The sequence below is a fragment of the Mangifera indica genome, chromosome 4 (assembly GCF_011075055.1).
Source record: "Mangifera indica cultivar Alphonso chromosome 4, CATAS_Mindica_2.1, whole genome shotgun sequence".
In the NCBI taxonomy this organism is placed as follows: Eukaryota; Viridiplantae; Streptophyta; class Magnoliopsida; order Sapindales; family Anacardiaceae; genus Mangifera; species Mangifera indica.
The window spans coordinates 952080-1024168 of NC_058140.1; the positions used below are offsets into that span (position 1 = coordinate 952080).

General features: G+C 32.4%; 4 protein-coding genes and 2 pseudogenes across 5 annotated transcripts; all 6 read right to left on the reverse strand.

The window, feature by feature from the left end:
- Positions 1-11213: 11213 nt before the first annotated feature.
- Positions 11214-14419, reverse strand: LOC123213899 (annotated as a pseudogene).
- A 2983-nt stretch (positions 14420-17402) lies between these two features.
- On the reverse strand, positions 17403-19979 carry LOC123213892 (rust resistance kinase Lr10-like). Of its 2 annotated transcripts, none has more exons than XM_044633521.1 (4): positions 19183-19979; positions 18981-19064; positions 18814-18855; positions 17403-18690 (listed from the first exon to the last, which is right to left on the reverse strand). In XM_044633521.1, the coding sequence occupies exons 1-4, from the start codon at positions 19853-19855 to the stop codon at positions 17540-17542; spliced, it is 1950 nt and encodes a 649-aa protein (XP_044489456.1). In that variant the 5' UTR covers positions 19856-19979; the 3' UTR covers positions 17403-17539. The 2 variants fall into 2 exon arrangements, with proteins under 2 accessions (XP_044489456.1, XP_044489454.1); XM_044633519.1 differs by having other exon boundaries at positions 18784-18855.
- An 8192-nt stretch (positions 19980-28171) lies between these two features.
- On the reverse strand, positions 28172-30832 carry LOC123213886 (LEAF RUST 10 DISEASE-RESISTANCE LOCUS RECEPTOR-LIKE PROTEIN KINASE-like 2.5). Its single transcript, XM_044633513.1, has 4 exons — positions 29992-30832; positions 29788-29862; positions 29574-29648; positions 28172-29472 (listed from the first exon to the last, which is right to left on the reverse strand). The coding sequence occupies exons 1-4, from the start codon at positions 30752-30754 to the stop codon at positions 28322-28324; spliced, it is 2064 nt and encodes a 687-aa protein (XP_044489448.1). The 5' UTR covers positions 30755-30832; the 3' UTR covers positions 28172-28321.
- A 12947-nt stretch (positions 30833-43779) lies between these two features.
- Positions 43780-46556, reverse strand: LOC123213897 (rust resistance kinase Lr10-like). Its single transcript, XM_044633526.1, has 2 exons — positions 45225-46556; positions 43780-45034 (listed from the first exon to the last, which is right to left on the reverse strand). Exons 1-2 carry the CDS (start codon positions 45937-45939, stop codon positions 43935-43937), a joined length of 1815 nt encoding a protein of 604 aa, XP_044489461.1. The 5' UTR covers positions 45940-46556; the 3' UTR covers positions 43780-43934.
- A 4938-nt stretch (positions 46557-51494) lies between these two features.
- On the reverse strand, positions 51495-54897 carry LOC123213610 (vacuolar-sorting protein BRO1-like). Its single transcript, XM_044633087.1, has 4 exons — positions 54532-54897; positions 54079-54114; positions 53476-53941; positions 51495-52436 (listed from the first exon to the last, which is right to left on the reverse strand). The coding sequence occupies exons 1-3, from the start codon at positions 54895-54897 to the stop codon at positions 53930-53932; spliced, it is 414 nt and encodes a 137-aa protein (XP_044489022.1). The 3' UTR covers positions 51495-52436; positions 53476-53929.
- Positions 54898-67844: 12947 nt separating this feature from the next.
- Positions 67845-70332, reverse strand: LOC123213338 (annotated as a pseudogene).
- Positions 70333-72089: the final 1757 nt, after the last annotated feature.

Consider the following 72089-nt stretch of genomic DNA (forward strand, 5'->3'; position numbering starts at 1 on the left):
TTCTAATACTTACTTGTCTGTTAAATTTTGTTATTACTGTCAGGAATTAAAATTATCATTTATCAAAATATTTTTAAAAATAAAAAATTTATCATATTTTTCTCACTAAATTTAAAACTCTAACAAAATTTCTTTTATCCAAAGTTCGAAAAATTAACATTTTCTCCTAAAGTTTTTCCAATTACCACTGTCAATGGTTGGAGACTACAATGGTGGCATTTTCCCTCCCTCTCAGCTCTCTCTCAGTCTCGCTCAATTTTTGGCCATCCCCGACCGACGAAGATGTCTTATTGGTCAATTTCATAAGTTGGTGATGGTTGAAAATGGAGCGAGACTAAGAGAGAAGTCGAAAGGGAGGGAGAACCCCATCATCACCATCCCCGACCATCGGCAATGGTGGCTAAAAAAGCCCTAAGGAAAAATGTTGATTTTTCAAATTTAGGTGAAAGGAAATTTGTTAAATTTTTAAACTTATAAGGGGAAATATGATAATTTTTTAGTTTTTTTTTTAATATTTTGATATATGACAATTTTATCCCTAATAGTAATAGTAAAATTTAATAAACGGATGAATATTTAGATTTTAATAATTAACAGGTGAAAAGTTGTGTTTGCATCCAACCTTGGGTGGGAAAGAGTCATTTTGCCTTCTTCTAAAGCTTTTGAATATGTATAATTGCAATTAAAGAAAGGAAGAAAGATTAACAAGAAACCGAAACAAGATTTTAATCAATCTATAACAAACTTCTTAATATAATGAACAAACTTACGTACTTTTTTATATATAGAGTTTCAATATATATAACCGGTCAATTGCAGTCATTTCGACTAATTTTACAAGAGAAAACATAACAATACTCAAGATTCACCAAAAGGTTTGCTATTATTTGAGAGAAAGAAAAATATATTCGACCCAATACATTGGGAAAAAAGAATCTATAGTATTTTGCTTTTGTTGAAGTAGAAACCAAAAGCAGTACATTTTGAATACCAACTAACAATACCGTTTAGTTGAAGAATTATGAATTATATTGTGACAACAAGGTTTAGTTGAAGAATTATAAATTATGTTGTGAATTGAATGATTATTATTGATGAAATATTGTTAAATATAAAGTATTACAATGTATTATAAAATGGGATTATATATAATCTTATGAAATAGAATAAATAATATATAATAAATCATACTCATATCGAATAAGAATATAGACACTACAACAAATATTCAATTCAAAGATGCAAATATTCGTCTTAAAAAGTTAAAATTTTGTTTTAAAAAGTTATTTTGGATGAAAGGTCAAATCATCAAAAAAGACGTGTTAGAAATTGATAACGCCCCCGAAAAATGAGATCATCCTTAATAACTACTCATTGTGAGCGAAATAGTGTTCCATCATAAAAAGATACACATTTTGGGATAAAATATTTTGTCCATAAATAAAATAAATTTCATCCTAAATAACCCTAATTTGTCCCAAAAAGATCACATTTATGAACAAAATTTATCATCCTTAATTATACAATAAATTGAAAATAATTTTTTCATCCTTGAATATATAATAAATTGAGTACAAACTTTTTCATCTCTGAATATACATTAAATTAGAGACAATCTTTTTTATCTTTGAATGTGTAATAAATTAGGGATAACATTTTTCGTCCTTGAATATGTAATAAATCAGAGACAATTTTTTGTCTTTAATTATATATATGAATTGGAGACAAAATTTTTTGTCCACAATATATAACGAATATGTAACAAATTGAGGACAATTTTTAAAAAATAAAGGATGCATTCATGTTGTGCCTCCAACATAAATGTATTCAAGTTTATGCCAATGTATTCAAGTTTAACGGAAACACTTCCCCTACAAGAACCATCTTTTTGGTTACAGGATGCTTCTCTGTTGTGCCTCCAACAATGACAATAGAGTTGTTGACGAGCACCCAAGCAAACTCAATATGGGAATCTGGCTTTGGCATTGGGGGCAAGACTTCCTACTTCATCTCATCATCCAGCATGTAAACATCACCATAAACAACCTGAAACAACAAATTTTTGAGCCACGATGAAGTCAAAATTTATTGGAAACCGAAGAAGGAATGCCAGTTACAGCAGGCAGAAAAACAAACTCAAAATAAATCCAATACATTCATTGATTATTGTATGTATAGATAATTCAGTAACTCAAACACAGAAAAGCCCCTATCCATATTACTTTGCTGGCTCAACCTTTAATCTGAGACTGAGCAGCCTACCTCTTGATGACGAAATCAGTTAAAAAAATGAAACCAACGAGCTTATTCTACCATCCTTCTCATTTGGCCTACCAGAATGCTAAAGTAAACAACTAAAAATCTTAAGGCACTTCGTTTCCCATGTGTGAAATTCTTACTTTGTAGGACAATCATACCAGAGATTAGCTGTTTAGCTGAACAGATACCATGACATAGCCTTCCAAAGAGGGCAGATGCTCTCCAACAGAACTAACATACTAATTGGAAACAGCTAGTTCTTTTAACTGGATCATGGATGGAAGATCAGAATTGATGATATGCTAGATAAATAGTTCAGTAGAGATTTATGATGTTAGCTATTGTGCCTTGCGAGGCAATTTCTAAAGAGATTAGCATGTGTTTCCTACAACACCTATGATGAGAAAGTTGGTGATGTGTTATACATTACCATAGTGTAGCAGCTTCTTTAAATATTTTAGTACAATCTACTGAGCATAAATGTAAAGGCTCCTCAAATATTTGTCATATTGAAAATTAGATGAAATATCAAAACAACTGTAACTTTCATTAATCTCAAAGTGGTTTAACGCCTTAATTAATTTAAAGCAGGTGACTCACAAGCACAAAAGTTGCAAGTAGTCTGCAGAAGGAAGCTAATACCTAATAAAATTATCAAAATAAACATGTAGACTTGATCAATCAATATAGTCAATGCAAAATATGCTAGGAGGAAAAAAAATGAGTGAAAGAGTGCCACAGGAGAGAGAACTCTACTACAGGGGAGAAAAATTGTAGAGAAGTTCAACTTTCAATTCATATACAAATTCAAAGAGAACTGCTATTTTGCATTACATCAATTCACAAAAAGATGGCAGATGAAGGGATCTATAAAAAGTCACCAGCTTCATCTTTCTTTATAAGTTTTTAGTAAATGTTCAACAGTCCTGTACCCTTACAAGCATCATAGACAGACCATGAAAGTTAAGTGAATAACTACAGTTGCATGGACTTTCTAACTAGCTATGCATTCTGCAATCATTAAACATGATTGCATAAACATAATGCTGCATATTTCGAAAAATCAATAACCACTCAAGTATTCGAATTTTAGAATGATTCTTATATTATACATACATGTACATATTTGAAACAAGAACTCTCTTTCCATTTTGTATTTGATACATCAAATAGGCTAGCTCCATTTCCAAGCCAGAAGAAACAAATAGTATCGTTCACTCGAAATACATTCTTCAGTAATTTAATGATTTTGCACCAATTTCAACATCAGAAGAAACATAAGGCTTTGGAGGCATCTCTAAGCTTTGTAAGTCACCTTCAAGCATCTATAATACCATTAGCATGGAAGGCCGCTCTACTGCATTCCGTTGAATGCAGCAGAGTCCCATTATTGCGAGCTTCTTGGCAATTTCCTCATCTTCGTCTTCCACAATTTCAAGATTAAATCCTTTTACTTGGCTCAGTTTGTTGTAAATCCCCACTAGAAAGTAAATTTGGCTCTGATTTTCAATTGTGAGATCAATGTTCTTTCGACAACCAACCATCTCTGACAATATCATTCCATAACTAAACACATCTGAATAATAAGAAACGTCTCCGAAATTCCTAGAGAAAAGATCTGCAGCAATATAGCTAGCAGTTCTTCTGGGGTCGTTGTTAATAACACTTTGTTCGTTTGAGCAAAGCTTGGCAAGACCGAAATTTGAAATCTTTTGGCCAAAAATTATGGTCAAATAATTTGTTTCGAGGCTTGATGTCAAAGTGAAGGATTCTTTGGTTGCATCCTTGGTGCAAGTACTCTACTCCACGAGTAACGCCAATTGTAATGTTTTGCAGCTTGTCCCAACTCAATGGGCGTTAAGCTGACTCGTTTTCCCTCAAGAATAGAAACTTCTCAAGGGACCCATTTGGCATATAAATTCATAAATAAGAGCACATCGTGTTCCTTCTGAGCAGAATCCAAGAAGACGAACAATTTTAAAATGGTGTATCCTACCTATAGTAGCCACTTCATTGATGAACTCTCCTCCATTTTCTTTTGAATGTTCCAACAGTTAGAAAATTTATTGATGTGACCTAACATTAAGTATAATTTTGATTTAATAAAATTGATAATTAAATAGTCCAATGATAGTTTCTAAATAGGCTTAAATGATCAAAAAAGATAAACCTAATATACTTAAAGGTAATAATCCGGATAAATAACATTAATGTGAGTCTTAAGGTATATTAGACTTTTGATGGCGTTTTATTAACATATTATATATTTGTTAGGTTTTCACTCCGAAACCAAGCATGTAGTATAGTTTTACCCATTAAAAATTGTCATTCAATAAGGTTTTAAGAGCGACAAACCAATCACTTCAATACAAGTAATTTTGGGAGATCAATGGATTAAGTTGCATGGCGTTTAACATATTCATATGATCATAAAATATTTAATTTAATATTTTATAATATATGCGTAGATCTTGTAGTATTAATATTAAATCAATTTCATTTAGTTCATATAAAATAAACCTTGCACCAACATCTTAACCACAACTGAAATTCCATTGGAAAATTTTCCCCTAAAGACACTTCCATAACCTCCTTGGTTGAGTCCCTACTTAAATTTACCCGTAATTTTCTTATGGTCATTGTAAGAATATCTGGCTGGATCAAGAGTCATTGTAGTCTTCCAGGAACTTGTCCACTTTAAGTTGAGCATGTTTTTCATCTCGGATTTCCATGATTTGCAAACAATCTATATCACCAACACAAGTGATGTCCTGCCTGCAATACTTACACTATGAACACTAAAATTTTATTTATTGGAAATCTGCATCTCAAAAATGAAAAATGTTAGCTCATATATCATCAATTTTGCAAGCTCAAAAGCTTTTCAGGCTTCCTTCCTCGGCCATGAGCCATTATTCAGCTAGAACATTAGAGTAAAGCTTCATAAAGGAGGTGACAAGATTAAACGATCCGAAAATTCATGGTGCTTCAAAATTTCTAAGGGGGCATTTGGTTTGGGTAATGTTTGATTACTAAAATAGAAAGATTACCTTGAAGATAGATTACTTAGAATATTACTGGGTATAAATGATTACTATGTTTGATAAAATTTGATAGGTATAAATAATTATTGTGTTTGGTTAAAGGTAATAAAAGATTACTAATAAAATATTTGACTTAAATGCCCTTGAATATAATTATTTTTAAATATTTTTATATTATTTGTCATATTAATTAAAAATAAATTTATTTTTATCTCAAAAAATTAATAAATAATAATTTTTCTATAATAAACTCAAGATTACCCCAGTAATCTTTAAATACCTAAGGTGAAGGTAGTAATCAGATTACCACCTATATTACCTGTCACGTTAGCATTGGTAATAGAAGATTACTGTAATCTTTTATTACTGACAAACCAAACAAAGGAATAAAAGATAGATTACCAAAGTAATCTTAAAAACTTTTAACCAAACGCACCCTAAATGATAACTTATGGTGGTGCTCCTACTTGGAACAGAATTTTGGATTGTCGTGTTTGCAACACATTACAGAATTGCTTGAAGTATTGAACCCACAATAGTCTCTTGAAGCTTTGCAGTTATCGCATTCTTTATGAGGTTTCCATCTTATTTCGATTCTTGGATTTGTCGAAGTCCCTCCAGTCGTTGTCATCCAAACAATACAACTTTCAACCGTTTTATATTTACTATAATTTAACGGCAGAATTTCTTCTGAAAATTCGTACGGACGTGTTACATAAAATTTCTATCATAACTGAGGCAATAACTACTGGTGATTTGAATCCTGTTTAGTGCAGTTGAATATTGTGCATTCTTCCGAATAGGGAACATAGAATCTGGAGTTTTTGAGGTTAGGGGCTAGAAGACTTTGTATTGTGCTTGCACTTTCCTGCACATCTATAATTGTAATCCAGCCAGTAGAATATTCAATTTGTTGTACATAGTAATCGCTAGAAGAAGGAAGGTGCAACAATGTCTTGTCATTTGAGCAAGACAATTCAAAATCTTCATGGGCACAGAAGAGTGGGTTGAGCTTTGAGTAGGAAAGAATATCTAATTTTTGGTCCGTTTGGGCTGCATGTTGTTGGTGGACAAAATTCTTCACGATTCTCTGCTCCTGAGTAAGGTGGAAGAAGGAAGGTAACTATACTTTGTACACGAAACAAAGTGAAAGAGAGAAAGATGAGAACATAGTGTAGTTTATTATTTTATCTTTTGTTAATATAAAGACAAAATCGCCCTCACCAATTTTTCTATATTTCAATTATCAATATGTTTAATTTTATTTAAATTAAAAAAATATTCTATCAAAATGGAAATTTAATTGACCAATTTATTCTCTAATAATATTTAAATTACCAATTTATCCTTCAATAATTATAATTTATTACTTTTTTTTTTTCTAAAAAAATGTTTGCATAATTTTTTTATTGCTTCCCTCATCATTTTTACCATCAACTATAAACTATCCTCTTTCTCCTCTCTTTCATCTTTACCAACAACACCATTATCAACAATACCATTATTGATCATTCCTCTTCTTCAGTTGTCTACACCATCAACACCATTAGTCATCTTTCTACTCCAATCATTTTCACTATCGATCATACTTTTCCTTCCATTATCTTTCCCATCACTCTTCTATTTTTCAATTTTTTAAGAAAATCTCCTAATAACTCTAAATTTATATTTACTTGAGTTGAAAAGAAAGAAGAAGAAATAGATTGACATTTATTGAAAAGAAATGAGTTGGAAAAAAAAAATGAGTATAAGAAAGAAGAGAAAGCGATTGATTAACATTTATTGAAAAGAAATGAGTAAGAGACAAAAATAGGAGAGCCGATAATGGAAAATAAGTGGGAGAAAGAAGAGGTAAAGAGAGATTGACTTTTATTGAAAAGAAATAAGTAAGAGAGAAAAATGAAAAAAAAAAGAGAAAATTTTAAAAAGATAAATGTTTAAATATTGTGATTAGAAGAAAATTATATATAAATTTTTTTACTTTATTTTTTGTTTTTATTAAATGACCTTTTTTATTCTTTCGCATAGTAAAATTCATAAATAAAAATATATTATTGGTAAAATTTGATTTTTCAAATTTAAAATATAGAAATTTGTTATTTCACTAAACCTTGAGTGTAAAATAGTCGTTTGGACAAAAATTTATAGCATGAAGTTTGGACATCTCTTCACTTTCTCAAGTTCTAGGTTTTTCAATATGTATGAATTTGTAAAAATATTTAATTCATATATCATTATTATAACATCCCCACACACCTTACCCACGAGAATAATATAAATTTTATTATTATATGATAAAACTCTTCTTCAATTAAATTCATAGAATTATATCTAATAAAGTAACAAATGAAAGACAGATTTAAAATGCAGGTAGGTGGATAGGGCACGGGCTAAGTCAAATGTGTACAAGAGGACTTATATGAGTAAAAATTTTAGGAGTCACGGGTTACTTTGCATTTCATTCTTGTTTGATTTCCGCACAACATAACACTTTGCTTCTCTTTATGGTTCATATAGATAACAAGCTTTTTTAGTCAGCTACTAATATAACTAATATCAACTATATACCCCATACAAATAAGTTAGACTAGACCTGGCCACGGTTCATGAACCGCCGGTTTCGGTTCGGAACCGCCGGTTCACGGTTCGAAAATATAAGAACCCTGAACCGAAACCGTAACAGGACGGTTCGTCTATGGTTCGGAACCACCGGTTCCAGTTCATGGCCCCGGTTCGGAACCGACGGTTTCGGTTCGAAATCGACGGTTTCGATTCGAAACCGATATTGAACCATCAATTCTAATACATGATCTTGATTTAATTTTTAAATTATTAATTACAATAATTGAAATTTAAAAGAAAGGCTTGGACTTAATTTTTCAATTAAGCTTCCTACGTATCTTCTTGGGGTTTAGAAGAATCAAAGCCTACGTAGTTCTCTTACCTTTGCATATCTAATAGCTGGCAGTACCCCCTTACCTTATCATTCACCTCCACTATCTTGAGTATTATTTCCTGTCGTCATCGAACTATCCGTAGTTAAATCAAGCGATTCTTCATTGAAGTCCACTTTCATTTCTTGTTGTCGTAATTCGGCTCTTGTCCAATCGTCCACGCATACTTGAGCTTCAATAGATTCGGGAGCCAAACTTGATCGTCTCTCATCCAATATATTACCCCCTTGACTAAAAGCTTGTTCTACTGCGACAGTTGATACCGGTGCTGCTAGAACTTGTTTAGCAATAGCTGTCAATATTGGAAAAGTGATGCGTGTCGACTCCACCATTCTAAAACTGGAAAGTCTTTACCTATATTGTTGTCACCAAACTCAAAAATAGTAGTTAAATAAATATCAAGCTCCGAGGTGGAGCCTAATGTTCCTCTTGGTCTTTTGCCCCTTTGCATCATAATAAAATCACCATAGCTCATATTTTGGGTTGATGATGGGGCAATAGGTGGTAGAGAGGAAGAAGAACCACCATAAATTAATGCATATTCAGCATAAATTTCTTTAATTAAATTCATAATATTAGTTATAGTTAATGGAATATTAACTTCATCTAATTGCAAACATTCATAATATAATGTCAAATAATCTGTGACACCATCTAATTTAAATCTAGGATCAAAAAAACATGCAACAAGAAAAAGTTCTGGAATTATTTTATAGTAATTTAACCATTTTGTTTTCATTAAAGAAACAGCTTCTTGTAAAAAAATATCTTGTTCGGCTTCTTGTAAAGCTCCAATAATATTAACAGCTTCATTTAAAAATAAATGAGAAGTGGGATAATAAACCCCACTTAAAGTATATGTTGCATTATTAAAATTTCTTAATACATTTAAAATTTTTGAACAAATATCCCAATGTTGGGGATATAATATAATTTGTGCACATTTTGTGAAATAAATGAGCATAATAAATCCTTATAATCAAATGACTCGTTGAGTAATTCATATGTTGAATTCCAACGAGTCGGCACATCTTTAGGAAATCTTTTTGGTCTTTTATTATGTTGTTTACAAAATTTACCCCATTCTTTCATAATTTGGGGATGTGTCCATAAATATGAAATTGCTATTTTTATTGGACTAATAAAATTTTTAAGACATTCTAAACCATCTTGTACACATAAATTTAAAACATGACATGCACATCTAATATGAAAAAATCTACCACCTAAATTAGGTCTACAAATATCAATTACATTATTTATTGAGGCAGTATTTGAACGTGCATTATCAAATGAAATTGAAAAAATTTTATAAAGTAATTTATATTCTTCTAATATTCCTTTAATTATTCTATAAATATTATCAGCCGTATGTCGTTCATCAAACACCCTAAATGATAAAATTCTTTTTTGTAATAGAAAATCATCATCTATCCAATGACAAGTTATACCCATATAAGAGTGAACTTGCCAATGGTCACTCCAAACATCACTACATAGAGATACACGTCCATTAAAATTTGTAAAAAATTGAATTAACTCTTTTTTTTGTTTTTTATATAAACTAAATAATGTTCTTTTTAATGTATTTCTTGGAATAGTTTTATATGCAGGATTTAATGCAGTTTTACAATAATTATTAAAACCTAAATTTTCACCAAAACTAAATGCTAAGTGATTTATTGCTACCATTTTTGCAAATTCTTCTTTACTTTTATTATCACTATATATAAATAAAGATTTGTGTGTAGAAGAACCATACCCGGTTATTTGTGTTTGGCCTCGGCTTTATCCCATTTTTTTCGGATGTTTTGACTCCAAGTGCTTTTTGAATGTCCCGTATCCACCTCCTTGTTTGAATTTGTAAATTTGCCTACAATAATTGCAAGCAACATCAAAATTACCATCTTCCTTTTGTATTTTCTTGAAATGAATTTTGAAAATATCGGATGTAGGAATTTTTTGAGATTGTTGTTCCATCTCCATCTGTTGTTGATGTTGTTGTTGTTGCTCCACCTCTTCATATTGGTTTTCACTTTCTTGTGAATGAAAATTATCTATAAATTGATTTTCATTCACATTTGATATATGTGAATATTGACCAAATCTTCGTGAACCGGAAGAATTTCCACTACTTGCCATTTTTTAATAATAAATGAAATTAATTATATAAATAAATTATATGATTAATTATAAAAGATAATAAAAAAATAATAAATAAAATTAATTATAGAAATAAATTCTATAATTAATTATGAATTGTATAAAAAAAATTGAAATTGAAATTAATAAAAAATTAAGAAAGAATTTAATTAAATTTAAGAAAATTTAATTGAATTGAAAGATTGAGAGAATATTAAGAGTTTAAAGAATGAGAATGAGAGTTTGAAGGATTGAGTGAGAGAGTAGAGAGAGATTGAGATTTGAGAGAATAGAATTTAAAGTGATATATATAGAAAAAAACTTTTTTTAAAAAAATTAGAAATATGGGGGGTGAATGAAATTCCAAAAAATTGCAGGGGACCAACGGTCCCCTGCAACTTCACTGAGGTCCCCTGCAAATTTCCTTCAAAAGGCAACGGTTCCCTGCGCAGGGAACCGTTGCCTTTTTTAATAAAATTAAAAAAAAAATCAAAAAATTTTCAAATTTTTTTCGGTTCAGCACAGTAAACCGCCGGTTCATAAACCGGTTTGAACCGGCGGTTCCACGGTTTCAATTTATGTGAACCGGAACCGAACCGTAGAGCCACGGTTTCGGTTTCGGTTTAGCCCGGTTCTGGGTCTGCCGATTCCGGTTCCGGGTTTAGCCGGGCCGGTTTCGGTCCGGTTCACGGGCCAAACCGGCCCGTGGCCAGGTCTAAGTTAGACTCTAAAATATGAAACGGTGAAGCAGGACTTCTAAATAGGTCGATCGGTGTTAAGAGTGTTATATTTGAAAAATTCAATACAGAAAAACTATGGACAAAGTTAGAAAAAATTTTATTATAAATGAAAAAGATTAGCTCACGCTATTTTGCGTCACACTCTCACTTATTTTACATGCACTTTAATACATCTTTTATTTGCAAACCCTAACTGCACTTGTAATCGTTATTTGCATCTTCACAAAGTTGTTTATCCAGTCCACAGCTCAGGCTCGCTATGTTAGACTACATTAACAAACGAAAACATTGACAAAGCTAAACATTGCTATCATAACATGAGTATTCCTCCACTATTGAATCGGAGTCTAAGTCTAACAATTCGGTTGAAGAATGATCATATTGAGTCTCCCCTCCAGAGTTATGATGAGAGGAAGAAGAAGAAAAGAAAGGCTTAGGAGGCATCTGCAAGTCGTCGATGCTTCCTTCTAACATTTCCATAACTTTGGTCATGGAGGGACGATCTGCTGGCCTCACTTGAATGCACCATAACCCAATTATACACAGCTTTTTTGCTATGAGATGTTCAATTTCAGAAACATTCGGAAGCTCTAAATCTTCCCCTTTAATTATTCTGTCATATACCCATGATGGAAAATATGCTCTGCTTGAATGAGTTGCCTTCATCATAGAATTCCTTCTCCCTCCAACCATTTCCAACAACAACATCCCGAAGCTATAAACATCTGACTTGGAAGACACAGCTCCAAAATTTCTTGAAATTAACTCAGGAGCTATATAGCCTATTGTTCCTCTTATTGTGCTTACAGACACAAAATCATTATCTTTTGGATAAAACTTTGCAAGGCCGAAATCCGAGACTTTCGGAATGAAAAATTCATCTAACAAGATATTGTGAGGCTTAATGTCAAAATGCAGAATGCACACATCGCAGCCTCCATGTAAATACTTGATACCCCGAGCTATTCCTGAAGCAATTTCATGGAGTTTCTCCCAGCTGAATGCTTGAACTTTACTTTCTTTTAGAAATATATACCTGTCAAGAGATCCATTAGGCATAAACTCGTATACAAGCGCTCATTTCGATCCTTCCGAACAGAATCCTACCAACTGTACCACATTAACATGGTGAATTCGACCAATTGTAGAAACTTCATTAATGAATTCTTCACCACTTAACTTAGTGTTTTCCAGCAACTTAACAGCAATCAGGGAGCCTGTATGAAGCTGTCCTTTGTAAACTGATCCAAAGTCCCCTTGTCCTAATTTGTCTCTGAAGTTGTTCGTGACTGCCATTAGTTCAGAATATGAGTACCTTTTAGGCATCCAGGATTGCTGTTTGTGCAGAAATTTCTCCACATTATCAACTGTCTTCCTGGTTGATTTACATTTGTGGATCAGGCATGCAAATAGAACTGGTGGAGCAATGAGAAATCTAGCAATAAGATACAGAACCACTGCAAGGTCTGCAGGTAAAAAAAAAGTTGTTAATTGAAGGATTTAGTGGTATCCAACACAATATCAAAGAAGAAAAATTCCAGGGAGGAAAGTATACCGAAGAGAGAACTTGCCACAACGAAATATAAATTCTGCGTCAGATAAAAATCTGCACAAGTAAACCAGAAACAAAATGCCAATTAGTACTGTTTCTATACACTGTGAAATTACAAACAATGTTAGACAATGGTAGCTCATATTGCAAAAATGCGTTAACTTGGAACAGGCATTACAGACGACATAGTAGAAGAACAGGGTCATTCCAAGACAGGAGCAGTCATTCCAAAAATTTAGTCTTGCTCTTTCCAGAAGTACATCTTCGAAAATTGTGGAAAGCAAAACGGGAAGGCAGAACAAGCTCATTTCACGAAGAACGACCAGGGTTGTGTGTGAAACGGGTGTTCCATCCATGAAACGCCCATTTCATCGGCCGGTCTGGAGAAGTTTAATCAAGACATTATTGTGATTCTGGGTTGGGGAAACCCTCTTTTAAGTTATGGAGATGTTAAAAGGATTTTCTTCAGTTCAATAGAAAGACCGGCAGCTCCGTAGGCACACATATATTGCAAACCACATAAATTTGTGCGTCTTGTTACATTTTTTAATTTGTTTGCCCAAAATTTTCTCTTATTTCATTGTGCATCTCTAATTCAATAACTTAAACAAACTTCAAACAAATCATAAAGCCATTGCATAAGGAGAAAGAGAAGCTTACGGGTGCTTACTGGGCAGGTCAAAGTTTCTAAATTCAAAAAGCAAAAGCTACCAGCATCAACACAATTCCTGCACTCAACTGACCAGTGAAGTTCAAAGCCTGATTCAAGCAACTCCATGATTTTTTCATAAGAAGAAAACTGCACACCCGTTCCAAGGATAGGAACCACTGTAATGAAAGAGCATAAATCTGGCAGATCAGATAAACTTCTTCCCCCATAATTGACATAAATCTGAGACTGATTTGTACTCAGACAAGGAACTCTTTGATAATTCAAATCCCTGACATTTCCAGAGCAGTTTATATAATTTGCAAAGGTGTATCTATCAGCTACCTGGAATCTATGTAGCACGGAAACAGAAACGGAGAAACGTGGAAACGCAGAAACGGAAATGTAGAAACGCATTTTTTAAAAAATATAGAAAACGGAAACGTGGGGAAACTTATAAATATAAAAAATATAAGGGTTTTTTATAAATACTAAATTTGTTATAACAAAAATATATAAACTTGTATAATATAAAAATAAATAATAAAAAAAGAATGAAGAAAAAGAATACTATAAAATATAATTATATAACTTATTGTAAATTGTTCATAAACAAACACATGTAGATATGTAAGAAAATAATAATAATACACACTAATCTATATGATATGTCAGGAAAAAGATGAGTAACACATCGAAAAGTAGAAAAGAGATTAATTCAATATGAGATTTAAAGACATTTTTAGTTTGAAAATACAAAAGATATGTGTTTAATAGATTTCACGAGTTTTTTTCTAAAAGAAAAGTATTTCAAAATTTTTCAAAAATTTCGAAATGACCCGAAATGTTTCTTACAAGTTTCTGAGAGTTTCGGAAACGGAAACGTTTCTGAAACGTGGAAACGCACCCTATTATAAGTTTCCGTGCTACTTTGCCTGGAATCCTTGAAAGCCATTATCAAAGTTGAATATGTCTCTGAAAATATTTTGTCGCAGAAATTTGTTGGGCAGGCTGCAGCTTCCATTGGCTAAGTTAACATCAACAACAGTGATTACCTGATCATTGTAGGAAATTTTCTTCACATATTACTGCCGTGAATAGAGTTGCAGGATGGTTTTGTTGTTTTGACAGGAAAGTTCAAAGTCTGTGTCGCCACAGCCAACTGGATCGCCCTTCAGGCGAAAAGGGTAGCTTATGTTTTTTATGTCTCCACATGAAGAAGAACACACTTCTTCAAGCTTTCTAGCCTGTATTTCAGTGATAAACAGAAAGATCAACACAGAAAACAGATGGGTTGAGAGAGTTGATGCTTCTTTCCCCTTCATGGTTCCTCCTCGTACTTCCAATTTCGATGGATTGGAGAAATTGAAAATGCTTGTTCGACAGTCTTCTGGACCACCGTGTTTGAACAGCAGCTAATGGACGACCCAGAGTCGGTAGAAGACTTTGACTTTTGTGGTTGCAGAAAACAATTTTTTAATAATGGAAGTAGCCTGTTGGAACTTTAGCTTTGTCATTTGTTACCAAATTACAGCGAGATTATAAATAAGATATGAAATCAGCAAAAAGAATACAGCCTCTGTGTTTTTTCTATTTACTGTTTTCTGTGTTTGCTTTATTAATTTTATTAATTTTACATACCTCTTGCTTGAGGTATGAGGTAGGAAACTGAAAGGGTTTGATGTTGGCAAGGCAGTAACACAATTCATCATGTCCAAGGGTTGAGTCGTAGGTAGGCCTATCAATTGGCAAACCTAAAAGGCTAAATTAGCCTATTGACGTATAAAGGCCCATAACCCGGGTTCATGTCTTCACCAGCTTTTAACGAGTTGCTCACAAAATTTTATATTTTTTATTATTTTTTTAATGGTTAGAGGCCTTACCCCAATGCCTGAGACGGCCGTATGACACAGTAACTGTTATGACTTGAGAGAGGCCATTTATAATCTCCAACTCATGGGAAATTCAAAATTTTGTTGGGCTTGATGTTGATGATTGACCAAAAGCTTTTGGTTTTGGGCAATGTCTCGGCTAATCAATCTTTCCCATAAGCCCATTTTTAATCGGCCCCTTCTTAAATCTTTATATTCGTATTTTACCTATCTCAAGTAGAAAATCTAAAATAATAAAATTATGTATATCTAATTTTAAATATCTAATTAAATATTCAAATGATGTATTATCATATGATTAAGTGATTTAAAATTAAAAATAAAATAATACTCATATGATGATACATCATCTAAATACCTAATCAGATACTCAAAATTAAATGTACATAATATTGTTCTATGGAGATCATTGAAACTTTTAACAGTTAAAGGCAAGTATTTTTTTTTTTTTGATAATCAAAGGATACCCTACTCAACTTCGTTTGATAGGTAAACTCTAGAAGAACTTGTAATATTGGATGAAACCAAAGAGTGATTATCAAAGCAAGCTCAAGTCAAGGCAAGTCTACGTAAAGACTAACATAAGCTTGACTCTAATCTAAAATAGTTAGCTTAAACTCAAGTTTGGCTCAATCATTTAGTGAACAATGGTGTTAGAGAAAACGAGAATAAATTGTTGGAGAAAAAGAATCATAAAAATAAAAATAAAGAATCATCGAAAAAGAAAAGTTATATGCAACAATGCTGAGGACCCCTCAAACGTGAGTCATACTAGATATATAGATTGAGTTTTGCTCATCCTAGCCAGACATAAACTCAAGTTATAAAACTTATTTAACTGAAGATTTATTTTTCTTGTCAAAAACCATTGTCCAAATAATCAAAACATTAACCCAAAAAAAAAAAAAAGAGAAAGAAAGAAAGAAAAATCCAACATGTTTCAAATCAAATTTTCGAAGTTGAGAATGAACTAAAACATTCTTAATAATAGAATTCTCTCAGTATAATTATATTTAACTACAATTGTTTTTGAGATGATGTTGAACTAAAACCAAGACCTCTATTTATAGTTTTTGATAAAATACAAAGAGATTAAACTAATAGATATAGGACATAAAAAACCACTTATTTCAACAATTTGAGCAAGACAATTCAATCTCTTAATGGGCTCAAAAGAGTGGTTGAGTTTTGAGTCGGAAGGGATATCTAATTTCTGGTCCGTTTGGGCTGCATGTGGACAGAATTCATCAGGATTCTCGGCTGAGTAAGGTGGGAGAAGGAAGAGGACAATACTCAATACAGGGAACATAGAGAAAGAGAGAGAGATGACAACAGGAGGCAAAGGTCCAATAATTGTTAAGCTAATTACTTTTTTAATGTTGTTTAGTACTTAGAACTACTAGAACCACTCATTTTGGTAAAGACTGGTCTGATAAATGTTTTATTTTTTGTTTTTCTAAAAAAAATTGTTTTTTTTTCTTTTATTACTCCTTTGGTCATCTTCGCCATAAACTATAGATTTGCATTTAGTTTAATTAAGATAAAAAAGAGAGAAACACGATGAAAAAAATAAATTGACATTTATAAAAAATAAATGAGTAGAAGAAAGAAGAGTAAGAGTCAGACTCACATTCATTGAAAGAAAATAAGTGAAAAACAAGAAGAAGAACAAAAGACTGACATTTATTGAAATGAAATTAATGAAATAGGAAAAAAAAATGTGGCAATGGAAAATGAGTAGGAGAAAAATAAGATACAGAGAGATTGCTATTTATTTAAAATAAATAAATGAGAAAAGAAGAGGAAGAGACAACAATGAGAAATGAGACAATAGAAAATGGTAAATGTATAAATATTATAGAGGAGAAAATTATACAATTTAAATAATTTTCCAATTATTGCTTTTTGTTTTGTGTTAAATTGAAATTTGTATCCTTCCACATAGCAATAAAATTAGCAATATTATATATATTCATTTCTTAATAAATAAATAAGTACACATATGATATGTCATTATATAATTGGTATTTATCTTTAATTTAAAATTACACAATCACTTAAAAAAACACATAAAACATGTATCTATTTATATGTTTAAAATGAATACGTATAGTTTTATTACAATAAATTAAAATATAGGAATTCAAATAATAACAATAAAACATCACGCTCAATAAAATATCAAGAATTTTATTAATATTTTACTTATACTATATAAAAATTTTTCTAAATATTGACCACATTAATATAAAACCACTGGTGAATGCAGGTTTATTTAAAATTTACACAATTTATTTGGAAATTAAACTAAACATTGCCATCAATATACAAACTTCCCTCCATTGATTCTGATAACAATAGCTCTGATGAACCTGTAGAATCTAATTCCATTAAAATCTCATCCTTTATAGAGCAATGTTGAGAAGAAGAAAAGAAAGGTTTAGGAGGCATATCCAAGTTGTCAATGTTTCCTTCTAACATTTCCCTTACTTTGGTAATTGATGGACGATCTGCTGCATTCACTTGTATGCACCACAACCCAATTATGCATAGTTTTCTAGCAATCCCAATTTCATTTTCAGCCTCATCTTGAATTTCTAAATCTCCTCCCCTCAGTATTTGGTCATATGCCCATGACGGGAAGTATTCTTTGCTTGAAGGAGTTTCCATTGAAAAAGAATTCCTTCTCCCTCCAACCAAATCTAATAATAACATTCCAAAACTATAAACATCTGATTTACAAGAAATCATCCCAAAATTCCTCGAAATTAACTCAGGAGCTATGTATCCTATTGTTCCTCTTGTAATACTAATGGACACAAAATCATTTTCCTTCGGATAGAATTTTGCAAGGCCAAAATCAGAGACTTTTGGTATGAAATTGTGGTCAAGCAAGATGTTATGAGGCTTAATATCAAAATGAAGAATGCAAACATCACATCCTCCATGTAGATATTCAATCCCCCGAGCTGTTCCAATAGCTATTTCATAGAGTTTCTTCCAAGTAAATGATTTTCCTTTACGTCCTTTTGAGAAGATGTGTTTATCAAGAGATCCATAAGGCATATACTCATACACAAGAGCACGATTTTGTCCTTCTGAACAAAATCCCAATAATTGCACAATATTAGCATGATGAATTCTACCGAGTGTGGAGACTTCATTGATGAATTCTTCTGCACTAAATTTGGAGTTTTTTAACACCTTAACAGCAATGAAACAACCATTATGAAGCTGCCCTTTGTAAACGGATCCGAAGCCACCTTGGCCTAATTCATAGCTGAAACCGTTTGTCATTGCAATTATCTCACAGTAGGAATACCTTTTAGGCATCCAGGATTGTTGACTGTGAAGAAATTTCTCTACGGTATCCACTGTTTTCCATGTTTTTTTATACTTGATGAAAATATACACAAGTAAAACCATCGGAGCAAAGATAAATCTGACGATAAGAACAACTGCAACCGTGTAAAAAAGAAAGTTAACTCAGTGCTTTAAGCTAAGAGTTCATGCCATAGAGAACAGAAATTCTAGAGCAAGATTTTAATTACCCAACGGAAAGAATGCAGAGAGATAAGCACCTATAACATACGTCCACGAGCCCACATTTGAATCAATAGTACCTGCAGAATCACACCGGAAGTAAAGCTGAGAATAATAATTTTGACAGAAACCATACAAAGAGTGCTACAATTGGTCAATACATATAGGAGCAATAAGAACAACAATTTGGTCATGGAAACGATACCAAAGAATTCAATTACTTCGCGTAAGGCTTCAAGCATGTATTCCCATAAAACAATCAGATAGTAGCCAGCACTCCGTCCATAACCTGGCAAGAAATAAAAATTAAGCCCGGACAGATAATTCACAAAAATTGAGTAAAGATAAATCAATTAAAAATATTCAACACAACCTCAACACGTATGTATACAGATAAATAAGCTTACGTTGATCCGATTCGTACCACCAAAGATCAAACCCTAACTGCAGAAAATGCTGGATGGTTTGATAGGAAAGATTTGTCTGAAGAGGAAGAAGCATAGGAATACTTGAAATGAACGAGCATGAATCGTGATGATAGGCTGTTTTTGAGCTACTATCATAGTAGACATAAACATGAGACTGGTTTCCACTCAAACAAGGAACTTTTATGTAAGAGGGATGACTGAAATTCCATGGGCACTTCAAAAACCGGGCTTCTGTGTAGAACTTATGTGCTCCTCTTGAATACGAGAAAGATGTTGGTTCTAATTGAAATTCTTTTCTGCTGTAATAAACGACGTAAGAGTCAGAGATTCGAAGAGGTTGGGATGGAAGGGCACCACAGCGTCGATTGGCGAAGTCAACATCAACGACATTAATCATATTATACACATAAGAAATATCTTTCACATAGTATTTTCCAGAACGGTAGTGTAGGATGGTTTTGCTGCTCTCGCAAGTAAGTTCGAAGTCAGAATGACCGGTGTCCGATGAATTGACCTTTAACCAGAATGGGAATCGTATATCTTTGATGTCTCCACATGAAGAAGAACAGTCAGCTTGTTGTACGCCCATGAATAGAAAGAACAACACAGGAAACATAGTGTTTGATGAATATGATGATTCCCCTCTTCCCATGGTTTCTCCCAAGTTCTACCAATTTGGATATAAAAATACGTTGGAAAGTGAAAATATGTAACATTTACTGGACAAAATTAAAAGGGACCAGTAGCCATCTGGGAACAAACTTGCTTTTGATAGGGTTAAATCACATTAAAGTTTGAAAGCTTAATATAATTCTACTCTCTTTGTCGATTTATAATTGCTTGACTCTTCCAAGTCAATTCGATGTGTAGGACACGGCTTTTGCTAGTGATTAGATTTGAAGAAAATTCAAGGTGCCCACTCAACATGGCAAAAATTCAAACGACCTTTTGAAAAATTATTACGGTCCTGGAGGTTTGATCATTTACTAAGATTTCCAAAAGGAAAGTGTAAATTTGAAATAAATATGCACTCACTAGTGATTTTTTTATTAATATGGTCAATATTTGAAAATTTGTTTTTATGGTATAAGTAAAATATCAATAAAATCCTTGATGTTTTATTGACCTTTTGCACATCATTATTATATTTACTAGACAAAATTAAAAGGGACTTGTATTCAGAAGTTATCTTAATTTATTACACTATTGGGTCTCTAATATTAAATACTTATATTTATGATTTTTTTAATCAAAATGATTAATTAAACATGTTTTATGATGCATTTCCCCATGTGTTTCGCAAATCAAGAGAAAGATCAACAAGAAAAATAGGAAAGTTGAAAAAAATGACAGCTTTTCTTTTGTCATAGTTCTTCCTCCCCAAATTTGGATGGACAACATACAATGTAATGTACATTGGAAGCTTACGTACAATATGTTTATGAGAAACTGAATGGAGACATGCACTTTACAAAATTTCTTTTTGTTACTCAATTTCATCCATGTTATTCCTTTGTATGAACTTTTTTCGTAAATGACTTACCTGAGATGAAATTTCCACTCAATTATCAAGTCTGCAAGAAAGGACGTAGACTCGGTTATGACATTTATAGTCAACATTAGAATATCATAACACCTTAGGCCCACAACTATGCGTCCACTGCACGCACCAAATGGGGACCCTCTTCATTCAATAACAATAAGAATCTTCATCAAGTCAAGAAAAGTTGCGAGGAATTTATAGTCATGATGATAGGGTAAGAGAAACTGCTATGTGGTTGGGATGGGTGAGATTTCGTGTTCAATGCTCCTTGAAAACTTAAACCAAGTTATTCAGACCAGCTGCTACATAAGGCTACCGTGGAGGTGATAACAAAATTAATTAAAAAAATATAATAAAATTAAAATTATTTTATTAATTTATTAATAACGAGAATGAATGAGAAAATATTATATATAATTTTTAATAATATAATATTATCAAAATCTTTTATTATATATTAAATTAAACAAAATAATATTAATAATAAAAAGTAAATTAACAAATTAATAATTTAAAAATTAAATCAAGATCATATATTAGAATTAACAGTTCAATATCGGTTTCGATCCAGAGTCATGAATCGAAACTGTTGGTTCCGAATCGTGAACAAACCGTTCTATTACGATTTTGGCTTAGAGTCCTTAATTTTTCGAACCGTGAACTGATAATTTCGAATCAAAACCGTCGATTCATAAATCGTGGCCAGGACTACTTCTACATAACAATAAAATATAAGATTTCAATTTTCAAGGAATAACAATTAAATAAAAAGGTCAACAAAACATTAAGGATTTTACTAATATTTTAGACTCACCATATAAACAAATTTCCAAATATTGACCACATTCATATGAAACCACTAGTAAGTGTTGGTTTGTTTCAAATTTACACATTCTATTGGGAGATTAAACCAAACATTGCCATCAATATACAAGCTTCCCTCTATCGTTTCTAATAACAATAGCTTCGACGCACCTGCAAAATCTAATTCAATTAAAATCTCATCATTTATTGAGCCATGTTGAGAAGTGGAAACGAAAGGTTTAAAAAGCATATATTAATAGTCAATGCTTCCTTCTAACATTTCTCTTACTTTGGGAATTGATGGATAATTTGTTGCATTCACTCATATGTACCATAACCTAATTATGACAATTTTCTAGTAATCCCAATTTCACATTCAATCTCATCTTGGATTTCTAAATCTACTCCTTTTAGTATTTGGTCATATGCCCATGATGGGAAGTATATTTTGCTGGAACGAGTTTCCATTGAAAAAAAACTCTTTCTCACTCCAACCATTTCTAACAACAACATTACAAAATTATAAACATCTGACTTACAAAAACTCACTTCAAAATTCTTGGAATTCAACTCCAAAGCTATTTATCTTATTACTTCTCTTGTAACATTGATAGACCAAAAATCATTTTTCTTTGAATAAAATTTTGTTAGGCCAAAATTGTGGTCAACCAAGATATTATCAGTTTAATAGCGAAATGAAGAATACAAACATCACATCCTTCATGAAGATATCTAATCCTTCAGGCTATTCCTATAGCTATTTTACGGAGTTTCTTCCAAGTAAATGACTTTCCTTTTACCTTCCTTGAAGAAGATGTGTTTATCAAGTGATCCATTTGGCATATACTATTACACAAGAGCATGATTTGGTCCTTCTGAACAAAATCTCAGTAATTTCAAAATATTACCACGGTGAATTCTACTGATTATAGAGACTTAATTGATGAATTCCTCAGCACTAAATTTGGAGTTTTTTAATTTACAGCAACGAAACAACCACTATGAAGCTGCCCTTTGTAAAAAAATCCAAAGCCACCTTGGCTTAATTTATAGTTGAAACTGGAAGAGGAGTAAAACTATTATTATCCCTCAAGTCATAGTCTCTTAAACAATAAAAGCTCAAAAGAATTATTTCCACCTAAGCTTTAGTCCATTGAAAAAGTCCAAACTGCATAATCTAGAAAATCCAAATACTCACATATTATTCAATAATGTTAACATTTTTTGTTCATTTATTAATGGTAAAGTACTCATTTATCTTTTTTTTTTAAGTATCTATATTAAAATTTGATTTACAATGATAAACTTAAAATTACTATTATATAAATTTGTGGAACCGTAAACTTAAAACCTTCCCTGCAGAACCCATAAAATTACCATTAAAAATGAATTTAACACAGATATAAATGGAATCATATAAGCATCCACGGACTTTTGTTGAATCTGTGGCGATAAATGAATAAGCAATTATCTCTTCAATATATATATTGAGAGACATTGAGACAAGATTGAAAAGGGTTTCTTCCTAATTCCCAATCAGTTCAAGAATTGAAAGATTGAGAGAATTCGGGATTGATATGTTTACAATAACTAAAGTTGTTTTATTGAAAGAAGTTTACAATGACTTTAGTTGTTTTCTTACAATAACTAAAGTTGTTTTATTGGGGATGAAGCTCTCTAATGCAAGCGCCAATGATGATGATAATGATGAAACTGTATATACATAGTCAGATTTAGGAAAGAAGATCAAGAAGATGAAGAAGCAGGTTTAACTCAAAAGAAGAAATGGGATTAATGATGAAAAGTTGTACATACAAAAAAAAAAAGAGCCGGAGATCCTGGAGACGGGGCTTGCCATGTCTTATCATTTTCTTCACCATCGTTTAAATTTCCAATCTGTCGTTGAAGAAGGAATCGAAAGGATGATGAAACAATTTTTCACATTAATTAATAATAAAAATCTAATTAATAATATTAATTTATATTAAAAGTTATAAATTGTCTTATTTACTAGTATCTCCAATGAAATTCATTAGCTCTACGGGAGATGAGTGAGTAGTTATATTTTTTAAAATTAGTGGATGAAACTTTATCAATGAATTAAACTTTGAGTGAGAATAAGTCTATTGGCCAGAATAAAACCATATGCACATAATTTTTAATTACCTAATGGATACTATTTTATCTTTAATCACCTTATTTCCATGTTTTAAAATTAATTTTCTCTTGTAATGTGATTGGTTTGAACTCATATTTGGTGATTTTTCTAATCGCAGTGATCATTTAAACATATTTTTTGAGAAAGATCTTTCAAAATTTGACGACTTTTCCCTTGACATAGTTCCTCCCCTCCTGCAATTTGCATAGACAGTATAATGTAATGAAAATTGGAAACTTGCATGCAGTATGGTAATGAAAAATGTAAATTGCCTCTTGCTACGCAATATCATCCATGTTAGTTAGTATGAAATTTCTTCGAAAATGACTTACCTGAGAGAGGAAATTTCTACTCAATTATCAAGTCTACTAGGAGAGGACATAGACTCGGTTATGGCGTGATTTGGAGAAACACAGTCCACAGAAATGGAGCTGAACTTGGATATATTAATTGTGAATAATGAAATTTCCAGTGAGTTTGTCGTCTATAATACTAAAAGTCTATAAAGATGGACATGATGGCCCTGAAACTAAATCAGAAGAACATAACACCTCAGACCCACCACTTTGCGTTCACTGCAAGCACCAGATGGGGACCCTCTTGATAAATAGCAACAAGAATCCTTGTAGTCAAAGATGAGAGGCTAAGTGAAACTTATTAACCAAACTAGTCAGACCAGTAGCAATATGAAAACAAACTTGCTTTTGATAAGGTTAAGTCACATTAAAGTGTGAAGGCTTAATATGATTCAACTCTCCTTGTGGATATATAATTGTTTGACTCTTCCGAGTCAATTCGATGTGTAGGACACGGCATATAATTGCGGTCCTGGAGGTTGGATCATTTACTAAGATGTAACAGTATTCACAGTAAAAGAGAAAAGAAAAGAAAAAGAAAAATGAAAAAGCCACCAGACGAAGATCAATATTAACTGTAGAGATTTAATGCTCTTCACTAGAATAAAAATATTACTAGAGAGAACTGACTACTATATAACCAAAAAGTTACTATAACTTGAATCAAACAAGTTGTTTATGTTATTTTATAGAGTGTTTTTGGAGTTAACAACTTTATAAAACAGAAGGATTAAACAATTTCATAAATAAAGCAAATAATGAAACAATGTTATAAATTCTTCTTAACTTTTTGAACCATTGTTATACTATTATACCTCCTACTAATGGAGAGGATAGGGCTAAAGATAAAAAAATATGGAGTTTGGAAGCCACTTCCTTTACACAATTTTTGTTACATATTTTGGTTACCCCTCAAGATTGTGGTTTACTATTTCCAAATCTTGCAATTTAAAGTACTAGGATATATCCCCCTAATTTTACAATTGTTGACACTTGTAAAGGCAAAAACATAGGTAATTCATCTGTACAGGTAAAGACAGAATAATGAACATATTTATAAATTCCTCTAAAGTTTTTGATTATGTATAATTGCAATGAAAGGAAGAAAGATTAACAAGAAACCGAAAGCAAAAGCGGTGCATTTTGAACACCAACTAACGGGACCGTTTAGTAACACCTGTTTTCATTCCTTGAGAAGAATAAAACATCATCAGTTTTTATTTTTACAATGTGAACCAATTTACTCTAGATTACATTCTTCAGTGCTTCAATCCATTTGCACCAATTGACATGAAACTCGATTAAGTCTTTTCTCTCATGGTTTTGAAGAAGAACGATAAAATGTATGGTGAGGAACATGTATGGTAAAAGCAAGGATATGTATGTGTTCCAAAAAAGAAATTCAAAAGCTGCATATTTCGGTAAATCAATAACCAAGCGTTGGAATTTTAGAATGAATCTTATTTATACATACATGGACATATTTGAAACAAGAACTTGCTTTCCATTTTGTATTTGATACAGCAAATAGGCTAGCTCCATTTCCAATTCAGAAGAAACAAATGGTATCGTTCACCCTAGATTACATTTTTCAGTACTCAATTAGTTTGCAAAAATTTGAACATCTGAAGAAACAAAGGGCTTTGGAGGCATCTCCAAGCTTTGTAAATCACCTTCAAGCGTCTGTAATACCATTGGCATGGAAGGCCTATTTTTTGGATTCCATTAAAGCAGTAAACACAAGGGCCGGATTCGATCCAAATGTCTATAAAGATGAAAATGATGGTCCTGAGACTACATCAGAAGAATATAACACCTCAGACCCACCACTCTGCGTCCACTGTACGCACATCAGAAGGGGCATATACAATCAAGATAAACGTGAGGAGCTTATAGTCAAGATGAGTGGCTAAGAGAAACTTATTAGCCAAACTATTCAGACCAGTAGCCATATGGGAACAAACTTGCTTTTGATAGGGTCAAATCACGTTAAAGTTTGAAGGCTTAATATAATTCTACTCTCTTTGTCGATTTATAATTGCTTGACTCTTCCAAGTCAATTCCATGTGTAGGACACGACTTTGTCAGTGAATAGATTTGAAGAAAATTCAAGGTGCCCACCATCATGGCAAAAATTCAAACGGCCTTTTGAAAAATTATTGCGGTCCTGGAGATTGGATCACTTACTAAGATTTCCAAATGGAAAGTGTAAATTTGAAATAAACATGCATTCATTAGTGATTTTTATTTTAATGTGGTCAATATTTGAAAAATTGTTTATACGGCATAAATAAAATATCAATAAAATCCTTGATGTTTTATTGACCTTTACACATCATTGTTATTCCTTGAATTCCTATATTTTATTGTTATGCGAAATGGTAAAAATGTCATTTTCACACAAAATAAAAAACAACAATTGGAAAAATATTTAAAATGTATAATTTTCTCATATTGATAATATTTATACATTTATCTTTTTCTATGTTTTCATTTCTCATTATTGTCTCTTCCTCTTCATCTTGCATTTATTTATTTTCAATAAATGTTAATCTCTATTTTTCCTTTTTCTTCTCCTACTCATTTTCCATTGTGGTATATTCCTTCTTCTTTTTCCACTAATTTCATTCAATAAATGTTAATCTATTTGTTCCCTTTTTTTTCCTATCAAGAAAAATTGATATTAGGTAAAACCTCCAATTCACTTGTATTCTAATATTATCTAATAGTATATACAACCAAGATACATGTCAATAAAGAAAGAAAATATACAATAAAATAATTAAATAGCTATACAAAGGTCCTATTGTATATACAAGGTAACAAAAAATTTTGATCATATCGATCCATATTAATTAGTATATCTCAATCCATATCATTAGAATATGTCAATCCATATCAATCCATGTCAGTCATATCAATTCATACTAACTAGAATATTTGACCATATTACTCCATATCAAGAGGGCATTAAAAATGTTGAATTTAATTTAAACCTCAGTCATAGCACTTTAAGGTTAACTATTTAATATCATGCAAGCACTTTAATGCATATTTTTTCAGGTTGTAATTTATGTAGAGGTATATATTTGAAAAAGAGTGTTACATTTGAGGTATTTCATTGACAATTGGTGGTGAAGAGAACGAGACAACCAATAAAAAATAAGCTAACGTTTTTAAAAAAGGAAAATAATAAACTATAATTATTGGAGGATAAATTGGTAATTTAAATATTATTAGAGGATAAATTGATCAATTAAATTTGCATTTTAATAGGACTATTTTTGTAATTTTAATAAAATTAATCACATTGATAATTGAAATTTTTATTAATTGCTGAGAGTGATTTTGCTATTATATTAACAAAGATAAAACAATAAATTACACTAAAAGCAAATGAAATACACTCCTGACTTAAATGGTGAGAATTTGTCATTTCACTAAACAAATTAATCGATGTGCACTAAATACATAGACATGTCACACAAATTATTAAAGCCTAAACTAAACTCAGCATATTTGATACCTTCATCATATAGATTAATATGATCAAATATTCTAGTTAATATGAGTTGATATGATTAATATAGATCCAAATATTTTAATTAATATGGATTGACATGGCCAAATATTTTAGTTATCTTGTACACATTATAAAATCCTTGTCTAGCTGTTTAATTATTTTATTATATATTTTCTTTCCTTATTGGCATGTATCTTGGTTGTATATATTATTAGATAATATTATAATACAAGTGAGTAGAAAGTTTTACTCAATATCAATTTTTCTGGGTAGAAAAAAAAAAAAGAACAAATAGATTGACATTTATTGAATGAAATTAGTAGAAAAAGAAGATGGAATTTACAATAATGGGAAAGGAGTAGAAGAAAGAAAAGGAAAAATAGAGATTGACATTTATGCAAAATAATAAATACAAGAAGAAAAGGAAGAGACAATAATGAGAAAGGAAAAAATAGAAAAGGTTAAATGTATAAATATTATCTATATGAGAAAATGATACATTTTAAATATTTTTCCAATTGCTGTTTTTTATTTTGTGTAAAAATGACATTTTTATCCTTTTATGCAATAATAAAATATAGAAATTCAAGGAATAACAATGACAACATCAAGGATTTTATTAATATTTTAGTTGCACCATAAAAACAAATTTTCAAATATTAAACAAATTAATATAAAAACCACTAGTGAGTGCATGTTTATTTCAAATTTACACTTTCCATTTAGAAATTAAACTAAACATTGCCATCAATATACAAGCTTCCTTCCATTGATTCTAACAACAATAGCTCCAATGAACTTGCTGAATCTAATTCAATTAAAATCTCATCCTTTACAGAGCCATGTTGAGAAGAAGAAAAGAAAGGTTTAGGAGGCATCTGTAGATCATCAATGCTTCCTTCTAACATTTCTCTTACTTTGGTAATTGATGGACGATTTGCTGCATTCACTTGTATGCACCACAACCCAATTATGCACAATTTTCTTGCAATCCCAATTTCATTTTCAGCCAGATCTTCGAGCTCTAAATCTCCTCCCTTCTTTAGTTGGTCATATACCCAAGATGGGAAGTATGCTTTGCTTGAACGAGTTTCCATTGAAAAAGAATTCTTTCTCCCTCCAACCATTTCTAACAATAACATTCCAAAACTATAAACATCTGACTTACAAGAAATAACCCCAAAATTTCTTGAAATTAACTCAGGAGCTATATATCCTATTGTTCCTCTTGTAACGCTAATGGACACAAAATCATTTTCCTTTGGATGAAATTTTGCAAGGCCAAAATCAGAAACTTTTGGAATGAAATTGTGGTCAAGCAAGATATTATGAGGCTTAATATCGAAATGAAGAATACAAACATCACATCCTCCATGTAGATATTCAATCGCTCCAGTTGTTGCTATAGCTATTTCATGGAGTTTCTTCCAAGTAAATGACTTTCCTTTACCTCCTTTTGAGAAAATGTGCTTATCAAGAGATCCATTAGGCATATACTCGTACACAAGAGCACGATTTGGTCCTTCTGAACAAAATCCCAATAATTGCACAATATTGACATGGTGAATTCTACCGATTGTAGAGACTTCATTGATGAATTCTTCTGCACTAAATTTGGATTTCTTTAGCACCTTAACAGCAATGAAACAACCATTATGAAGCTGCCCCCTGTAAACCGATCCGAAACCACCTTGGCCTAATTCATAGCTGAAACCGTTTGTCATTGCAGTTATCTCACAATAGGAATGCCTTTTAGGCATCCAGGATTGTTGATTGTGAAGAAATTTTTCTACGGTATCCACCGTTTTCCGTGTTTTTTTATACTTGATGAAAATATACACAAGTAAAACCACCGGAGCAAGGATTAATCTGACGATAAGAGAACCTGCAACCGTTAAAAGAAAGTTAACTCAGTGTGTCAATGCTTTTAGCTAAGAGTTTATGCCATAGAAAACAAGAAATTCCATAGAGCAAGATTTTAATTACCCAACAGAAAGCTTCCAAGGAGTGCATCAATTTCGCTATAGAGCCACATAATAACCGAATCGGGACGAACAATGCCTGCAGAATCACACCGGAAGCAAAGCTAAGAAAATTACTTGTTTAGGAAATTGCTGATAGAAACCATACAAAGAGGGCAACAATTGGTCAATAAATATAGGACGCAATAAGAACAATAATTAGGTCATGGCAACGATACCAGGTAAGTTAACTACTGCGAATAAGGGTTGAAACACGAAAACCAGTAAAAAGAACCGATAGTCAGCAAAACTCTCTGCATAAACGTGCAAGAAATAAAAATTGAGCCCGGACAGATAATTCACAAAAAATGAGAAAATATAAATCAATTAAAACATATTCAACCCAACCTTAACACTTACGTATACAGAAAAAATAAGCTTACTTTTAGAGCAATAGAGTTCAACTACAGATCCGATAAACCGAAATTGGTGGAATATTTCATTATGTGGAAAACAATCCGGTTCTACCCACAGAAGATCAAACCCTAACTGAAGAAATTTCTGGATGTTTTCATAGTCAGGATTTGTCTGAAGAGGAAGACGCATAGGAATACGTGAAATGAAGGAGCATGAAGGGTGACGATTGATTGCTTCTAAGCTACCATTAAAGAAGACATAAACATGAGACTGGTTTCCACTCAAACAAGGAACTTTTATGTACGAGGGATGACTGAAATTCCAAGGGCAATTCAGAAACTGGGCTACTCTGTAGTACTTATTTGGTTCTCTTCTATACGAAAGAGATGCTACTGTTAATCGAAGTCTTTTTTTGTTGTGAAAAAGGTCGGAAATTTCAATATAAAGGTCGGAAATTTCAGTGATTGAAAGAGGTTGAGATGGAAGGGCGCCACAGTTTCGATTGGCGAATTCAACATCAACAACATTAACTGTCTGATCATCATAAAAAATTTCATTCACATAGTATTTTCCAGAACGGTAGTGTAGGATGGTTTTGTTGCTCTCGCAAGTAAGTTTGAAGTCAGGATCACCGACGTCCGATGGATTGGCCTTTAGCCAGAACGGGGGTCGTATATCTTTGATGTCTCCACATGAAGAAGAACATGCAGCTTGTTGTACACCAATGAATAGAAAGAACAACACAGAAAACATAATGTTTGATGAATTTGTTGATTCCCTTCTTCCCATAGTTTCTTCCAAATACTACAATATAAAAGTATGTTGGAAATGCGAAATATGTAAAACCCCACTAGTCATAGTCTCTTAAACAATAAAAAGCCAAAGAACTTATTACCGTTTAGTCTATTGACAAAGTTTAACCTACTAACTAGAAAATTCAAATAGGTACCTGTTATCCAATACTATTAACATAACATTTTCTATTAGTTTAATGATAAAGTAAAATTTTGATTTATAATTGACAAGAATACTAACTAATCAAGAGAATACACACACACACAAGAACAATCTGGAAATTCTCTTTATATTTTCCACACAAAAAAAAATACAATCACCAATTATTTATATGATTTTACAGCAATTATACGCCAGCTGTCACAACTACATCAGCACCAGGCCCATGCTCTTTCACGTAAAACCAGCAACTAAAGTCTTGCGGAAACATACACACTGCGTGAACTTTCCTTCAAGATACTGAGAAAGTCTCGACACTAACCTGTTCATTTTTCTTCATTATTGAAAAGGTGCGTTTGGTCTATACACACCCTGCCTTTATCACTCAACTCAATTTTACTCTGACAGTAAGGAACATGTATGGTAAAAGCAAGGATATGTTTGTGTTCCAAAAAAGAAATTCAAAAGCTGCATATTTCGGTAAATCAATAACCACTCAAGCGTTGGAATTTTAGAATGAATCTTATTTATACATACATGGACATATTTGAAACAAGAACTTGCTTTCCATTTTGCATTTGATACACCAAATAGGGTAGCTTCATTTCCAATTCAGAAGAAACAGATGGTATCGTTTACTCTAGATTACATTTTTCAGTACTCAATCAGTTTGCAATAATTTCAATATCTGAAGAAACAACGGGCTTTGGAGGCATCTCCAAGCTTTGTAAATCACCTTCAAGTGTCTGTAATACTATTGGCATGGAAGGCTTTTTTTTTGGATTCCATTAAAGTAGTAAACACAAAGGCCGGATTCGAACCAAATGTCTATAAAGATGAAAATGATGGTCCTGAGACTACCTCAGAAGAACATAACACCTCAGACCCACCACTATGCGTCCACTGTACGCACATTAGAAGGGGAATATGCAATCAAGATAAGCGTGAGGAACTTATAGTCAAGATGAGTGGCTAAGAGAAACTTATTAGCCAAACTAGTCAGACCAGTAGCGATATGGGAACAAACTTGCTTTTGATAGGGTTAAATCACATTAAAGTTTGAAGGCTTAATATAATTATACTCTCTCTGTCGATTTATAATTGCTTGACTCTTCCAAGTCAATTCGATGTGTAGGACACGACATTGTTTGTGATTACATTTGGAAAAAATTCAAGGTGCCCACTCATCATGGCAAAAATTCAAACAGCCTTTCGAAAAATTATTGCGGTCCTAACGGTTGGATCATTTACTAAGATTTCCAATGGAAAGTGTAAATTTGAAATAAACATGCACTCATTAGTGATTTTTATTTTAATGTGGTCAATATTTGAAAAATTGTTTATACGGCATAAATAAAATATTAATAAAATCTTCGGTGTTTTATTGACCTTTTACACATCATTGTTATTCCTTGCATTTCTATCTTTTATTGTTATGTGAAAGGATAAAAATGTCATTTTCACACAAAATAAAAAACAATAATTGAAAAAATATTTAAAATGTATAATTTTTTTCATATTGATTATATTTACACATTTATCCTTTTCTATTTTTTCATTTCTCATTATTGTCTCTTCCTCTTCGACTTGCATTTATTTATTTTTAATAAATGTTAATCTCTATTTTTCCTTTTCTTCTTCTACTCATTTTCCATTATCATATATTCCTTCTTCTTTTTCCACTAATTTCATTCAACAAATGTAAATCTATTTGTTTCTTTTTTTTCTACCGAGAAAAATTGATATTAGATAAAACTTCCAATTCACTTGTATTCTAATATTATCTAATAGTATATACAACCAAGATGCATGACAATAAAGAAAGAAAATATACAATAAAATAATTAAGCAACTAGACAAAGGTCCTATTGTGTATACTAGGTAACTAAATTTTTTGATTATATCAATCTATATTACTTAGAATATCTTAGTCCATATCATTAGAATATGTCAATCCATAATTGATTATATCAAAAATATATATAAGTGTTATGGATTGGATCTTAACACAAGTCAATTAGTTTTGTGTAATACAGATTTCCATCTTCACACTTGTAAGCCCAATTTATATTTTCGATATGGTATCAAAGCACGAGTCAAACGGCGAGTTTTACAGCTTCAGTGTAACACCCCTCCCTAGAAGTACTACCCACCGAAGGAGAGATGTTACGAATTAATATCCGGAGCGTCTATATATATTTTTGTTTATATATATCTATATATACTACAAACACACACATACAATTGGAAATATCTCCAAACAGGGTCAAAAGACGTAATTACCCCTGAAATATACCTGAGGGTATTACAACTCTTCCCCCTCACAAGAATTTCGTCCTCGAAATTCACAAAAATAACTCTGGATACTTCTCCTTCAAGGTTTGCTCTATTTCTCAGGTGGCCTCTTCTACCTTTTGGTTTCTCTATAGGACATTTATTAGAGGAATCTGTCGATTCCTTAGTTGTTTAATTCTCCTGTCAAGTATCTGAATCGGTTTTTCTTCATAACTAAGGTCTTCTGATAACTTAATATCTTTCGTATTCACAACCTGAGAATAATCACCAAGACATTTTCTTAACGATGAGACATGAAATACATCATGAATCTGGTCTATACTCGCTAGTAAGGCCAATCTGTAAGCCACTCTACCAACTCTCTCAATTATCTTTTATGGACCAATAAATCTGGGAGCTAGTTTTCCCTTCTTTCTGAATCTCATCAAATGCTTGAATGGAGCAACCTTTACAAATACAAATTCACCTACATTGAATTCCAAGTCTCGACGTCGACGATCTGCATAGCTTTTTTATCAATCCTGGGCCTGTTTTATTCTCTGTCTGATCAATTGGACATCATCAATCATTTTCTGGGTTAATTCAGGCCCAAGGGATTGGGATAACACATCTCTCTCTCCTATCTCATCTCAATGAAGAGGAGAACGACACCTCCTACCATATAATGCTTCATAAGGTGCCATTTAAATAGTCGTCTGGTAGCTATTATTATAAGCAAACTCCACCAAGGGTAATATTTCTATCCATGTAGTTTTATGATCTAGACAACAAGCTCTTAACATGTCTTCCAAAATCTGATTAACGCTCTCCGTCTGACCATCCATCTGAGGATGATAGGTTGTACTAAATACTAAATTAGTACCCAAGGATCTTTGGAGACTCTTCCAGAAAGCTGATACAAATCTTGTATCACAATCAGATACTATGGTCTTAGGTACACCATGTAATTTAATAATCTCCCTAACATATAATTTTCCTAGTTGATCTGTGGTAGTAGTATCTTTGATGGGCAGGAAATGAGCTGACTTGTTTAATCTATCAACAATCACCCAAATAGCATTACATCCATTCTGAACTCTAGGGAGTCTATTAATAAAGTCCATGGAGATATGCTCTTATTTCCATTCTAGAATAGGCAGAGGCTAAAGCAACCCTGAAGGTCTCTGGTGTTCGACCTTAATTTGCTGACAGGTGAGACATCTAGTAACAAACTCACCTATATCCCTTTTCATGCCTGACCACCAAAAATGCCTTTTTAAATCCTGATACATCTTTACATCCCCATGGTGGGCAGTGTAAAGAGAACTATGAGCCTCTGTAAGAAATTTCTGTCTCAATTTAGTTATCTGGGGAATATATACTCTATCTCTGAATTTGAGAATTTTATTGGATACCTGAAAATCTGTCTCAAGACCTTCTTGAACCTTTTGAATTTGTTGTTGACACCATTCATCTTGTGTCTGAGCTTCTCGAATCTCATCTATGAGAGTGGGTTGAATCTCTAACCTGGCGAGGGCCCCAATCACAAGCTCAATCTGCTCTCGATCCATCTCTCTCTGAATTTCTCTCTAGATCATCAATTATGATATCCTCATGTTTCTACTAAGGGCATCTGTAACCACATTAGTCTTACCTGGATGGTATTTAATATCACAGTCATAGTCTTTTACTAACTCTAGCCATCGCCTTTGTCTCATATTTAACTCTTTCTGAGTGAAGAAATATCTGAGGCTCTTATGGTTAGTATAAATATTACATCTTACCCCATACAAATAGTGTCTTTAGATTTTCAAGGCAAAAATTACCGCTGCTAACTCCAAATCATGCATAGGGTATCGGGTTTCAAATTCTTTCAACTGTCTTGAGGCATATGTTATCACCTTACCTCGCTGCATCAATACTACTCCTAAACTACCGTGTAAGGCATCGGTATATAAATCATACTCAACTCCCTCTTCTAGAAATGCTAATACTGGAGCAAAAGTCAATCTTCTTTTCAATTCTTGGAAGCTAGCCTCGCAAGCATCTGACTACTGAAATGGCATTGCTTTCTTTGTGAGGGTTGTAAGAGGTCTAGCTAATCTGGCAAATCCCTCCACAAACCTTCTGTAATACCCTGCCAAACCCAGGAAACTACGAACCTCCTTGACTGTCTTTGGTCTCAGCCATTCAACTATTGCCTCAATCTTACTGGGATCCACAAATATCCCCTTTGCTGAAATCATATGCCCCAAAAAGGTAACTCTATCTAGCCAAAATTCACATTTTGAGAATTTGACATACAGTTGTTTCTCTCTCAATCTCTGGAAGGTAAACCTCAAGTATTGTTCATGCTCCTCTCGACTACAAAAATATACTAAGATATCATCAATGAATACCATAATAAATTTATCCAGGTAGTCATGGAATACCTTGTTCATCAAATCCATAAATACCCCAGGGGCATTTGTCAATCCGAACGGTATCACTACAAACTCAAAGTGGTCATACCTTGTTCAAAAAGTTGTCTTAGGTATATCTTTCTCTGCCACTCTCATCTGGTGATAACCAGATCTCAAATCTATCTTGGAGAAGACCACAGATCTCTTCAACTGATCAAATAAGTCATCAATCCTGGGTAACGGGTACTTGTTCTTAACTTTGACTTTATTTAGCTCTCTGTAATCAATACACATCCTCATGGACCCATTTTTCTTTTTCACAAATAGGATGGGAGCTCCCCAAAGAGAATGGCTCGGTCTGATAAAACCATGATCTAATAACTCTTGAAGCTACTTTTCAATTCTTGTAATTTGGCAGAGGTCATTCGATAGGGTGCTCTTGAAATAGGTGTTGTGTCAAGTGTCAACTCTATACTAAACTCAACCTTTTGCTCAGGAGCTAATCCCGGTAGCTCACTTGAAAACACATCTGAAAACTCACATACCACTGGCGTCTCATCAATAGTTGGGCTTGACTCAACCTTGCTCACTATATGAGCCAAATATCTGTACACCCCTTTTTCAATATTTTACTAGCTTTTAACATATTAATCATCAAACTCCAGATATGACTCTCACCAAACTCGAATTGATCTCCAAAGTCTAGGTTAAATCTCACTTTCTTCTTTTTACAATCAATCTCAGCTTCGTATCTTCCCAAAAAGTTTATCCTTAAAATCATGTCAAAATCTGGCATTTCAAACACAATCAGGTCCACTAGTAACTGTCGACCCTGAATCATAATACTCTATTCTAACAACATCATCTCACTAATGATTGATGATGTCCAACTGATTAGACAAAGAATAAAACAGGCCCAGGATCGATAGAAAAGCTATGCAGATCGTCGATGTCGAGACTTGGAATTCAATGTAGGTGAATTTGTATTTGTAAAGGTTGCTCCATTCAAGCATTTGATGAGATTCGAAAAGAAGGGAAAACTAGCTCCTAGATTTATTGGTCCATATGAGATAATTAAGAGAGTTGGTAAAGTGGCTTACAGATTGGCCTTACCAGCGAGTATGGACTAGATTCATGATGTATTTTATGTCTCATCATTAAGAAAATGTCTTGGTGATCATTCCCAGGTTATAAATACAAAAGATATTAAGTTATCAAAATACCTTAGTTATGAAAAAAAACCGATTTAGATACTTAACAGGAGAATTAAACAACTAAGGAATCGACAGATTCCTCTAGTAAAGGTCCTATGAAGAAACCAAAAGGTAGAGGGGGCCACTTGGAAAATGGAGCAAACCCTGAAGAAGAAGTATCCAGAGTTGTTTTTGCGAATTCCGAGGACGAAATTCTTATGAGGGGGAAAGAGTTGTAATACCCTCAGGTATGTTCCAGGGGTAATTACATCTTTTGACCCTGTTTGGAGATATTTCCAATTGTATGTGTGTGTTTGTAGTATATATAGATATATATAAGGTATAAACCAAAAGGACTGTTTTACTAAATAAATAGAGGAGACAGTTTTGTCACTGAGTTTATCTCACGTTTTGACTGTCTTATCTATTGAATTATGAGTGCTTTTATATCTTGTTGGAAAGCTTTTTGAATCCTCTTTCTAATGATATATAGCTTGTATGAATTAGAGATCCTTTGGATTGTTAAATATTACATGAACCACAAGGACTGCTTTACCAAATAAACAAAGGAGGCAATTTTTGCCATTGACTTTAGCTCACGTTTTGACTACCTTATCTATTGAATTATGAGTGTTATTATAGCTTGTTGGCAAGATCGTTGAATCCTCTTTTCAACGATATATAACTTGTATAAATTAGAAACCGTTTGGGTTGTTAAATTATATAAAAAAGAAGGCTGCCCTGCTAAATGACTGTTCTGTGAACAGTATTTCATAGTTCTGGGCAAGAAAGAAAAAAAGAAAGGAAGAAGAAAGGAAAGAAAGGAAAGGAAAGGAAAGAAAAGAAGAAAAGAAAAAGAAAGAAAAGTAAGAAAAGGAATTCGGGGCTCAAGATTTAGAGGTCATCCCAAGAGTAATGTCTGGTGAGTTATGAATAAATTTAGATGGAAGCAAAATTAGTAAGATATAAGACCCGCATGTATGCTATAAACTATGAGGGGGCACTTTACACTACACCACCTATAGTAGGGCACATCTGTTGTAGGACACGTCCGTAGTAGGACATAGACCCACAGTAGGGTCTGCTCGTAGTAGAGCATGCTCGTAGTATAACACAATTCAGATCACAATTGGTGTAGTGAGAGAAAGAAAAAGAGCTCAATCTTAGAAAAGTGCCAAATCCTTATAGTTAGCTTCCAGAAAGTATCAAATAGACACCAGATGGGATAAAGTATGATCCAAATAGTAAAGAATAAACTAGATTACCCCCTCAATCTCTTATAGAAGTTAGGATGTGAGGTGGAGTCCCGAAAGTGAGTTAGAATAGGAAAAGAGATAGTTTACTTGATTCTTTCCCCTTACTAAATGTTCTTATCACTCACTTCCTTTTCTTTCCTGATTTGCAGGTACAGGTGATCGAGGTAGCTGTGAGGCAAGGTCATGTCAGGGAAGATAGATCCTGTTGGAGCAGGTTATCTTTGGTTTGTATTACATGCATACAATCGCATGTTCTTGGTACTTTTAGACCTTTTTGAGATGATGATACAATTATATATGATTACTCCACGTTTTCAGATGCTTTCAGATGAGTTTTCATACAAGTATATACATCTTTTGTTTGCTTTTGGACTCTCAGTTTTCTTAGAATAATTTCTAAACACTTTTAGTGATACGTTTATTTTAAAGTATTTTAAAATATATATATATATATATATATATATATATATAGATGCTCCGGATATTAATTCGTAACATCTTTCCTTTGGTGGGTAGTACTTCTGGGGAGGGGTGTTACATTAAGTGTTCCTAAATACAAATGACAATGCACCCAACCAAAAATCGGTTGAGCTGAAAGGCAAGTTTAATAACCTAAGTGTTTGCACTTAAGCGGGGGTATTGGAGACTCAAATAAAAAATAAAGAATAAAGAAAGAGACTCTCATATCTAATAAATTTAAGTAAAATGAGTGATATATAAGTGTGTAAATTGGACCTTAACACAAGCCAATTGGTTTTGTGTAATATGAGTTTCAATCTTCACACTTGTAAGCTCAATTTATATTTACAATATGGTATCAGAGCACGAGTCAAACGGCAAGTTTAACAGCCTAAATGTCCCTAGATATAAGTAAGAACGTATGGTAGCTTTAACAGCCTAAATGTTCCTAAATACAAGTAACAATGCACCTAGCCAAAAACCGACTGAGCCAAAAGGTAGGTCTAACAAATCTGATATTTTAATTTGTTACACTATTGGGTCTCTAATATTAAATACTTATATTTGTGATTTTTCTAATCAAAATGATAAATTAAACATGTTTTATGATGCATTTCCCCTTGTGTTTCGCAAATCAAGAGAAAGATCAACAAGGAAAATAAGGAAGTTGAAAAAGTTGACGACTTTTCTCTTGTCATAGTTCTTCCTCCCCTGATTTGGATGGACAACATACAATGTAATGTACATTGGAAACTTGCGTACAATATGGTTATGAAAAACTGGATGGAGACATGCACTTTACAAAATTTCTTTTTGCTACTCAATTGCATCCATGTTAGTCCTTTGTATGAAATTTCTTCGTAAATTAATGACTTACCTGAGAGAAGAAATTTCTACTCAATTATCAAGTCTACTAAGAAAGGACATGGACTCGGCTATGGCGTGATTTGGAGAAACAAAGTCCACAGAAATAGAGCTGAGCTTGGATATATTAATTGTAGTAATGATATTTCAATTTGTCGTCTATAATACTAAGTCTGTAAAGATGGACATGATGGCCCTGAAACTACATCAAAAGAACATAACCCCTCAGACCCACCACCGTGCGTACACAACACGCACAAGAATCCTTATAGTCAAGATTAGAGGCACAAGAATCCTTATAGTCAAGATTAGAGGCTAAGTCAAACTTATTAGCCAAACTAGTCAGACCAGTTGCTATATAAAAACAAACTTGCGTTTGATAAGGTTAGATCACATTAAAGTGTGGAGGCTTAAGATAATTCAACTCTCCTTGTGGATATATAATTGTTTGACTCTTCCAAGTCAATTCGATGTGTAGGACACGGCTTTATTTGTGATTAAATCTGCAAACAATTTAAGTTGCCCACTCAACATGGCACAAATTCAAACGGCCTTCTGAAAAATAGTTGCGGTCCCGGAGGTTGAATCATTTACTAAGATGTAATAGCATTCACAGAAAGAGAGACGAGAAAAAAATCACCAGATGAAGATCAGTATTAACTGTAGAGATTTATTGCTCTTCACTAATGAATAAAAATGTATATTACTCGAGAACTGACTACTATACAACCAAAAAATTACTGTATGGAGTGTTTTTGGAGTTAACAACTTTATAAAACAGAAAGATTAAACAATTTCATAAATAAAGCAAATAATGAACAATTTTATAAATTCTTCCCAACTTTTTGAACCATTGTTATACTATTATACCCCTTACTAATGGAGAAGATGGGGCTAAAGATAAAAAAAATGGAGTCTGGAAGCCACTTTCTTTACACAATTTTTGTTACATGCTTATGGTTACCCACAAGGTTGTGGTTTACTATTTCCAAATCTTGCAATTTAAACTACTAGGCCAGATCCCCCTAATTTTACACTTGTTGACACTCGTAAAGGCAAAAACATAGGTAATTCATCTGTACAGATAAAGACAGAATAATGAACATATTTATAAATTCTTCTAAAATTTTTTATTACGTATAATTGCAAACAAAGGAAGAAAGATTAACAAGAAACCGAAAGCAAAAGCGGTGCATTTTGAACATCAACTAACGACACCGTTTAGTAACACCTGTTTTCATTCCTTGAGAAGAATAGAACATCATCAGTTTATATTTTTACAATATGAACCAATTTATTCTAGATTAGATTCTTCAGTGCTTCAATCCATTTGCACCAATTGACATGAACCTCAATTAAGTTTTTTCTCTCATTGTTTAGAAGAAGAACAATAAAATGTACAGTAAGGAACATGTGTGGTAAAAGCAAGGATATGTATGTGTTCCAAAAAAGCGAATTCAAAAGCTGCATATTTCTGTAAATCAATAACCACTCAAGTGTTGGAATTTTAGAATGAATCTTATTTATACATACATGGACATATTTGAAACAAGAACTTGCTTTCCATTTTGTATTTGATACAGCAAATAGGCTAGCTCCATTTCCAATTCAGAAGGAACAAACGGTATCGTTCACTCTTAATTACATTTTTCAGTACTCAATCAGTTTGCAATAATTTCAACATCTGAAGAAACAAAGGGCTTTGGAGGCATCTCCAAGATTTGTAAATCACCTTCAAGCGTCTTTAATACCATTGGTATGGAAGGCCTACTTTTTGGATTCCATTAAAGCAGTAAACACAAGGGCCAGATTCGATCCAAATGTCTATAAAGATGAAAATGATGGTCCTGAGACTACATCAGAAGAATATAACACCTCAGACCCACTACTGTGCGTCCACTGTACGCACATCAGAAGGGGCATATCAGTCAAGATAAGCTTGAGGAACTTATAGTCAAGATAAGCTTGAGGAACTTATAGTCTAGATGAGTGGCTAAGAGAAACTTATTAGCCAAACTAGTCAGACCAGTGGCCATATGGGAACAAACTTGCTTTTAATAGGGTTAAATCACATTAAAGTGTGAAGGCTTAATATAATTCTACTCTCTTTGTCGATTTATAATTGCTTGACTCTTCCAAGTCAATTGGATGTGTAGGACACGGCTTTGTTTGTGAATAGATTCGGAGAAAATTCAAGGTGCCCACTCAATATGGCAAAAATTCAAACGGCCTTTTGAAAAATTATTGCAGTCCTGGAAGTTGGATCACTTACTAAGATTTCCAAAAGGAAAGTGTAAATTTAGAATAAACATGCACTCACTAGTGATTTTTATATTAATATGGTCAATATTTGAGATTTTGTTTTTATGGTATAAGTAAAATATCAATAAAATATCAATATTTATTAGACAAAATTAAAGGGACTTACATTCAAAAGTTATCTTAATTTGTTATACTATTGGGTCTCTAATATTAAATACTTTTATTTGTGATTTTTCTATTCAAAATGATTAATTAAACATGTTTTATGATGCATTTTTCTATGTGTTTCACAAATCCAGAGAAAGATCAACAGGGAAAATAGGGAAGTTAAAAAAATTGACGACTTTTCTCTTGTCGTAATTCTTCCTCTCCTGATTTGGATGGACAATATACAATGTAATGTGAATTGAAAACTTGCGTATAAAATGGTTATGAAAAACTAGATGGAGACATGCACTTTACAAAATTTCTTTTTGCTACTCAATTTCATCCATGTTAGTCCTTTGTATGAAATTTCTTCGTAAATGACTTACCTGAGATGAAATTTCCACTCAATTATCAAGTCTACAAGAAAGGTCGTAGGCTCGGTTATGACATTTATAGTCAACATTAGAATATCATAACACCTTAGGCCCACAACCATGCGTCAACTGCACGCACCAGATGGGGACCCTCTTGATTCAATAGCAATCAGAATCTTCATCAAATCAAGAAAAACAGTGAGGAATTTATGGTCAAGATGATAGGGTGAGAGAAACTGCTATGTAGTAGGGATGGGTGAGATTTCGTCTTCAATGCCCCTTGAAAACTTAAACCAAATTATTCAGGCCAGCTGCTGCATAAGGCTACCGTGGAGGTGATAGCAAAATTAATTAAAAAAATTTATAATAAAATTAAAATTATTTTATTAATCTATTAATAACTAGAATGAATAAGAAAATATTATACATAACCTTTAATAATATAATATTATCAAAATATTTTATTATATATTAAATCAAACAAAATAATATTAATAATAAAAAGTAAATTAACAAAGTAATCAAAGATTTATCCCAACCAAATAGCCCAATGTCACCTTCCTATCCTCCTAACAACAATTTCTAAAGTGAATTATTCTTAATTTCTTCTTCAGGAAAAATTATACTTTTCATTCACTAATTCTGAAATCACAAATTCTTAAAAATTTGAAAAAGAAATGTTAGAGGCAATCATTGGTCGCACGTGCAAACGTGTTATCTAGCCAGCAACTAGAATCACATTTTGAGAGGTCTGATCTAATTGAATTGCGTTAAAATGTGTCATATAATCAAAATTACACCATTTTGAGTATAATTCATATTAAATTACATTAAACTTACTATTATGATAATCAAAATCATACTTTTTCGAAAGGGTAAAGGATTATTGCCCACTGAAATTTTAACTCAATCTCAAAAAGATATTCGAAACAGTTCAAAAACTTTATTCTCATCTATAAACAATATTATACAGCAGAGATTTATTGCTCTTCACTACTGAATAAAATATTCATCTAGAGAAAACAGAAAAGCTACTGTGAATATCATTGTTTAAACGGAAAATTGACTATATCACCAAAAAATCAATATAACTTGAATCAAACAAATTGTTTATGACATAATTTTTGGAGTGTTTTCCATTAACAACTCATCCATTCAAACTAACACTATAGTATGTGATTAAGTGATATAATTATATATATTTTTATTTTAAAATCATTTAATTAAATAATATTACTTTGGTTTATATGAATAATTAATAAAAAATGTTTGTGCATAATATTACTTACAAGTAATTTACTCATCCTTATGGAAAAATTGTTTTAATGGAATTAGGATTTGATTATGGATTGTTAGTTTCAGGGAGAGTACTTCCTAGTATTTTAAAAGTTAGGATCTTGAATATAAGACAAAAACCTCAGGGTGTATTAAGTTTTTTCTGTCACGATTTAGGATAAGAAAGGATAATTCAGAAGAGGACAAATGAAACCAGTTGTGTATCACTATATATAAAATTTAGGGAACATGTATTTTAAGAGTAAGGATATGTACATGTTCTTAATAAAAAAATGAAATTTTAAAGCTGCATATTTCACTAAATCGATAAACACTCAAGTGTTCGAACTTCAATTCCACAAAAGTATGAGTCTTATTTATTATACATGGGCATATTTGGAGCTAGAACTTGCTTTCCATTTGTATTCGATACATCACATTGGCTCCATTTCCAAATCATAATAAACAGATGGTATAGTTCACTCTAGATACAATCTTCAACAATTCAATCAGTTTGCACCAATTTCAACATTTGAAGAAACAAAGGGCTTTGGAGGCATCTCCAAGCTTTGTAAATCACCTTCAAGCATCTGTAATACCTTTGGCATGGAAGGTCTCTCTATTGGATTCCATTGAATGCACCAGAGTCCCACTATTGCAAGCTTCTTGGCAATTTCCTCATCTTCATCTTCAACAAATTCAAGATGAAGTTCTTTTCCTTGGCTCAATTTGTTGAATATCCACTCTGGAAAGTAAATTTGGCTCTGATTTTCAATTGTAAGATCAATATTCTTCCGACAGCCAACCATCTCTAACAACATCATTCCATAACTAAACACATCTGATTTGTAAGAAACATCTCCAAAATTTCTCGAGAAAAGCTCCGGAGCAATGTAGCCAGCAGTTCCTCTAGCCGCGGTCATTGTTATAACACTTTGTTCCTTTGAGCAGAGCTTGTCAAGACCGAAATCTGAAATCTTTGGCCTAAAATTGTGGTCAAGTAATATGTTGTGAGGCTTGATGTCAAAGTGAAGGATCCTTTGGTTGCATCCTTGGTGCAAGTACTCGACTCCACGGGCAATGCCAATTGCAATGTTTTGCAGCTTTTCCCAACTTAATGGACGCTGAGCTGACTCGTTTTCCCTTGAGAATAGAAACTTCTCAAGCGATCCATTTGGCATAAATTCATAGATAAGAGCACGTCGTGTTCCTTCTGAGCAAAATCCTAGAAGACGAACAATGTTAAAATGGTGTATCCTTCCTATAGTGGCCACTTCATTGATGAACTCTTCTCCATTTTCTTTTGAATGTTCCAACATCTTAACCGCAACTGGAATTCCATTGGAAAATTTTCCTTTGAAGACACTTCCATAACCCCCTTGGCCGAGTCTCTGTTTAAATTTACCCGTAATTTTCTTAAGGTCACTGTAAGAATATCTGGCTGGATTAAGAGTCTTGTAGTCTTCCAAGAACTTGTCCACTTTAAGTTGAGCCTCTTTTTCATTCTCAGATTTCCATGATTTGTAAACAATCAGTATCACTAACGCAAGTAATGTACTCCCTCCAATACTTACGGCTATGGACAATACAATTTTTTTTATGGGAGAATCTGCATCTCAAAAGGAAAAATGTTAGCTCAATTATCATCAATTTTGTAAGCTCAAAAGCTTTTCAGGCTTCCTTCCTCCCATGAGCGAGCGATCATTCAACTCAACAAGTATAAAGCTTCATAAAAAGAGGGGATAAAATTAAACGATCCGAAAAATCATTTGCAACAAAATTTCTTAAAGAGAACTTACGATGGCTGAAACAGAATTTTGGATTGTCACGTTTGCAACACATTACAGAATTGCTTGTAGTCTTGAACCAGCAGTAGTGTCCTGAACCTTCGCATTTATTGCATTCTTTATGAGGTTTCCATCCTATTTCGATTGCTGGATTTGTGGAAGTCCCTCCAGTAGCATCCGCCGAAAACAAATCTATAGAACTTTCAACCGTTTTATATTTTCTACAATTTAAGGGCAGAATTTGATCTGAATATTCGTATGAAGGCATTACATAAACAAAATTTCTATCATAACTGAGGCAACTAATAGGTCCAACTACATTGTAATAACTTCTGGTGTTTTGAATCCTGTTGGTGCAGTTGAATAATGTGCTTTCTTCCAGATAGGGAACATAGAATCTGGAGTTATTGAGGTTAGAGGCTAGAAGACTTTGTATTGTGCATGCCGTCTCCTGCACATCCATAATGGTAATCGAGCCAAAATGATATCCAATTTCTTGCACATAGTAATCGCCTGAGGAAGGAAGGCGCAACAATGTCTTGTTGTTTGAGCAAGACAATTCAAACCCTTCATCGCCACAAAAGAGTGGTTGAGTTTTGAGTCGGAAGGGATATCTAATTTCTGGTCCGTCTGGGCTGCAACTTGTTGGGGGACAGAATTCATCACCATTCTCAGCGCCTGAGTAAGGTGGGAGAAGGAAGAGGATCATACTCAGTACAAGGAACATAGAGAAAGAGAGAAAGAAAGATAGGAACAAGAAGCAAAGGTCCAATAATTGTTAAGCTAATTACTTTTTTTATGTGGCTTAGAACTTTGAACTACTAGAACCACTGCTTCTAGTCAAGATTGGGTTGATAAATCTCTTTTTTTTTTTTTCATTTTTCTAAAAAATTAAATGCAAAATGAAGAGAAAAAGATGATTTGACATTTATAGAGAAAAAATGAGTGGGAGAAAGAAGAGTAAGAGAAATAATAACATTTATTAAAAATAAATGAGCAGGTGTTACAAAAAAAAAGAGTAGGTGTCGAAAATATACGGTCAGATCAGCCCTCAGCTTAACCCAAAACCCCTTGATTTAGCCTAACTCTCAGGCACAACCCTGCTATTGAAAGAAAGATTAACATTTACTGAAAATAAATGAGCAGACGTTATTAAAAAAAAAATGTATTGAAAATATAGGACGGTTGACATGTTAGTTAATATAATTAAAAGTGTTAAGAGGTCGGGTCAGCCCTCAGCTCGACCCGGGCCCACTTGATTTAGCTCAACCCTCAAAAGCAAGACTCGATACTTTTGCAGGTCTTGCCATGTCTGACACTGTTCACCTAAAAAAAAACTTTTGAAAACATATTGCAAAAAAAAAAACTTTTTCTTTTTCTATATAACACCACCCCCTATGGGTGTGAAGGCTTAATATAATTCAACTCTCCTTGTGGATATATAATTTTTTGACTCTTCCGAGTCAATTAGATGTGTAGGACACGGTATATAATTATTTGACTCTTCCAAGTCAATTCGATGTGTAGGACACGGCTTTATTTGTCCTCAGATTTGGAGAAAATTCAAGGTGCCTACTAAACATGGCAAAAATTCAAACGGCCTTTTGAAAAATAATTGCGGTCCTGGAGGTTGGATCATTTACTAAGATGTAATGGCATTCACAGAAAAAGAGAAAAGAAAAAGAGAAAGATAAATGAAAAAGCTACCAGATAAAGATCAGTATTAACTGTAGAGATTTAATGTTCTTCACTTATAAATAAAAATATTACTAGAGAAAATTGACTGCTATATAACCAAAAAATTACTATAACTTGAATCAAACAAGTTGTTTATGTTATTTTATGGAGTGTTTTTGGAGTTAAACAACTTTATAAAACAAAAGGATTAAACAATTTTATAAATTCTTCTCAACTTTTTGAGCCATTGTTATACTATTATACCTCCTACTAATGGAGAAGATAGGGCTAAAGATGAAAAACTATGGAGTCTGGAAGCCACTTCCTTTGCACAATTTTTGTTACATATATATGGTTACCCCGGCCACAAGGTTGTGGTTACTATTTCCAAATCTTGCAATTTAAACTACTAGGAAATATATACCCCTAATTTTACACGTTGACACTTGTAAAGGCAAAAACATAGGTAATTCATCTGTACAGGTAAAGACAGAATAATGAACATATTTATAAATTCTTCTAAAGTTTTTGATTATGTATAATTGCAAAGAAAGGAAGAAAGATTAACAAGAAACCGAAAGCAAAAGCGGTGCATTTTGAACACCAACTAACGGCACCGTTTAGTAACACCTGTTTTCATTCCTCGAGAAGAATAAAACATCATCAGTTTTTATTTTTACAATATGAACCAATTTACTCTAGATTACATTCTTCAGTGCTTCAATCCATTTGCACCAATTGACATGAAACTCGATTAAGTCTTTCTCTCATGGTTTAGAAGAAGAACAATAAAATGTATGGTAAGGAACGTGTATGGTAAAAGCAAGGATATGTATGTGTTACAAAAATGAAATTCGAAAGCTGCATATTTCGGTAAATCATTAACCACTCAAGCGTTGGAATTTTAGAATGAATCTTATTTATACATACATGGACAATTTGAAACAAGAACTTGCTTTCCATTTTGTATTTGATACAGCAAATAGGGTAGCTCCATTTCCAATTCAGAAGAAACAAATGGTATCGTTCACTCTAGGTTACATTTTCCAGTACTCAATTAGTTTGCAATAATTTCAACATCTGAAGAAACAAAAGGCTTTGGAGGCATCTCCAAGCTTTGTAAATCACCTTCAAGCGTCTGTAATGAAAATGATAGTCCTGAGACTACACCAGAAGAATATAACACCTCAGACCCACCACTATGCGTCCACTGTACGCACATCAGAAGGGGAATATACAATCAAGATAAACGTGAGGAACTTATAGTCAAGATGAGTGGCTAAGAGACACTTATTAGCCAAACTATTCAGACCAGTAACCGTATGGGAACAAACTTGCTTTTGATAGGGTCAAATCACCTTAAAGTTTGAAGGCTTAATACAATTCTATTCTCTTTGTCGATTTATAATTGCTTGACTCTTCCAAGTCAATTCGATGTGTAGGACACGGCTTTGTGTGTGATTAGATTTGGAGAAAATTCAAGGTGCCCACTCATCAAGCAAAAATTCAAACGGCCTTTCGAAAAATTATTGCGGTCCTAGAGGTTGGATCATTTACTAAGATTTCCAAATGGATCATTTACTAAGATTTGATGATTCTTCCCATGGTTTCTCCCAAATACTACAATATAAAAATATGTTGGAAATGCGAAATATGTAAAACCCCGCTAGTCACAGTCTCTTAAACAATAAAAAGCCAAAGAACTTATTACCGTTTAGTCTATTGACAAAGTTTAACCTACTAACTAGAAAATTCAAATAGGTACCTGTTATCCAATACTATTAACATAACATTTTCTATTAGTTTAATGATAAAGTAAAATTTTGACTTATATTGATAAATTTAAAATTACTATTATAATTCTATGGGACCCAGAATTATTTTAATTCTGCAAAAAAGGTAAACTTAAAACCTTCTAATTTTTTTAAAGGTAAACTGGAGGACCCATAAAATTAACATTGAGAATGAATCTAATACAGATAAAAATGGAATCATTATAAGCATCCACAGACTTTTGATGAATCTTTGGTGATAAATGAATGAGTAAATATCTATTCAATGTATATGTTCAGAGACTAAGACAAGATTGAAAAGGTTTCTTCCTAATTCGCAATTGGTTCAAGAATTGAAAGATTGAGAGAATTGGGGATAGATAAGTTTACAATAACTAAAGTTGTCTTCTTGGAAGAAGATGAAGCGCTCTAACGCTGGCGCCAATGATGATGATGATGAAACTATATATACATAGTCAGATTTAGGAAAGAAGATCAAGAAGAAGAAGCTGGCTTAAATCAAAAGAAGAAATGGGATTGATGATGGAGAGTTGCATATCAAAAAAAGAGAGTCAGAGATCCAAGAGATGGGATCTGCCATGTCTTATTATCTTTTTCACCACCATTTAAATTTCCAATATGGAAAGGATGATGACACATTTTTCCGTACTAATCAATTATGGGTTTCACACATTTAAAAAATTAATTATTTTAATAATACGAATCAAATTTATGAACGCATAAATTGTCTTCTTTACTGTTCTTTGGTTAGAATTTATAAACTCCAAGAGCTATTTAATAAAGGAACGATAAAGATTATTTTTGATAATTTATTTTTATTATTTATATTATTTTATTTGATTTATAAGTAATAGAATATTTTAATAATTTTTTATTATCAATAGTGATATAATAAATAATATAAGAAATGATTTGGTTATCACATCTATCTTAAGTATTAAAAGATTACTAAGGTAATTTTAATTTTATTATAATTATATTATTATTTATTAATTTTTTAGAGAAAAATAATATTATTTTCAATTAATATAACAAATTATATAAAAAAATATTTTAAAATAATTATATTAAAGAATATTTAAATAAAATAATATATTATTATTCTTTTATTTTTCATCTAACCAAACAATATAATTATTTATACCTACCTATTTTTATCAAATTTTATTTAATATAATAATAATTTATAGTCAATAATCCTCCAGATAATCTATTTTTAAAATACTTTTTTAATTTTAGTAATAAAACATTCTCAAAATCAAACGTCCCCTAAATATAGATGATAGGTATTTGGATTTTTAAAGTTAAAGTTTGTCACTTGATCAAACCTTGAGTGAGAATAAGTCTTTTAACCACAATAAAATTATTTATACATAGTTTTTAGTATTTAATAGGTATTATTTTATTTTTAATTACTTTATTTCTAAGTTTTAAAATTATTCTTCGCTTGTGACGTGATTGGTTTGAGATTATATTTGGTTATTTTTCTAATGACAATGATCATTTAAACATATTTTTTGAAAAAGATCTTGAAAAAGTTGATGACTTTTCCCTTGTCATGGTTCCTCCTCTCCGGCAATTTGATAGACGATATAATGTAATGAAAATTGAAAAGTTGCATGCAGTATGGTTATGAAAAAATGTTTATTACTATTTGCTACTCAATTTCATCCATGTTAGTCCTTAGCCTGAAATTTCTTCGAAAATGACTTACCTGAGAGATGAAATTTCTACTCAATTATCAAGTCTACCAAGAAAGGACATAGACTCAGTTATGGCGTGATTTGGAGAAACACAGTCCACAGAAATGGAGCTGAACTTGGATGTATTAATTGTAAATAAAGATATTTCAAGACAATTTATCGTCTGTAATACTAAAAGTCCATAAAGATGGGCATGATGGCCCTGAAACCACATCAGAAGAACATAAGGCCTCAGACCCACCACCATGCGTCCACTGCACGCACCAGATGGGGACCCTCTTGATAAATTGCGACAAGAATCCTTATAGTCAAGATGAGAGGCTTAAGTGAAACTTATTATCCAAACTAGTCAGACCAGTTGCCATATGAAAACAAACTTGCTTTTGATAGGGTTAAATCACATTAAAGTGTGAAGGTTAATATAATTCAACTCACTTTGTCCATATATAATTACTTGACTCTTCCAGGTCAAATTCGATGTGTAGGACACGGCTTTGTTTGTGATTAGATTTGGAGAAAATTCATAAGTAATTCATCTGTACAGGTAAAGGCAAAATAATCAACATATTTATAAATTCTTCTAAAGCTTTTGAATTTGTATAATTGCGAAGAAAGGAAGGAAGATTAACAAGAAACCGAAACAAGGTTTTAATCAATCTATAACAAACTTTTTCAACATACTCAACAAACTTATATACTTTTTTATACATAAAGTTTCAATTGATACAGCTCGGCAATCCTAGTCATTTCGACTAATTTTACAAGAGAAAAACACAAAAATACTCAAGATTCACCGTAAGGTTTGCTGTTATTTGAGAGAAAGAAACAAAAATATATTTGGTCCATTACATTCGGGGAAAAAGAATGGATAGTGTTTTGCTTTTATAGAAGGAGAAACCAAAAGTGGTGCATTTTGAACACCAACTAACAACACTGTTTAGTTAAAGAATTAAGAATTATGTTTTGAATTAAATAAATATTATTAACAAAATGCTCTTAAATATATAGTATTATAATATAGTCTGAAGTGGGATTATGCTCATATGAAATATAAAAAATAATATACAATAAATTATAATCATATCAAAACATATTAAATTATAATCAAATCAAATAAGAATATACATTTTATTTAACACTCTGTCACAATTGCAATGGGAGCTCATGGAGTTGCAATTGAAGACATAAGAAGAGAAAGCACTCACAAGACAATCCTTTGGTAAATATATCAACAAGCTAAGAGATCATAGGAAAATGTTAAAGAGCCCCACGAGCAACCAATTTATGAATGAAATATAGATCAATGTCAATATATTGAGTGCAAGTATAAAATACTTAATTGACAATCATGTAAGAGCAAATTGATTGTCACAAAGCGGAAGTGGAGATGAGTGGAGAGTTCATTTCTAATTTACAAAAGGTTATGGGAATTTGAGAACCCGAGATCTTGAATAATCTTTCTGATCTTGCAGTTTACAAAATTGCAGTTCATATTATGAACTGTGACAATTTTGACATGTAAACTCTTTGTAAACATACAATTTTATGACAAACGAAATGGTGTATGCTTCAATAATTTCAGCTATTAGATGTTCAGGGTACTTTATTTCAGGTGAAAGCTAACATTTGTATTAATCCCACTAAATAAAATAGCTAAAATTAAAGCTAAAGAGCTTTTACAAGTGGATCAGACAAATGAAATGACGTATGCCGCAGGGAAGATTGTTTATATTCCTTTAGCCAATACCTAAAATTTTATTTTATGGCAATGGACTTACCATGGCATCATTGATAGATCTATAAATTAAAAGAGCTTGTATGGAAATGCAACCACTATTCCATAGTCCATATGAACAGTGAGCCAGCCTCCCAAGTTCCAAGCAGGACATTTAGGCAACTCTATTTGGTGCAGGCCCACAAATGACGAAATCAGATCATGTTATTAACTAAGAGCAATATTGGTTGAGTTTCAAAACAGGAATGAAAGATTCTTACTTGCCTGCATCATATGCCACTCCTCAAATTCATCAAACAATTCTAGCCGTTCAATCCTAAAAACCAGAAATCACAGATGAAATTCTTCCTAGAATATTTCAGAAAAATTGGCAAGCTTCCCAACAAAAAGCATATAGAAAAAAAGTGAGGGAAATTACTACACTTTATATCCTATATATAATTCAGCAGAACCATAAAAAGAAGACTTCCTAACAACACAGCCCATGGATTCTCCTATCCAGTAAAGACAGAATCTTTAAAAGTAGCAGTGGTACACGCACATACAAGGCCCCAGGCCTCCTGCAGGCCAGCCAAGAAATTATGAAGTTCTCATTTAAAATTTACTCAACAGCCAAAAACATCTAAGCATAAAATTATACACTGATTCAAAAAATTGACGTGATCTAACTCTGGCACACATATTGCTAAACCCAGAACAATGTGTTAAAACCATACCACAATTAGTAACTGACTTGCAAGCACAAACTGTTAAGCATATGCCTGCATGAGGATGCCTTCCTTAATCAGATCACCCTTGCGATTTAAACATAATCATTAAAACAACAATTTCAAAAACTGATTTTATCAGCTTTGAAACTGCAGTAGTTTAATAGACAGATTACAATGATATGCAGACCAAAGGATGATATGATTTGAGATTCAATTACGAAACCAAAACCCTGACTCAAGAAAATGCTTGCCAATACTTTTTTTGTTCAATCATATAGATAAGAAAACACAAAAACTTCAAAATAAATTTACAAAATTACTAAGACGATAACAATCATGGATTTGTTTCTGGTCCAACAAAATTGACGAACAATTAAAGCTAAACCTGAAAATGAATTACTGAACTTATTAAAATATATACATAAACCAAACAAGAAAACAGCACATATTTTAAGCATATAACATGTAGGGACAAAGTTTTTATAAAAATTATGCACAATAAGTAAAACAAGAAAAAGAATTTAGCTATGGCGTCAAATAGTATTGCAAAACAAACAGTTATTACTGTCTAAAGCTCATTACACATATCAAGGCCTCTGGAATCATATTGGTGCAAACAGTTTTTAAAATACATAAAGAGCATACCTTTGTCTCTCTTGAACATCAACAAAATTGCTATAAACTTTCAGCATGTCCCAGGCAACAGCACTCTGGAGCATCAAATAGAATTATAAAAATAAGAGTACACACAAGAAATCAACAATAACAAATTTGATTCTTATTAAGCATCAGCATCAAACAACTACAAAAATTTGATCATTTGCTGCACAAAAGCATCATCTGGGAGGATCTGTTGAAGAACCACAACAAAACATATTACACGTATAGTTATACTCTAAGATAAATTAAACCTAAAAACATCATAAATTTATAAAGGAAAAAAACTGTGAAGGACGTTAATAAAGAAGATGAAACTACAAAAATCAGCTTCCACTTTTGAAAAGGCATATAACCTGCTCATATAAGAAAAACACTGCTGTTGAAAAAGTTTTTGCAGCCCATCCAACAACAGCACGACTTGAATCGGGATCCAAGTATATTAAAGCGCACTCTGCAATTATAAGAGTTAGCAGGCTGATAAAACATCAGAATGAAGCAACTTAATCATTTTTTCAAGATTAAGACAGATGACTGCGATCTTGGTAAGAATTGCATATAAAAAACAAATCGGGAAGAGGAACTACTTACCAACAAGAAAAATGCCAGAGATGTCGGCGACGAACACTACAACAAAAAAAAAAAAAGGCTTTTACATCAAAATCACACCAGAAAAACCCAACAACACTATCCCTCACCCTTCCTAAAAAAATTTCATTCTTAAATCAACAAACTCAACATCAAAACTCAAGCCACCTTCACAACCATACTAATCACAGTTCAACCGAAACTTACATTACTAATATTGCTCGAATTTTAATATTAAAAGAAACAAATCGATAAGATAACATAACCTTAAACCTCACAAATCATGCACTACAATATCCAAATATATATGCAATCTTTTCATGTTTAAAATCCTAAAAGTTAAGCACTGTAAAATCTATATACTTTCATAATCTAAACTTATGTTAAACAGTTTTTCAATTCATCACAATTCAATATATGAAAACATTTACTGAAGCTTAAAAAAAAAGCACTAACATGTCTAGAAATTTTAGCGCAAACACCACGCGTACTCCTTTTAGCAATCGTATTCTCAAACACAGACTCTTGAGTTTGGGCCAGCATCAACTTCTCCAACATTCCGCCACCCTTGAGGCTGACATCCACCGTCGTGGAGCTCCCCTTACTCACCTTCGTGGACGCATTATCTCTCAAATGAGCAAATGCTCCGGCCACCGCAATGAACGTGTGCGATGCCTCCTGCCGCCCCTCCACGGTGGCGCGATCAAACAACAACCCAATCTGCCCAAATTTAAACAGCACTGCCGCCTTCTCTAGATGAATGTTCTGTTGACTGGCCTTCTGCTTGGTCTTAAACGCATCATACCACAAAAACGTAATCATAAGGTTTGTAAATATTTTTTGTAAGAAAATTAAAAACCTCTCATCAAAAATATAAATTTGTTCAGTTTTTAGAAGAATATATATAACTGATAGTTAAAATTATTAAAATATTAATTTTAATGATGAGATACTTACCTCCCCATTATTTTTTTCCCACTAAAGCTTTTTTTTTGTTTTTTAAGTGATGTTCATAGTCGGTTCCATAAGATCTTCTATCAAATTCAAATCACCCTGAGCGGGCGTTTGGTTCTTGGTTTTTAATATTACCTTGGTAATCTATTTTTTATTCCTTTGTTTGGTTTGTCAGTAATAAAAGATTACAGTAATCTTATATTACCAATGCTGACGTGGTAAATAATATAGGTGGTAATCTGATTACTATCTTCACCTTAGGTATTTAAAGATTATCAAGGTAATCTTGATTTTATTATAATTATATTATTATTTATTAATTTTTTGAGATAAATAAATTTATTTTTAATTAATATGATAAATAATATAAAAAATATTTAAAAATAATTATATTTAAGGGTATTTAAGTAAAATAATTTATTAGTAATCTTTTATTACTTTCAACCAAACACAATAATTATTTATACCTACCAAATTTTATTAAATATAGTAATCATTTATACCTAGTAATCTTCTAAGTAATCTATCTTCAAGATAATCTTTCTATTTTAGTAATAAAACATTAACCAAATTAAACGCCCTCTGAATGTCATCATTCTTTTCTTGAGATCCAACTTTATGAAAATATCTACTCAAGGCTTTTGTATTTTTTTAAGGGATTTATTATTCGTCCCTTACCCTATATTATCCTTGTCCTTTCTTTAAATTTCAGTTTAAGTTTACAAAATTTTGTTTATGAATGTGAATTTTTTATGTTGAAATTAGTTATTAATTAAAGCTATATTGAAGGCATACTTGTATTTATCATTATTTTATTTTCTTGATTATGACTACAAAATCTTTGCGGTATTGATTAAAATCATTTTAATTTATCTAAATTAATTAGTTTTCTCTTATATTATCCCCGTATGGGGTCCCTAGTGATGTTAAATAAAGATATAATAATAAGGAAAATTATAATAAATGGCCAAATTACCCCTTCATTAAGCAAATATGCCCAATTTCACTCTTTCTACGTAAAAATGCCCAAATTTCATGTTCCTAAACAAAAACACCCTATTTTTTTTTAAAATACCAAAATTAACCTTCATCACATTTATATAAACTCTCTCACTCTCACTCTCATTACATACACTTTTTATATCACTTAAATACTCACTTTCACTCTCATTTTTACTTAATATTAATTACTACGGGTTCGTTCGGAAAGAAAAAATTTATATTTCTGAATTCAAATCGAAAAAAATCAATTCGTGAAAACTATATTGAAAATAACATGTTATGAATAAATAGATATATTGAAATACCCTAGAATGTCAATAATCAAAAAATTACTTGAAAATCTAAAAAACAAATTTGAATTTCAAAAACTACACGTTCAAATAGCTTATGAACGAGAAAACCGAAAAATCGATCAAAAATTTCGTAATTACATCGTAAAACATGTCTAAAAAGCACATCATAATTACAAATATCAAATTTGAAAATTACACATCAAAAAAGTCTAACTCGGTCACAAACAAACTCAAAATCATAAAAACCGAAAATTTTAAATTTGATAAAATAAAAAAATTGCATAATACACATTGAAACAGTTTTATTTTGGCCTCCAAATTTGGTGCAACCAGCAAAGTTAGTTGTCGTTATAGAGCTCGAAACGAGCTTCGCGTTGATATATTACAGGCCCCGTAACTCCTCTTGAATCAAAAGTTATGACTATTTAAAGTCTGTTTCATATAGACTTTATAGTTTTAAAAAAGTTAAATTCTACCTAACCCACGGTTTTCAAGAACTACCCCATGGTTCAGTGTAAAATTTTCCACGGACCCCCGTGGATCTCCCCTTGTTCCCCTTCCCCCTAAAATTTTGAAAACATTAAATTTCTCTGTCATCCCACGAGCGCCCGTGGGAGATTACGCACCGGTAGATCTAACATATTTTCCGACCAAAAATCATCATTTTAGCTTCTAATTTCAACACAAATCTAATCTACACATCCAATAACACAAAACCCCTCAAAAAATTTAAGCAAAACAATCAAGAATCAAAACATTTTATGTATTGTTCAAAATCGAAACCCTAAACATTTAAACCTTAAAATCTCTCTCAAATCTCAATAATTCTAACAATAAATTGATTCAAACAAGAAGTGAGATGATGTACTATCCTTATTTGTTATTTTTGGTTGTCGAAAAACACGACAAAGATAAAAATCCGTTACACTCGTGAGAAACTTGTGAGAGACCAGAATTTTCCTTTGATTTTAAACAATAAATCCATGGGAAATGCAGGGTTTATATATAAGGGCGGTTTGGTCATTTTTTAAATTGAGGGCATTTTTGCTTAAACCTTAGAATTTTAGGCAATTTCGCTTAACACCCTTTAATTTTGGCCAGTTAATATTTTTTCCCTAACAATTATATCTTTTCACAAATTCATGCATCTTGAAAAATTTAGTACTTGAGACGAGGTGCTGACAAATTATATTTATCAAACCACTCTTGACTAAAAGGAGTGGTCCTAATGATTTTAAATTCTAATTTCTAAACCACATAAAAAAATAATAATAATTAGCTTGTAAACTAGATTGGAGGAGAAGATGAGAAAATTGTCAAGAAACTTGCGATAGTGAGACTCTGGTGCATTCAACGAAGTCCAATGCAGAGGTCTTCCATGTCAATGGTATTACATATGCTTAGAGGTGTCAGTGAGCTAGGCCTTCTCCGACACGACCCAAGTCTAAGGCCTATACAATTGCAAGCCTTTGGCAAACCAACTCAAAAAAAGAGGCCCACAACACAGCCCAATCCAATATAGGGCCAGGCAGTATTGGAACTTAAATGAGCCAGCCAGCTGATTAATTTTTATAAAAAAAATTATTAAATAATTTTTTTAAATTATATTTTCTAATAAAAGAAAACATATTAGAAAATTTAATTGTAATTAAAAAAAAAAAAACAAACTTATTTATATAGATGAGTTGAGTTTTTATGATTAATCTCACCAATGTGAGATCTAAAATTTAAGTTTAGATAAATTTTTCATTTTACTTAGTTTTTATTTATAGTAGGTGAAAGAAAAGAGTGATTTTATTTTTTTAAATGTGAGATTGTAACTCACTTTTTTCACCTATTATAAATAAAGATTTAATATCATGTTCAAACCAAACTAAAATTCCAATTATTTCACATATGTGAGATTAATCCAAAACTCATTTTTTTAAGTTAAAAATTTTTATATTTTATAAATATTTATAATTTTTTATATTATAATTATTAATTATTAATTCATTTATTTAATTTTTTTAATTATTATATAAATAGTGCACAGGTTGGGTTGGGTTGTGGGCCTAAAGCCCAAGCCCACGACATGGGCTAGAAGGCCCATGGCTAGCATGATCCGCTATAGTAGTGGCCATGCCGAAAAAGTGCTTCAAGCCAAGTCGTGGGTCGCCCCAACCCAATTGACATGTCTGCTTGAAGGTGATTTTCAAAGCTTAGAAATACTCCAAAGCTGTTTGTTCTTTTAGATGCTGAAATTGGTTTAAACTGATTGAAGCACTGTAGAATGTAATCTAGAGTGAATGATACCATTTGAGTCTTCTGATTTGGAAATGGAACCTATTTAAAATACAAATATGTCCACGTATAAATGAGACTCATTCTTCTTTTGATATTGAAATTCGAACACTTAAGTGTTTATTGATTTACTGAAATATGCAGATTTTGAATTTCTTTTTGGGAACACATACATGTTATATAAGCATACGAAGCCTTGAATAAAATATGTTTTTATCATATTTCAATGAAGATTACGCTGTCAACTAATAAAAACTTCTGCATTTGAAGGTGAGTACGTGGGTTTTTTTTTTTGAATGTTAATAGTACTTTGGAATATCATGTGGGCGAATTTATATTTATTTCCCCAATTTGGCCCCTAAGCATTCTTCCTTCTAGTCAATATATTTAGTTCTTTGGAATAATATAATGGCCAGAAGACTTATTCCTACCCAAGGTTTAGTGCAAATCCAATTTATACCCGTTTACTTTTAAAAATTTAAATACACATCCGTCTGTTAATTTTTTTTTTTATCAGAGGAAAATTGTCATTTAATAAAATTATTTTAAAAAAACTAAAAATTTATCATATTTTCGTCTCAGATTTAAAAATCTAATAAATTTCCTTACCCAAAGTTTGAAAAATAAACATTTCTTCCCAGAGTTTTTCCAACCACATCGTTAGCGATTGAAGACAACGATAACCTTCTCCTCTCTTCCTCTTGCTTCTTTGTCAATCTCATTCCATTCACAGCTGACGAGAAGCTGTTCCAATCTTTGTCTAGAGACTGATGATTTGTTTGGAAAATTTTTATATACCAACAATTTGTTTTTTCAAGCGATCAACGATGAAGTTGTTTTTCCAAATGAAAGCGAGCCTCAAAGTATCGATACTGATATGATGAGAATAGACCACCTTCCTCCAAGTTACATCAGTATCGATACGAATTGGGTCAAAATTGAGTGAGATCTATCTCTTAATTTCAGTCACATTTTATGCCAAATAGGAGAGAAGAGGGAACCAATGAAGAGATGATGCGACAGAGGCTAAGTCTCAATAGAGGAGGATGTTGGAGACAGATGTTAGAACCAATCTAGAAACTTATGTTGAAGAGGGGGTGAAACTACTATTTTTCAACAGGTAGGGGGTGATTTCATATAGGAAAAAGATGGGAGATTGGAACCATAACGTGCCGGGGGCGGGGGGGCAGGGAGATATCAGTTTTTAAACTTAGAAAATATAAAGTTAGAGGACATAAATAAAATTTCAAAACTTTAGGCCATTCCTAAAATGTAACTTCAAATAAAATTTTTAAATGATTTCTTCTAACATTTCTCTTACTTTGGTAGTTAATGGACGATTTGTTGCATTCACTTGTATGCACCACAACCCAAGTATGCACAATTTTCTAGCAATCCCAATTTCATTTTTAGCCTCATCTTGGATTTCTAAATCTTCTCCTCTCAGCATTTGATCATATGCCCATAGTAGAAAGTATGCTTTGCTTGATCAAGTTTCCATGGGAAAAGAATTTCTTCTCCCTCCAACCAATTCTAACAATAACATTTCAAAACTATAAATATCTGATTTACAAGAAATTATCTCAAAATTCCTTGAAATCAACTTAGGAGCTATATATTCTATTGTTTCTCTTGTAATACTAATAGACATAAAATCATTTTCCTTTGGATAAAATTTTGCAAGACCAAAATCAAAGACTTTTGGCATGAAATTGTGGTCAAGCAAGATGTTATGAGGCTTAATATTGAAATGAAGAATGCAAACATCACATCCTCCATGTAGATATTCAATCCCTTGAGCTGTTCCAATAGCTATTTCATAGAGTTTCTTTCTAGTAAATGACTTTCCTTTATCTCCCTTTGGGAAGATGTGCTTATCAAGAGATCCATTAGGTATATACTCATACACAAAAGCATGATTTTGTCCTTCTAAATAAAATCCCAATAATTGCATAATATTGACATAATGAATTCTACCGATTGTAGAGACTTCATTGATGAATTCTTCTACACTAAATTTGGAGTTTTTTAACACCTTAACAGCAATGAAACAACCATTATGAAGCTGCCCTTTGTAAACGGATCTGAAGCCACCTTGGCCTAATTCACAGCTGAAACCGTTTGTCATTGCAATTATCTCACAACAGGAATAACTTATAGGCATCCAGGATTGTTGACTGTGAAGAAATTTCTCTACGGTATCCACTGTTTTCCATGTTTTTTTATACTAGATGAAAATATACACAAGTAAAACCATCGTAGCAAAGGTAAATCTGACGATAAGAACAACTGCAACCGTGAAAAAAGAAAGTTAACTCAGTGTCTCAATGCTTTAAGATAAGAGTTCATGCCATAGAGAACAGAAATTCCAGGCAGCAAGATTTTAATTATCCAACAGAAAGCATGGAAAGAGAAAAGCACATATACCATACGTCCACACGCCCACATTTGAATCAGTAGTACCTGCAGAACCACACCGGAAGTAAAGCTAAGAATAATAATTTTGACAGAAACCATACAAAGAGTGCTACAATTGGTCAATATATATAGGAGCAAAAAGAACAACAATTTGGTCATGGAAACGATACGAAAGAATTCAATTACCTTGCGTAAGGGTTCAAGCATGTATTCCCATAAAAGAAACAGATAGTAACCAGCACTCCCTGCATAAACTTGCAAGAAATAAAAATTAAGCCCGGACAGAAAATTCACAAAAAGTGAGAAAAGATAAATCAATTAAAAATATTCAACACAACCTCAACACGTATGTGTACAGATAAATAAGCTTACTTTTATCCACTTCGTACCACCAAAGATCAAACCCTAACTGCAGAAAATGCTGGATGGTTTGATAGGAAAGATTTGTCTGAAGAGGAAGAAGCATAGGAATACTTTAAATGAATGAGCATGAATCTTGATGATAGGCTGTTTTTGAGCAACTATCATAGTAGACATAAACATGAGATTGTTTTCCGCTGTAACAAGGAACTCTTATGTACGAGGGATGACTGAAATTCATAGGGCACTTCAAAAACTGAGCTTCTGTGTAGTGCTTCAATTGTCGCCCTATATACGTGGAAGATGAGAATTCTAATGAAATTCCCTTTCTGTTGTCATAATCGTCGGTAGTTTCAGAGATTGAAAGAGGTTAAGATGGAAGGGCACCACAGTTTCGATTGGCGAATTCAACATCAACAACATTAATTATCTGATCATCATAAAAAATTTCATTCACATAGTATTTTCCAGAACGGTATTGTAGGATGGGTTTGTTGCCCTTGCATGTGAGTTCAAATTCAGAATTACCGATGTCCGATGAATTGACCTTTAACCAGAATGGGTATCGTATATCTTTGATGTCCCCACATTAAGAAGAACATGCAGTCTGTTGTAGACCAATGAATAGAAAGAACAACACAGAAAACATAATGTTTGATGAATTTGTCGATTCCCTTCTTCCCACGGTTTCTCCCAGCTACTACCAATTTGGATATAAAAATATGTTGGAAATTGAAAATATGTAACATTTACTAGACAAAATTAAAAGGGACCAGTAAACAAATCGAGAGAAAGATCAACAAAGAAAATAGAAAATTTGAAAAAGTCGACGACTTTTCCCTTGTCATAGTTCTTCCTCTCTCCTGATTTGGATAGCCAATATATAATGCAACGTAAATTGGAAACTTGCGTACAATATGGTTATGAAAAACTGGATGGAGACATGCACTTTACAAAACAACAAAATTATGTGTATCTATTTTGAATACATAAATATATACACACTTATATATATTATTATATAATTAGATAATTTTAAATTAAAGAAAAAATAACGTCTAATTTTATGATAATATATATAATAAATATGTATATATTTATATATTTAAAATAGATATATATAATATTATACTTACCATTATGATAATCAAAATCGTACTTTTTCATATGGGCAAAGGATTGTTTTCCACCCAAGTTTTAAGTTAATCTCAAAAGGATATTCGGGACAGTTCAAAAACTCAAATATCTACCTATAGACTAATTTCTATTAAAATTCTCTATTAGAAATAATGGTAAAATTATTAATTTATCACTAAACTCTAAAAAATTATATCATTTTACCCTTATAGTTCAAAAAACTATAATTTCTGTCCTAAAATTAAGTTTTAAAAACTTACCATTTCCCCCTTAGGGAAATCTTTTCCAGCCAACAAATCTAGCAAGTTATCGATGGTCAGAATGATAGTAGAATGGTGTTTGGACAACAAAGTGTCATCCGTCCTTCAGATTTTGAAAGATGACTCTTCATTACCTAGATGAAGCATCGTCTCTAGATCGAAGCGTCGTCAATCTGAATAGGGGGGAGGAGGGAAGGGGGGTATTTAGATTTTTGAAAATTGATTGGGGAGAGTTTGAGTTTATACTAAACCTTGGGTGGAAAAAGTCTTTTGGCCCTATTTTTTAAGCACAACTAAACACCAAAACCATGTATTAAAATTAGGAGCCTTCACCAAACTGACATGCCATGTGACATTCAAGCACATTTATGCCCCTGCTTGGTCACCGACGCTGTCATTAATCCGTGACTGTCAGTGCCTTGTTGGCGTTGTACTTGCATGTCAGTAGATTGTGATTTAAACATCAAAAAAGGGCATTTGTGTAAATTTTCAATATTTAACTTGCTAATTAACATTAAGCGCCTTAAACACGGGGACTTATTAGACATTCTCAATTGACTATGTCCTCTGCTCTAAAAGTTGAGCGTCGCCCTCAAATCACACTCACAAAAAACGAAAGAAAAATACGCAATATTCGCTGATAATTACATTGATTTCTGTTTTGTTTCTGTTCAAGCCCCCTAAAAGGCCAAGGTTCAGCAACACCAGCAGCTCAAATTGACTTGTAATATACAGATTCCAATAGCATATATGGTGGTCCACATTATATAGAATATATAGCAAGAATAAATATAGTAAAGAATGAAGGCTTAATACAAATCAACACTCTTTGTCGATGGTTTTGCTTAACTCTCCCAAGTCAATTTCGATGTGTAGGACACGGCATAGTTATTTATGATAAGCTTTTGGGAAAATTCAAGTTGCCCACTCACTGGAAACGACCTTTTGGAAAATAATTGTGGTCTTGAAGGTCGGATCATTTACTAAGATGTAATAGCATTTACAGAAAAAAGAAAAAGCCACCAGATAAAGAACAGTGTAATACAGTAGAGATTTATTGCTCTGCAATGGATTAAACTATTTGTCTAGAGAAAACAGAAAAGGTATTGTGAATAGTACTGTTTAAACGGAAAACTGAGTATATAACCAAAAAATTAATATAACTTGAATCAAACAAAACAAACTGTTTATGCCTTTTTTTTTTTGGAGTTTTTCAAATTAACTCGACAATATAGATTTGATGATGTGATTATTTATTCATTTCTTATTTTAAAATCATTTAATGTTACATTATCATGTCTATTTTTATGAATAATTAGTAAAAAAATATTTGTGTATATAATATTACTCACAGGTCATTTACTCATCTTTATGTAAAAAATGTTTTAATGGAATTAGGATTTGATTATGCATTGTTAGTTTCAAGGAGAGTATTTTCTAATATTTTAAAAGTTAGTATCTTGAATATTAGACAAAAAAAAAAAAAAAAAAAAGGAAAATTGAGAAGAGAAACAATGAAACCAGTGGTGTATCATTATATATAAAATTTAGGGAACATGTATTTTAAGAGTAAGGATATGCATGTGTTCGCCCAAAAAAAGAAATTTTAAAGCTGCATATTTCAGTAAGTCGATAAACACTTAATGTTTGAACTTCAATACCAGAGAAAGTATGAGTCTTATTTATACATGGGCATATTTGAAACATGAACTTTCTTTTCAATTTGTATTTTGATACATCACATTGGCTCTATTTCCAAATCATGAGAAACAAATGGTACAGTTCACTCTGTATACGTTCTTCAGTAATTCTATGGTTGGCACCAATTTCAACATTTGAAGAAACAAAGGTCTTTGGAGGCATCTCCAAGCTTTGTAAATCACCTTCAAGCATCTGTAATACCATAGCAGGTAGTAGAGACGGCAGGGCAAACGGGAGCCAAGTCGATCGGCACACTGAACAACAATTTTGGCTATAGCTATCTCATTGTCTTAATTAATATTTTTATGAAATTATGCACATTGGCAATAATAAATTTATTTGAAATTCTTAAACTCTTTCTCAGAACATCTTTTGGTATGTTGATTTAATTATAATAAATATATGGTATTACTATTTCAGCTACAATTAATAAGTGTTTTAATTTAAATATTTATTTGTGCGTAACACGTCTTTTTGAGATAATTACCACTAAAGATATACTTCTGAAGAGAGGTGGTACATACTCTCAACAATCCAGATGCAAGGAAGGACCAAACTCAAGGAACAACCAAAACACACAGGGATAGAACAATGTATCAGTGTTGTAGACAAATGTAATCTGAAAATATTTTTATATTGAGCAATATTTTTCAAAAATGGAAATACAAGTACTTGATTCACTCTGTTCACTCCTTCTACAAAAACTAAAAATCACAGTAATAATGAAAAACAACAACATATCAATAGCCAAGTTTCTCCAGCATTCGAGAGGTTGGAATCTCTCCCACTTTCTCTTTTCCCTTTAATTTTCACTCTGCCTCCTCTCTCTAATCTTCCAGGTTTATATCCTTCTTTTCCTCCTCTCTGATGGGCCCATCCTTGCTTGCCATCTTATCACTCTTGTCTCCTGATTCTGTTGTGAGTCTGTCATTTCTTCCAGTCCCAAGTTGCCACGTGTCTATAGTTGCTTCATTCTGCTGCTGCCATGTGTCTCTCTTCTTTGGGTTTTCTTCTTGTGAGAAGAGTGTATGCGAGACCTAACATGGTCTTCCAGGAACTTGTCTACTTTAAGTTGAGGCTCTTTTTCATGATCAGATTTCCATGATTTGTAAACAATCAGTATCACCAGCACAAGTAATGCACTGCCTCCAATACCTGCAGCTATGGACACTAAAATTATTTTTTATTGGAGAATCTGCATTTCAAAATGGGAAATGTTAGCTATATTATCATCAGTTTTGTTAGCTCAAAAGGATTTCAGGCTTCCCTCCCCGGCCATGAGCCATTCAACTAGAATAAGAGTGGTTTAGTTATAATTTCCGAGTTTTCTTCTTTCAAATCAAATATAGTATTGCACTTAAATCCATCAAAGCAGAAATAACAAAGGTTGGATTCAGTCCAAACTAGCCAAGTCAATTTTAATAGTTGAGTTCAAGCTAGTTCAGATCAAATCCAAAGTTTAATTGTTTTTCAGTTGAATTCAAACCTCAATTTATCAATCTCAAGCCAATCTTGAGCTCAGCCGGGAATGAATACAGCATAGTAATTATCTGAACTTTTCAGTATGATTCTTCTCGTCTACTAAGTATAATGAAGTGGGAGCACATAAAATGAGTAGGCTTTATTGAATATTTATTCAGTTGAAAAGAAATTTAATGATGTGATAGAGTATAGATCTTGTGATAAAATTAAAGATGCGCAAATTCATTCATGAAGCTAGTAGCTACAAAATTTCTGAATGATAACATAGGATGAAGGGAACAGACTTTTGGATTGTCGTGTTTGCAACACATTACAGAATTGCTTGTAGTATTGACCCCGCAGTAGTCTCCTGAAGCTTCACAGTTATCGCATTCTTTATGAGGTTTCCAGTTTATTCCGATTCCTCTATTTGTCGAAGGCCCTTGAGTAGCATCACGCGAAATCCAACCGAAAAATGTAACTGTTTTATATTTTCTACAATTTAACGGCAGAATTTCTTCTGAATATTCTTCTGAACGTATTAAAATTTCTATCATAACTGAGGCAATTTATAGGTCCAATTACACTGTAACCACTATTGATGATTGGAATCCTGTTAGTACAGTTGAATATTATACATTCTTCCGAACCGGGAACATAGAATCTGAACTTAGTGAGGTTAGGGGCTAGAAGACTTTGCCTGCACATCCATAATGGTAATCTGGCCGACAGAATATTCAATTTCTTGCACATAGTAATCGCCTGAGGAAGGAAGGTGCAACAATGTCTTGTTATTTGAGCAAGAGAATTCAATCTCTTTATGGGCACAAAAGAGTGGTTGACTTTGGAGTCGGAAGTGATATCTAATTTCTGGTCTGTTTGGGCTGCATCTTGTTGGTGGACAGAATTCATCAGGATTCTCGGCTGGGCAAGGTGGGAGAAGGAAGAGGACTATACTCAATACAAGGAACATAGAGAAAGAGAGAGAAAGATGACAACAGCAGGCACAGGTCCAATAATTGTTAAGCTAATTACTTCTTTAATGTTGTTTAGTACTTAGAACTACCAGAACCACTCATTTTAGTAAAGACTGGTCTGATAAATGTTTTATTTTTTGTTTTTCTACAAAAAAGAATTGTTTTTTTGTCTTGTTTTATTGCTCCTCCGGTCATCTTCGCCATAAACCATAGATTTACATTTAGTTTAATTAAGATAAAAAACAGAGAAACGAGATGAAAAAATAAATTTACATTTATAAAAAATAAATTAGTAGAAGAAAGAAGAGTAAGAGCCAGACTCACATTCATTGTAAAGAAATAAGTGAAAAAAAAAGAAGAACAAAGAGATTGACATTTATTGAAATGAAATTAATGAAATAGGAAAAAAATGTGGCAATGGAAAATGAGTGGGAGAAAAATAAGATACAGAGAGATTGCCATTTATTTAAAATAAATAAATGAGAGAAGAAGAGGAAGATGATAAATGTATAAATATTATGGAGAGGAGAAAATTATACAATTTAAATAATTTTCCAATTATTGCTTTTATTTTGTGTTAAATTGAAATTTTTATCCGTCCACATAGCAATAAAATGAGTAATATTATGCGTATTCATTTTTAAATAAATACACATATGATGTGTCATTATATAATTGATATTTATCTTTAATTTAAAATCGTAAAATCACTTGAAAATTCACATAAAATATGTATCTATTTATATGTTCAAAGTGGATAGCATAGTTTTATTACAATAAATTAAAATACAGGAATTCAGGGAATAACAACAAAACATCAAGGTCAATAAAATATCAAGGATTTTATTAATATTTTACCTATACCATATAAAAATTTTTCCAAATATTGACCACAATAATATAAAACTACTAGTGAATGCAGGTTTATTTAAAATTTACACATTTTATTTGGAAATTAAACTAAACATTGCCATCAATATACAAGCTTCCCTCCATTGATTCTGATAACAATAGCTCTGATGAACCTATAGAATCTAATTCCATTAAAATCTCATCCTTTATAGAGCAATGTTGAGAAGAAGAAAAGAAAGGTTTAGGAGGCATATCCAAGTTGTCAATGCTTCCTTCTAACATTTCCCTTACTTTGGAAATTGTTGGACGATCTGCTGCATTCACTTGTATGCACCACAACCCAATTATGCATAGTTTTCTAGCAATCCCAATTTCATTTTCAGCCACATCTTGAATTTCTAAATCTCCTCCCCTCAGTATTTGGTCATATGCCCATGACAGGAAGTATTCTTTTCTTGAAGGAGTTTCCATTGAAAAAGAATTCCTTCTCCCTCCAACCAAATATAATAATAACATTCCAAAACTATAAACATCTTATCTAGAAGAAATCATCCCAAAATTCCTCGAAATCAACTCAGGAGCTATGTATCCTATTGTTCCTCTTGTAATACTAATGGACACAAAATCATTTTCCTTTGGATAGAATTTTGCAAGGCCAAAATCGGAGACTTTTGGCATAAATTGTGGTCAAGCAAAATGTTATGAGGCTTAATATCGAAATGAAGAATGCAAACATCACATCCTCCATGTAGATATTCAATCCCCTGAGCTGTTCCTATAGCTATTTCATGGAGTTTCTTCCAAGTAAATGACTTTCCTTTGCATCCCTTTGAAAAGATGTGTTTATCAAGAGATCCATTAGGCATATACTCATACACAAGAGCATGATTTTGTCCTTCTGAACAAAATCCCAATAATTTCACAATATTGACATGATGAATTCTACCGATTGTAGAGATTTCATTGATGAATTCTTCTGCACTAAATTTGGAGTTTTTTAACACCTTAACAGCAATGAAACAACCATTATGAAGCTGCCCTTTATAAACGGATCCGAAGCCTCCTTGGCCTAATTCATAGCTGAAACCGTTTGTCATTGCAATTATCTCACAGTAGGAATACCTTTTAGGCATCCAGGATTGTTGACTGTGAAGAAATTTCTCTACGGTATCCACTGTTTTCCATGTTTTTTTATACTTGATGAAATTATACACAAGTAAAACCATCGGAGCAAAGATAAATCTGACGATAAGAACAACTGCAACCGTGAAAAAAGAAAGTTTAACTCAGTGTCTCAGTGCTTTAAGCTAAGAGTTCATGCCATAGGGAACAGAAATTCTAGAGCAAGATTTTAATTACCCAACAGAAAGCATGCAAAGAGATCAGCACCTATAACATACGTCAACATGCCCACATTTGAATCAATAGTACCTGCGGAATCACACCGGAAGTAAAGCTAAGAATAATAATTTTGACAGAAACCATACAAAGAGTGCTACAATTGGTCAGTATATATAGGAGCAATAAGAACAAAAATTTGGTCATGGAAACGATACCAAAGAATTCAATTACTTCGCGTAAGGGTTCAAGCACGTATTCCCATAAAAGTAACAGGTAGTAACCAGCACTCCCTGCATAAACGTGCGAGAAATAAAAATTAAGCCCAGACAGATAATTCACAAAAATTGAGAAAAGATAAATCAGTTAAAAATATTCAACACAACCTCAACACGTATGTATACAGATAAATAAGATTACTTTGATCCACTTCGTACCACCAAAGATCAAACCCTAACTGCAGAAAATGCTGGATGGTTTGATAGGAAAGATTTGTCTGAAGAGGAAGAAGCATAGGAATACTTGAAATGAACGAACATGAATCGTGATGATAGGCTGTTTTTGAGCTACTATCATAGTAGACATAAACATGAGATTGGTTTCCGCTCAAACAAGGAACTCTTATGTACGAGGGATGACTGAAATTCATAGGGCACTTCAAAAACTGAGCTTCTGTGTAGTGCTTCAATTGTCGTCCTATGTACGTGGAAGACGAGAATTCTAATGAAATTCTCTTTCTGAAGTCATAACCGTCGGAAATTTCAGAGATTGAAAGAGGCTGAGATGGAAGGGCGCCACAGTTTCGATTGGCGAATTCAACATCAACAACATTAACTGTCTGATCATCATAAAAAATTTCATTCACATAGTATTTTCCAGAACGGTAATGTAGGATGGTTTTGTTGCTCTCGCAAGTAAGTTTGAAGTCAGAATGACCGATGTCCGATGAATTGACCTTTAACCAGAATGGGAATCGTATATCTTCGATGTCTCCACATGAAGAAGAACATGCAGCTTGTTGTACACCCATGAATAGAAAGAACAACACAGAAAACGTAATGTTTGATGAATTTGATGATTCCCTTCTTCCCATGGTTTCTCCCAAGTTCTACCAATTTGGATATAAAAATATGTTGGAAAGTGAAAATATGTAACATTTACTGGACAAAATTAAAAGGGACCAGTAGCCATCTGGGAACAAACTTGCTTTTGATAGGGTTAAATCACATCAAAGTTTGAAAGCTTAATATAATTCTACCGTCTGTCGATTTATAATTGCTTGACTCTTCCAAGTCAATTTGATGTGTAGCACACGGCTTTGTTAGTGATTAGATTTGGAGAAAATTCAAGGTGCCCACTCAACATAACGAAAATTCAAACGGCCTTTTGAAAAATTATTGCGGTCCTAGAGTTTGAATCATTTACTAAGATTTCCAAAAGGAAAGTGTAAATTTGAAATAAACATGCACTCACTAGTGATTTTTATATTAATATGGTCAATATTTAAAAATTTGTTTTTATGGTATAAGTAAAATATTAATCTCATTATTATTCCTTACCTCCTATATTTATTAGACAAAATTAAAAGGCACTTGCATCCAGAAGTTATCTTAATTTGTTACACTATTGGGTCTCTAATATTAAAAACTTATATTTGTGATTTTTCTAATCAAAATGATTAATTAAACATGTTTTATGACGCATTTTTCCCATGTGTTTCACAAATCCAGAGAAAGATCAACAGGGAAAATAGGGACGTTAAAAAAATTGGTGACTTTTCTCTTGTCGTAGTTCTTCCTCTCCTGATTTGGATGGACAATATACAATGTAATGTAAATTGGAAACTTGCGTACAATATGGTTATGAAAAACTAGATGGAGACATGCACTTTACAAAATTTCTTTTTGCTACTCAATTTCATCCATGTTAGTCCTTTGTATGAAATTTCTTCAAAAATGACTTACATGAGATGAAATTTCCACTCAATTATCAAGTCTACGAGAAAGGACATAGACTTGGTTATGGCATTTATAGTCAACATTAGAATAACATAACACCTCAAGCCCACCGCTTTGTGTCCACTGCACGCACCAGATGGGGACCCTCTTGATTCAATAGCAATAAGAATCTTCATCAAGTCAAGAAAAATTGCGAGGAATGTATAGTCAAGATGATAGGGTAAGAGAAACTGCTATGTAGTTGGGATGGCTGAGATTTCGTGTTCAATGCTCCTTGAAAACTTGAACCAAATTATTTTGACCAGTTGCTGCATAAGGCTACTGTAGAGGTGATAACAAAATTAATTAAAAAAATTATAATAAAATTAAAATTATTTTAATAATCTATTAATAATAAGAATGAAGGAGAAAATATTATATATAACCTTTAATAATATAATATTATCAAAATTTTTTATTATATATTAAATCAAATAAAATAATATTAATAATAAAAAAGTAAATTAACAAAGTAATCAAAAATTTATCCCAACCAAACAGCCCAGTGTCATCTTCCTATCCTCCTAACAACAATTTCTAAAGTGAATTATTCTTTCTTCTTCTTCAGGAAAAATTATACTTTTCATTCACTAACTCTGAAATCACAAATTCTTAAAATTTTGAAAAAAAAAATGTTAGAGGCAATCGTTGGTCACACGTGCAAAAGTGTTATTTGCCCAGCAACTAGAATCACATCTTAAGAGGTGTGATCTAATTGAATTACGTTAAAAATGTGTGAAATGATCAAAATTACACCATTTTGAGTATAATTCATATCAAATTGCATTAAACTTCCCATTATCATAATCAAAATTGTACTTTTTCAAAAGGGCAAAGGATTATTTTCCACTCAAGTTTTAACTTAATTTCAAAAATATATCCGAGATAATTCAAAAACTTAAATACCCACCCATGGACAATGTTATACAACAGAGATTTACTGTTTTTCACTGTTGAATAAAATATTAGTCTAAAGAAAAC

Excerpts from the sequence above, each read along its gene's own strand:
- LOC123213892 (XM_044633519.1), bottom strand. The coding sequence starts at position 19,855 with ATGGGAAGAGGGGAATCATCATATTCATCAAACACTATGTTTCCTGTG. Across the intron at positions 19,065-19,182 it reads GTGGTACGAATCGGATCAAC|GTTATGGACGGAGTGCTGGC; the intron begins GTAAGCTTATTT and ends ATTTCTTGCCAG. Across the intron at positions 18,856-18,980 it reads CGAAGTAATTGAATTCTTTG|GTACTATTGATTCAAATGTG; the intron begins GTATCGTTTCCA and ends GTGATTCTGCAG.
- LOC123213886 (XM_044633513.1), bottom strand. The coding sequence starts at position 30,754 with ATGGGAAGAAGGGAATCAACAAATTCATCAAACATTATGTTTTCTGTG. Across the intron at positions 29,863-29,991 it reads TGAACTCTATTGCTCTAAAA|AGAGTTTTGCTGACTATCGG; the intron begins GTAAGCTTATTT and ends ACGTTTATGCAG. Across the intron at positions 29,649-29,787 it reads CGCAGTAGTTAACTTACCTG|GCATTGTTCGTCCCGATTCG; the intron begins GTATCGTTGCCA and ends GTGATTCTGCAG.
- LOC123213897 (XM_044633526.1), bottom strand. The coding sequence starts at position 45,939 with ATGTTCCTTGTACTGAGTATGATCCTCTTCCTTCTCCCACCTTACTCA. Across the intron at positions 45,035-45,224 it reads AAAATTCTGTTTCAGCCATC|ATTCTCCCATAAAAAAAATT; the intron begins GTAAGTTCTCTT and ends TTTGAGATGCAG.
- LOC123213610 (XM_044633087.1), bottom strand. The coding sequence starts at position 54,897 with ATGATTACGTTTTTGTGGTATGATGCGTTTAAGACCAAGCAGAAGGCC. Across the intron at positions 54,115-54,531 it reads GCGCTAAAATTTCTAGACAT|TGTTCGTCGCCGACATCTCT; the intron begins GTTAGTGCTTTT and ends TTTTTGTTGTAG.